The following is a 72089-nucleotide window of genomic DNA, read 5'->3' as shown; positions in this document are numbered from 1 at the left end:
GGTTTTTTTGGTGCCAGAGATGGTGAAGCATTGCACAAAAATCCTACACCGGAGTATCAAGTTATTAAGATGAGTTCTTTCAAACTGAAAAACTGTAATATGCTTACCATTTGTGTCAACCTGTTTGTGTCAGGGGCACAAGGTCAAAGGTTATAGGGACCCATAAAACACTCACCTCAAACTTGTTTGATGTCTTCCATTCTGGTGGTGGTTGAAAATTTTGTTATATCCTACAAATACAAATTTTATGCTGTGTGGCAGAACGTTTAGATTTCTGCTATTGCCAATAAGCTCCAATCAGCTCCCAGAATAAGATGGGAATACAAAAACGTGGCAAGAACTATGAAAGTTTTAAAGGAACTGTGGAAAGATTGCCATTGCAGCACTGCAGTCCACATTGGTTTGCTGTTCTTTCCACCAGTTTTACCAATACACTGAGTAGTAGAAAAGACTTCAAGAAGTCACTAGAGCTAGAAACATTTGGAGAAGAGAAGCATTCAGCAGTACAGTATTTTTCAGGAAATGAATATATCTAGCCTCAGCCCAACAGATGCTCTTGATCAATGGAACTGAAGTATGCTGAAAGATGTGCTAGCACTGGCACAGCCTTTTGGAGATTGTCAACTACTGTGAATAATGCTATGACTAAGCCTAGTATTTAAATGGCTGAGGTCCAAGGAATTTGAGGGTATCAGATACCTATGAGATTGGTCCTCCAGCTCCATTTCACTTGCTTCTCCTAGAATGAATCAATACAGAGAAAGTTTGTGACCTCAAACAGGCACGTAAAAGAAAACGGGGACACAGCTTGCCTAAGGTTGCTGGCAATTTGTTTTGCACAAAGCCTTTCTACAAGGAAGAGCATGGGGATGCTGGTTCTTTTTCTTTTTTTTTTAAGCCAGGGAGAATGCAGGAACATTTTGCAAATAGCTCAATATGATTTGACCTCAGTAGGAAGGAAACTCCTTCAGTGAAAATAGTGTGTTTTTTCTCCTGGCTGCCTTCAAAATCCAGTCCTGGCTCCAGGGATCTTGCAGAATGTCTCCTGGGAACATCTCTATGGCCAACTTGTTGCTGTGTTAAGCATGAGGCAATAAAGTCACAGAGATCCCATTCTGCCCGTTTATTGCCTGTTCTAACAGAGAGCTGGAAAAGCCCTACACACTGCAGTGCAAACTCTTTGGACCACATTCCTGTCATCTCCGATGGCTCTTTCTGTTACTTCTGAAGGCAACAGTAAGTCTGGTCTGCTTTCCTGATAAATGAAGCGATTTGTCCGAGACATAAATTTAGCTTACAGCAGAAGCCTTTGCCTGGCCGAGAGATGTACTGTAAGAACAAATGTACTTATTGGATTGTCGTGGTAGACTGAAGTCATTATCTTCCGTCTGAGGCCAAATTTTCCAGTGCACGTGTGTCCTCTCATCTCTCAAGCAAATCACAAGACTGCTTACACAACTCTGAGAAAACTTTACTGCAGACAGCTTTCTATGGGGCTGACACTTTGCTAATGTTCCACATGTGTGATCTCAGTTTATTGGATGACCGTCAGCTCTAGAGATAGCAATTCCAGGAGGTTTTCTCAAGTAACTCTCAGGCGCTCACTACCTTTCAGTAAATGGGCCATGCAGTGTAATCTTCTCTTCAAAAGGCCTCCAAAACATTATTGCCACATCCTAGAGAGATGTCTGACTAGTCCCAGAGGTGGACTAATTCTGAGGCAAGATGGATTTTTAATCCTTCAACCCGCAATCTTGCTCAGCCATTGTGAAAACGTTATCCCTTGGCACCTCTCAAACTTAGGCGGTAAGAGCCATTTTCAGACAGCTGGAATTCTATTTAAATCTCTGTGTCCAATGTTCTCTATTGACTGAAAGCAGCTAGCGCACACAGCAATGGAAAGAAATGGTAAGTATTGTTTTTAAAAGGAAAACAATAATCTTGAAATAACGCAAGTGCTTGATTAGAATCAAGTAGGGAAAGATAACCTTTAATGCACAATAGTTACAAAATAGTCCAGAAAGTGTGTCAGGGATTAGCAACAAAAAAAGTTGTAAAAATACTGGGTGAACACATGTACTTAATCAGAAAGAGGCAAGAAAGAGTGAAATATCTAAATATTGTCTCAGCTATCCCAGGCATCTTTTCTGTATGCACAGGTATGCACTACAGACTATAGAACATAATTAACCTAATGAAAGGTGGGAGTGAGAAGAAGAGGCAAGGAAAAATACAGTATTGTTGCCAAGTACTATTACTATTCCCTGACATGTCATGTGCACTTGATAGAAGTAGTCAATAATTATTGTTATTTTACATTCCCTATATTCTACAGTTCTTCCATTCCCATAATATTGTGCAGCCAATACCAAATAATATCGAGAGAACAAATTCATAACAGAAAGAAGTGCATTTTCAAAAGTTATATCTGACCTGTAATTTTGAGGGAAGCTCTGAAAGAAAGAGCATGACATGTTTTAGAAAAGACTGGTATTTTAGATGATGAATAATAATACCATCAATTCTATCAGTGCAGGTTGCCAGCCTGCTCTTTTTGTTTTGCAGCATCAGATTAATGGTTGGGCCAAAGTGATTCTATGATTCCATGACTATGATTCCATGATTCCATGAAATCAGTAGCTGCTGAAAGACCAGAGGAAACTTTTTCAAGATAGGTCACATCCTCTTCATCTTTCCTGAAAGTTTACTGCTTTTCTTTGAAATACCTGGTGCTGGTAGGTATCATCAGGCTAGACCTGATGAAATGTTGGTCTAATCAGATCTGATACAGCTTGTCATAAAACGGGTGGCACCTACCTAAGTTCTCCTGAATAACTTTAAAGACTGAAATGACTTCCACTTGTGAAAGCATCAAAAGCAGGAAAAACCCCAAGGTGTGACAAACTTTTAAAATATGAGCCACAGCACACTTCAAGAAGCTGTGAGGGAGTGAAGCTCTTAGTATTGCTGGCTCTGGGTTTTATGCCACCAGACTAGCCTTTCACTCATTTCATTGCTAGGTTTTATCCCTCATTAGAAGTCATTTTCTCAGCGGACCACTAATGTTATGGATTTTGTGCTTTTAAAAGCAGTAACAGGAGCCTTTTGCAGGGAAGACCAGTTCATCTGAAGAAATGGCTGCAAGTAGGCAGATGGAGAGCAGTCATTCCCGCAGATGAATGTCACTGGTGTTCCAAGCATCTGCTTGCATCTATAGAAAACATAGCAGTCTTCTTTTATTTGGTCACCCTTATTATACTGAAGAAGCCAATTGCACATGACTGAATGTGGCTTTGCCATACCAAGCCTTAACGTTAGATAGCATTAAACTGCAGTGAAAGAGGAAGTGTGTGATCAGCCATGGAAGGTAAGATAGACAATGATAAAAACCCTGTGTTCGGGAGTAATCTACACACTGAAAACCACCAAGGAACTCTGGTTAAGTACAAAGGTGGAGAAACTGCAAAGCAGCATATTATTCACGATCACATTGTAGAGTCTGCATGCTCTGTTATTCAGTTTGCTATTTTTAACAAAGCAAATATAAAAACATTTATTTTGTTCCTAACCATTTTAACAAATCCCAACAGTGTGACAAGAGTTCTGACTTCTTCTATTCATTACTTCACCCTGAAATCCATGACGATAATTGTCAATATGCTACTGTGAGTCAAGAAAGAGAGTGTAATGGCAAAAATGCTCTCTTAATTCAGAAATATGCCAAAACAATAATCCATTTTTTTGCACATCTAATCCTTCTAAAGTTATTTAAAAGGAGCTATAGGATGGCCAGGACAGCAGAGGACTTGCCATGGGTGGAAAAGGAAGAGGTTAAAGACTTGTTGGCCAAGCTTAAGGCTCATAAGTCTATGGGTCCTGATGGGGCACATCCTAGAGTGCTGAGAGAGCTGGCTGATGTGATTGCTAAGCCTCTCCCCATCATTTTTGAACAATCATGGAGAACAGGCAAGGTGCCTGAGGGCTGGAGAAAGGCCAATGTCACTGCAGTCTTCAAAAAGGGTAAGAAACCCAGGAAACTACAGGCTGGTCAGCCTCACCTCCATCCCTGGAAAGGTGATGGAACAACTCATCCTGATTGTTATCACGGAATATATACAGGAAAAGATGGTTAGCAGGGGGAGTAAACATGGATTCACCAAGGGGAAATCCTGTTTAACCAACCTAATAGCCTTCTATGAGTGCATAACCAGCTGGCTAGATGAGGGGAGAGCAGCGGATGTCATCTACCTTGACTTCACAAAGGCTTTTGACACTGTCTCCCATAACGTCCTCATCAGAAAGCTCAGGGAGTGTGGCTTGGATGAGTAGACAGTGAGGTGGATCGAGAGCTGGCTGAATGACAGAGCCCAGAGGGTGGTGATCAATGGCACAGAATAGAGTTGGAGGCCTGTGGCCAGTGGAGTTCCACAGGGATCGGTTCTGGGGCCAGTCTTGTTCAACATCTTCATCAGTGACCTGGATGAGGGGACAGAGTGTACCCTCAGCAAGTTGGCTGATGACACCAAGCTGGGAGGACTGGCTGATTCCCCAGAAGGCTGTGCTGCCATTCAGCGGGATCTCGACCGGCTTGAGAGTTGGACAGAGAGGAACCTCATGAGGTTCAACAAGGACAAGTGCAGAGTCCTGCACCTGGGGAGGAACAACCCCAAGCACCAGTACAGGCTGGAGGTCGAACCGCTGAAGAGCAGCTCTGCAGAGATCGACCTGGGAGTGCTGATTGATAATAAGCTAAACTTGATCCAGCAATGTGCCCTCGTGGCCAAGAAGGCCAATGGCATCCTGGGATGAATCAAGAAGAATGTGGCCAGCAGGTCAAAGGAGGTTCTTATTCCCCTCTACTCTGCCCTGGTGAGGCCTCATCTGGAGTCTTGTGTCCAGTTCTGGGCTCCTCGGCTCAGGAGGGACAGAAAACTAATCCCAGCAGTCAGTTTGAGTGTCAGCTGCCTGTAGCTTAGCATGCTTGAAGGTAGAAGCTGCTGGTTCTGATATCTGCAGGTGCAAAAAGGGATATTAAGGTCAGAATGACCACTAGAATGACAAAGAAGACTGAAATTCAGCAAAGACAGCCGAATGAAGGAAGTTAGGTACCACATGTTCTCCAGGCATTTTCTAGCACAAAACCACAGAGTAGAGTCTCATGGTGGTTCAGTAGAAGTGATGACAAGAGATGGCTACCAATTAAAGGTACATATTCTAAATACGTCTATGAAAGTGATAAAATTACTGCACAGAAAGGCAGCAATTCCTCTTGAAACAAAGCACGTTTTCATTGTAGACCTGTGCCATTCTCTGCACATGGAGCAGAATAGAAAAGTTCAGCAAGGATAAAAGAACTCACATGTGGCCTTGGCCAGAGAAGCATATAGGATTTAGCAACAGATAAGAGCAGAGAGATGAGATTTAGTCTGAGACCTGTGATTCATATCCCACCATGCTGTGGCACAGTACATCACCTAGTGCCTCAGTTAGCCATGTGTTAGAACAATATAACTGTGCCTTTCTACTCAGCAGGAGGAAGCCACCTATACCTCTCTCTACAAAAGCTCTCTCCCTAGGCCAGCTCAGCAGTAGAGCACCACATCTCTTGGTGGGAGTCCCATGAAGGGCTTCAACTTGTTGGGAAACAGGAGGATTTGGCTTTGAGTGTGACTTACTATAAAGCAGAAGAAAATAAAGGAAAAATTCTGACTGTTAAATGCCAACCATTAAGATTCTAACTGCTTACTCTTACTACTCTCTTCTGTGGGATTTGTGAGAACAACCGTGTTGGGATCCAGCAGTAAGTAAACATGCTATGAGAAGGCTAAACTTGCACATGCCGTTAATGCCTCTGAGCAGATGTCTGTGAGTACAGTAACAGGTGATTGTGTATTCCAGAATGAGGGAACAAGTGATGTGTTAAGAGGTAAACAACATAGTTCTCTTGCCAAGCTACATCCGGAGTGCAGTGTGTTCAGGCAAGCTGCAGTGAGGTAGGAGCTGGCCTGGGAAACCACATTTAAAACATAGTCTTGCAGGTGTTACTTGCCAAAGAGATTCTGCTGTTATCCACTTTAATGGAAATGACTGAATCATTTTTCACTGAGACATGCACACCTAACCACTGAATTTACAAAATACAGTGGGATGTTAAAAAAACCTTCTTCTCAAGAAGAAACACTCATAAAACTGGAGGTTCCTATCACCTCCATCACTTACCAAGATAGGACAAGTTTGTCCTTAAAGGATCTCAAGCACTGTGGACACTTCTAAAATTGAGGCATTAATACTATTTAGCACTATGGACTTGGGTAACAAAATGGTTAGCAGTGCATGTGGAGCTGAGAAGGACATGGACGAATGCCAGGAAAAATGTAATGCTCCACTTCTACATACTGTCCCCACTTCAGTGGCAGCACTAGAGGCCCTCAAAATGAAGAGGACATCAGCAGCCATGACTCATGAGCCCAGCACAAGTCCAGGCTTTCTGCTTCCAGCTTTTTGCAGAGGGACCAGAAGCAAGAAAGGGACCAGCACCATGAAAGGGACCAGCACCATGAAAGGGACCAGCAGCACTTCTGTGGTGGGACCAGTGGCATGAATAGGATTTGCCTGAGCAGCACAAAGGGCCTGTAGCAGCAGAACCCATCTGCCAGAGTTTCCTTTGCTCCATCCATGCTGCCATGTGCCAGGGGTCCAGGTCTTTCCCTTCGTGTGCCCCATTGCCCGGGTTGCCAGCAGCAAAGGGAGGGGAAGTCACTGCAACACATTATTTATGATGAATTCAGGCTTATTATTGTGTGGCATTCCAGCATGCAGACTCCACAGCATCTTGTAGGGAGATTGCTGTGTGATGAATAGACTGAGAAAGGCCATGCAAACGGTATTATTGTAACACTACATAAATATGGTTTGTTTCATTTAACATAAAAACACCTGATTTCCTTTAACATTGTAAACATGTCACTTTATTAGGTCTGGGAGAGCTGATGAATTTAAAGTCATTTTCAGCAAACAAGTGGCAGCTTTTCTGCTTTTTAAGTGGAGGTGGAGGAAAAAATCTTCATCATGAAAACATGTGGACAAACAAAACGGACAGAACAAAGCTGTAACCTGCTCTGAAATTTTCTATAGAGAGAGGAAGAGCCACCTATATGACATTACTGGAAAACAGCTAGAAAATGGGGGAAACACAGGATATAATCTCCTTGAAACATTTGGCACAGTCTCTATGTTTTGTAGCTAATAAATTTACCTTTCAGGAGGAAATTCAAATAAGCTGCATTTACTAGTTTTTAAGAATGAAAATGAATGCATTAATTATGTACAATGTTACCATCTGCTAAACGAGGCAATTTTGGCCAGAGCAATTTCTTCCCGGACATGAAGTTTAAAACCAAGGCTTTTCAACCATAAAATTACTGCCCCGTAAAAAGACAGATAAATGTCTAAGCAAGTGCCTCATTACTGTCAGAGCAATGATTTGTTGTTTCATTTTACTGTTGTGTTTTCCTGGTTATTAAAGCGAAGGTTGAGCCAACCTTTCCATTATAAATACACTGCTTTTAAGGAACTGCAGTTTAACCAGAGAAGAAATCTCATTGTAAGCATTTAAGTAAGGTGAAAAAATTAAAAGATTAGCAAGTGCTTGGACCCCCTTTGGGCTGAGTAGTTCTTTACTCCTTGAGGGCCAAATTTAGGTACTGCTTCTTTCCCCTCAGTGAATAGGTTCCTCCCAGTTAGGACCCCTGTTCCACTGAGAACCTTCTTAGTCTAAGGAGGGTGTAAAAACAACTGAGAGATAGTAAGTAGAGCACTGGGAGCTGCATTCCTTTACGCCTGGGGGCTAAGCCCAGAGGCGATGCTGCCTAGATGGTAGCAATCCAGGTTGTGGTGGGCAAGGTGAGGGGCCAGGTGGGTAGGGTGGGCATCCACCTTGGTAAGGGTCCTGGGCAGGTTCTGCTCTTTCCCCCTCTCCTGACTATACAGCCTCTGTTTTGGCCATCAGGTAGTTCAATCTTGAATATGAATATATTCATCATCAAGACTATTCAGGGCTTGTGGTAGACTCCTCATTTTAACTCCTGGTGAGCAACAGGAGAAGCTGGGCTTTGCTAATTATCTTACCTCCATCATGGGCTATGTGTCTCTGGCCTGTGGTGACTGTTGAAAATAGGATCACATTTCATAAACTAGTGTACATAAGCTATTTGAGTGGAGTATCCTCCTGCACTTGGCTCTGTTCGCATCCCTCCAACATTTGTTTTTTCCACACTTTGTTTTGCTCTGAGTGATCGTGACACACAGTTGGCATGAGGGTTTCTGGTAAATACCCCTTTTACAAAACATCATTTAATTGTTGGTATCTTGTTTCCTACCAGAAGGAGTGAGTTGTGCATGGAGAGACTAAGCTGGCAGCTCGACCAGTGCTTCCAGTCATATCCAGAAACTCTTTCTGTATAAAGTGTAGCCTGAGGGTGACAGGTCAGGACTATCTGAAGGTGGCACAGAAAAAGCCACGCAGGAATAGGAGTGATCCTGCCACCAGAAGCAACAGCATCCCCTCCTCACATAGATAGACAGAGAGAAAATATGGTGAAAGGCTTGTGCGTCAAGATAGAGATGGGAAGACATCACTCACTGACTACTGTCACAGTCAAAACAGACTTAACCTGGAGAAAAAATGAACTTGTTACCAATCAAATCAGAGTAGGATAATGAGAAATAAAACCAAATCTTAAAAGAACCCTCCTCCCACCCCTTCCTTCTTCCCAGGCACAACTTCATTTGATTTTCTCTACCTCCTCCATTGCTGTGGCACAAGGGGACAGAGAATAGGAGTTACAAGCTAGTTCATCACACTTTGTCTCTGCCATGCTTTCCCTCTCAAAGGAGAATACCTCACACTTCTCCTGTTCCAGCAAGGGGTCCCTCCCATGGGAAACAGTCCTCCACAAACTTCCCCAATACAAATCCTTCTCATGGACTGCAGTTCACCACAAACTACTCCAGAGTAGGTCCTTTCCACAGGGTGCAGTCCTTCAGGAACAAAATTCTCTAGTGTGGGTCCCTCACAGGGTCACAAGTCCTGACAGCAAACCTGCTCCAGCGTGGGCTCCTCTCCATCCATGGGTACACAGGTCCTGCCAGAAGCCGGTTCCAACATGGGCTTCCCACAGGGTCACAGCCTCCTTTGGCTCCAGCTTGAGGTCCTCCATGGCTGCAGGGGTAGAGCTCGCCTCACTTTTGAGCAGCAACATTTGCTGCAGCCAGTAAAATCTCTGGTCTGGTGCCTGAGGCACATCCTTCTCCTTCTTCACTGACCTTGGTGTCTGCAGTGTTACTTCTTTCACATACTCTTGCTCCTTTCTCCCAGCTGCAGTTGCTGACATGCAGCAGCCTTCCCCCCTTAAATATATTCTCACAGAGGCTCTACCACTGTCGCTGACGGGCTCAGCCTTGTCTAGGGGCAGGTCCAACTTGGAGCCGGCTGGTATCAGCTCTATTGGACATAGAAGAAGCTTCTAGCAGCATCTCACAGAAGCCACCCCTTTAGTCCACCCATTAACAAAACCTTGCCACACAAATCCAATACACTGAAGCAAGTATCACAGAGCAATATGGACGCATTTGTCATCACTGGTACAGCACTCTACATGCATGAAAATATTCATATGTTGTTAAAAACCACACAGAAGATTCATTTCCATTCCTGCTCACTACTGCTTATTCCCACCAAATAAACTGTTTATTGCAGGTGAAAAAGAATATACATATACACACTGAGATAAATATTCTTAAATCATTTTTTTAACCCATTAATGTGCTATAATGGCTATGGATTAAATCAACTGAAGCTGATTGTTACTTAAGGTTTCACCATTAACAGCTAACTATTTCCAGGAGAATTAATTTATTTAACTGTCTGCATGTGGCAGACATCATGAGGCTGTGAATTGCCATGCCCTCATGTGTTGCTAAAAGCAAACAGCTGAGTTGTCAAATGTCTGGGATGGCTCTTACGCAGTTGGAAGGTCCTTTCAAATGGTGTGCTGGCTTTACTGAACTTCACTGATGCCCTGGAGGTAGTGCAGGGTGTGAGGATGATCTGGGGTAAGTGGGCTTTTTCACGAGGCCTTGGGCCTTCCTAGTTTGTTGAGGCAGCTGAGGTGCTCTGCTGCAAGCTGGCTACAAAGGGGTTGGGTGTGGCTGGAGCTAGTGTGGGAGGGAGATGGAGATGGGGTAGGTGACATGAATGATGGGTGGCATGCAAAAAGTTATGATCATGCCTGTCTCGGCCAGACATCAGGAGTTAAGACCTGCTGAGAGTTATCAGGTAGCTCTCCAGAGTCAGGTTGCTGGGACTTTTTCATAAACTCTGGATAATTTGGGCAGCAACAGCAAACCCTATGTCTCCCTCTGTTCTGCTTGTGGCAAGATCTGTATGTCTCCTCCCTCCTGCTAAGACTTGTCCTCTTCCAGTGGGCTTCTACTATGATGAAAACCCTGTGGAACTAGTGATTTGACATTGTGCCAGGAGCTTTTTGAGATATACCTCCCTTCACACCCTGTGTTGGGTGCAGGTGCCCAGGTGCTGGCATGGAGGGCTGTGAGGCAGCCCTGTGCTGGACATGGCTGGTTCCAGCTGGCTCCAACCCATCCACTGCAAGGCATGGCTTGGCCCCGCAGCCACCATGGTAGTGTCTCCAGGAAAACAAGAAAGGGTAGAAAACACCACCCAGGCAGAGGAGGAGGAAGCAAAAAGAGTGAGAAACAGCAGAGGGAATATCAAGGCCGGATGAAGAATTGGAGCTCCATGGTGGAGCAGGTATCCGCAGTGCAGCCCAGGAAGAACCCCATGTAAGAGCAGGCTGATGTTCTCTGAAGAAATTGTGGCTGGGGGAGTGGAGCCCACACTGGAGCAGAGAAGGACCATGAGGAGGAAGGAACAGAAGAGAGGAACTGCTGTGTACTGATTGTAGCTGCTCAGGGGAAGTAGAGGAGTTGGCAGTGAAGGAGTGAAGTTGGGCATGGAAATGGGGAGAGAAAAGGTCTTGGTTTAATGTTTGTCTTTTTGTTTCCCACTAGCCAGTGCAATGATTAAATATGTATTTGGTGGAGTCCATTTTCACTGTGACAGCAATTGCTAAGCAGTTGCTCTGTTTCCATCTCCACCCGTAAGCTTGCTCATCACTCTTCTTCCTGTTTCTCCCATCCCACTGAGGCTCCCCTGTGAGCAAGTGGCTGTGTGGGAGTTTGGTTGCCAGTCACAGCAAACCCACCACACCCCCCTAGAGGAACCTGCAAAGAAGCCAGCTCCACAAAGGGACACATCAATGCCACGTGCTTCGTCCACAAACCCCTTACATTTATCTTTGTGCATAAGTCGTTGGTGCCAGGTTTTTGCCCCTGCTCCCACCTGGGAAGGACAATGCTTATTGCCTTGTCTCCTGTAGCTCTGCAAAAGCATATGGCATCTCCTGCCTGAGTGGTCTCACAAGAGAGGCTGTTGTTCCTTATTATGTTGGCTGTAAACATTGGAGTGCTTCATCTGGCTGGACTGCTGTTTATGGCTGGTCCTGCGTGTGCATCTCATTCTTCTACAACCCCATTATCCCCTAAGGGCAGGGAGGCAGGGCTGCAGGGACTCACCTCTGTGGCCTACATAGCATGACATCTTCCTCCTTCCTGCTAAAGCTGTAAGGAGGTACGACACTAGAAAGGCTATTGGGGATCCTAGGAAATTCACAGACAACAAAGGGCTGCAGCTGTGATGAAGTAACATAATTGTTTAAAACCAGAGAGAAATAGGAAGCAAAGAGATCAGCCTGCAAAAACCCATGGCCCAGAGTTGGTGGGACAGTTGGGGAGGGTAATTGTATGCAGTAGGAGTTCAGAGCACAAACAACACAAACGAGGCTGTGCCATAAAACAAGAGACATACATACACTGTCCAGTGAAAATTCCTGTTCTGGTTGCTGACCTTTTCCCATGTCTTGTCTGCCCCCCTCCCTGCTGCAGCCAACTGATCAACAAAACACAGCTTCTTAGTTGTTAAATCCTTTCTGGGAAGGTTTTTTCCAGAACCCTCCACAACGGCAATATGGCTTCAGTGCTATTTAAAGAGGGAGATTTTTAAAATTAATTTCCACTTACCTCCCCTCTCATTTTCTTTTTTTCCGATTTTCTGTTTCAGAAACATTCCCTTTTGCTATTAGATCAAACTAGGACTTTTTAAGTCAGAAAACTAGCAACGAAGACTGTAATCCAGACAAGCTGAAAGCAAAGAACAGGGGCTTGATATGCCAGCTGAGAGTCATAGTCACCAGACTCTTGCAATGGATCAGACTTTTTTTGTTTTCTGGCTGATCTGGTGGGCTCCTAATTCCCTCTTTCTCTAAACAGGACTAGAAATGTTCCATTCATCAACGTTGGTGGGTGCAGTCCCAAAACACTTTTTGTTTTCAATGAGTCAACAGTTTCTAATATTTTCCAAGTAGCTACAGTTGTTTTTTGGGTTTTTTTTGTTTGGTTTTTTTTAATGTAGAAAAAGTACATGCTTCCTGGTGAAGGGTACAGTAGAATGTATAGTAGCCTAGGAAATATGAAACATGTTCCATTTGCTGCTCCTCTGCAGGACTGCACTTTCCCAGACACTGAGAAGGCAGCAGAAAAGTCAAGACTAATTAACCTCCATTATAACCCCACTCCTTGATATAGTTCATTTAAATCCCATCCTTCATGCTTCTGTCATCTCTTCCTTCATGTTTATTGAAGTGCACATGTGAATTTCTAATAACCCATGTTTAGATTAGTTTGCTGACTAATTCATCCAGCAAATTTGAGAAATAGTGCTTTGTGCAACAAAGGATTTTCTTTGCTTGTCCACTTAAAAATCAATTTGTGACATTTTCCGGTGTTTTCTCCCTTTTTCTCTTTTCTTCCTAACCATGGGGAAAAAAAAATCCTTCTTCATTTTTTATTAGTTATTTCAAGTCGGAGATTCAGTTCTTGGAAAAAAAATCAAGCCTTGAAATTAATAGAGAAACTAACACGAAAAACTAAACTATTGAGATCTTTGGACTTTCTCAGCATTCCTCCTACTGCCTGGGCTTTTGGCAAATGAAACAATTCCCCCAAATTTATAAACATTTGCAAAATGTTTATGAATCCCTTATTTGTTTAGTAAAAAGAAAATGGATCAAACAAGTCAACCCTAGAGATAACAGTACACACTGGCAAACAGTGAAAGAGACACATAAATAATAGTATTCTGAATTTCTCTTTAGTTTTCCTTGGGGGTTCTCTATAGGTAATGGAAAGGGGAAAGAGGTATTTTTGCACCCAAATTGGGAAGGGTTATTTCTCCATCCATAAATGCTCCCAGTATAATATTTTTACATTAGTTCAGCACTGTGAGTTGTATGGTATCTAGTGACAGGACAAGGAGAAATGGGATGATGCTGGAACACAAAAAGTTCCATTTAAACATAAGAAAAAACTATTTCACTGTGAGGGTGAGGGAGCCCTGGCACAGGCTGCCCAGCGAGGGTGTGGAGTCTCCTTCCTTGGAGGTCTTCATGACCCGCCTGGACATGTTCTTGTGTGAACTGATCTAGGTGGACCTGTTTCTGCAGGGGGGTTGGACTAGATGATCTCTAAAGGTCCCTTCCAATGCCTACCATTCTATGATTCTGTGATTCTATGTGCTGGACATGTTGACAGCCATTTAGAGCACCGAGTTTCTCAGCAATGAGAAATGGAGCTAATGCTGTGCTGTAACCCAGACAAAAGCTTTTAAATAAAATCCACCAATATCACATTTTTATCCTGATGTGAAAAAAGTTTTGAAATCTCCTACAGTTTTAACAGGGAGAAAAACCACTTTCTGACTAGCTTCTGCTTTACAGTCCTGAAATGGTAGTGAATCATTCTTTTTCTCTAGAGTCACATGTAAAACAGATGGGAGACATGATGTTAAAACTACTGTTTACTATGGGTCCATCTGCTCAGTAAATGGGCCTTCTTTGTATTTTGTCCACCTTATTTCTGATATATTTTCCTTTTTGTTTCTAGAACTGGAATAGAAGGTAGATGTACACACAGAACAGTTATATTTGTAACAGACATGCTTTAATCTTGGGAAAAAAAAAAAAAACCCAACATTTACAAGCTGTCTCTTGTGGTTGAGGCACTGTGGTTACCTACGTGGTTACCTAGGCTCTGCCACTTGCTATGTTGTTCCCAAGATCATAATCTCATGTCTAAGGGTGCTGACAGTTCTGCAGCTCCACTTTTGCCTAAAGCATGTGCAAGCTGGCTGTGGGAGCACTGCCTCCTTCAAACCAAGGTTGGCACCTCACCAAGACACGAAGCAATGCTTCCAAAGATATTTAAAATGTCTGAGGAGGCTGAGCTTCAACTGGAATGGTTGCTTCCTTTCAGTAGCCCAGTCTGTTTCCTGAATGATTCTTCTCCATAAGAAGGATTTGGTATAACATTAGTAAGTGAATTCGTAAGAGAATTTAAATGAATACATTACACCATCAGATTGGTTTGTTCTGTATTCTGCCCCAAGGACACCCAAGCAAGGTGCTAGTTGTTGCTCAAGATGCATCTGGAGCAAGGCACCTAGTCTTCTTGGTGAGGAAACCTCGGAGCAGAGCAGAGGGAGCTTCCCTCAGACGCTGCACCCTGCAAAGAGTATGTTGGGAGCTTGTCTCTACCAGACCACATGGGCACAGGGCTGCTCCTGGCACGAATCATGCAGGCAGCCCAGGCATACTTTAAAAGAGTTAAAGGTCACATTCGATTCCTGTAGGAGACATTGTGCATGGAGGGTTTCAGCCACAAACCATCTTACAACATCATAAGAGGTGCAGAAAATGACATTTCCAAGTGTATTTATTGAGAAATAGTAAAGATGTACATAATTTTACAAGCTTTTAGTTTTAATTTACATTTTCTTAAATTATGTAGGCCCTAATACACTATAATCTGCTAATACATGACAGAGACCCTTGGCTTCAATTATAACTCCAAAACGTTGCTACTGCTGGGATTTTGGCTCACGTCACTTCAGCTCCTCTTCAGAGGTACTAAATACCATATTCATATAGAGCGTATGCCTGGTATAAAGCAGAGATAACTTTTGAACTGAAACCCTCACAGCTAAAATCTGGATCTGGATACAACCTCACAGCTAAAATCTAGTCTTTTTGTGGTGGGCCATGTCCATATTCTCCATAAACCGCAAGTCCAGTTTGCTGCAGGATTTCATCTGCCTCGAGATGAAGTGTGCTCTTACACAGGATATCAATTTGGCCTCATCTCCTTTGTCAGTGCTTGCACTGGAACATACTCCACCTCTGCTTTAGATGCAAACAGTGCTGATCACATTGGATTCTAATGGAAGCAGATCCACGAGCTAGCTGTCACCTATATCTTTGTGCACAATCTCCATAGGCATCTAAAAATAAGCATAATTTTTAGTTTTTCTCGTCCTCTTTTGAACTGCACAGACTTTACTTAAGATATTACCTTGTGACTGCAGTCACACAGTATTTGTGTCCTGCAAGCTAACTACTCAAATGCCTAATGAATGTTCAGGTCGTGTACTGACTTAGAACTGCTAGAGTATCAGCAAAAGGCATTATAGCCTACACTTCATGTACCCGGAATACTTGCAGATGTGACATTGTGCTCAATCTTGGTTGCAAAGGAGAGGCTGAAGGGAAGGCAGTTTCTGACTAATATGCCATTGAATTAAAATCAACTCATTGTCAAAATGACCAGCCTTCAATTTAATCTACTTAGGCCCACCTGGAAGTCTGGAAAGACTATGTCTCTGCCCCGGTTACTTTCTCCTCTGTACTCTCTCCTCTTTGTTCATGCAGGAAAATGGACTGGAATAATTTCTCTCTCTAAGGCAGGTGTGTACTACACACTTTTATTGAAAGATATATAATGATTTTTCCTTAGCAAGAGATTACTTGTGCTCTGAAATTCTAGTTTAGAATTTCAGTATTGTGAAGGCTTTTGAGCTAAATCATTGAATTTTCTTTGGATGTAAATTTTTGTGGATTATTTATTTTTATAATTAACTTCTTCTTTGGTAGTAGCACACAGAATCCAAGTTAAACCTGAACTTTGTTACGCTCTGTAAAACTTCCCTCCTTTGGGCTCCATCTTCTCTCTAGAAGTCCAGTATATTAATTGAGCCATAGTTGCCACAGAGAGCTAAGCACAACTCCAATGAAGGCACTGCAAACTGATGGTTGTTTCTGAGCTATTTTTTGTTCTTACATCTGATTAGGAAAAGAACACTGAAACGCTGAAAAAAATAACTTGAGAAATAATATTGCTTCATGCATTTAAATAACATTATGACATGTCTCAAAAAAAATAAAGCTAGCTCATCATACCAATTTTTTGTCTTATAAAGGCTTTTAACATTGGTATTCTCTGCAATGTTATGACGCTGGAACTTCAGAATGATTTTCTTGGAGCTTTTTTCCCATTTCAGTAGAACTACTTGTTTTTCCCACCTGAGAAACTACAAAAAGCTAGTAGTATAGCATTCCATGAAAAATGTACTGCCAGGCCAGGCCAATTTGACTAGACAGGTGCTGGAAATCTAAAGAAAGTACACATCACTTTTGCTTTTTGGACACACAAATCTATCACCCAAATGGCTAGTGTATATTGACTTAATATACGGCAAGTCTCACGTGGTGGCTTTAAACTGCCCAGTGATAACAAATTATCATTAGTTTGCTGTGCAGTGACTTGTATGTCTGATTCCAACACAGCAGAAGAAATCCTATTATTATGAATTTATAGAGGAGTTTTGCCTTGGACCTTTAGTGGCTCCAGGCATTCACCTACCCACTAACTTTTGTATAACCTACAAAGTTTAAAACAACAAAGTTACTACCCTGTAACTAGATATATGGTGGCTTCACAGCACAGAAGGAAGATGTTCACCTCAGTGCTCACTACTGTGCTTGTGTAGGCATCCTGGAGTTTACATTTAACATCTTCTCTTGCACGTACTTTTTTTCACGCAGTCAGAGCACAGTCAACCTCAGGTATCTCCACACACAGAGTTAAAAATCAAAAACCAGTTTCCATCTTCTTCCATGAGAGACAAATCTCTTGTTTCAGGGTGCTCAAGTTGCACGTGGTGTGATAGGAACACTGTGTGCAGTATGGACCTTGCTCATTTTCCAAAGCTGAAAGGTAGCATGTTCGAAAAAGGTAGTTATCACTGTATGGACCATAAATGTTAAAAATAAAGAGAATATATTTCTCAATATTTCTTTATAAAAAATCCCTCCTTATCCTTTCCTCAGATGCCTGACATGCTGTTGAAATTTCCAATTCAAAAACATTTAGGGTTGTTCCTGTGTAATATCGTTATGCAACCAAAAATGAATGAGGAAAACAATGTTGACCCAAACCAGAAAACACATAAATGTGGGAAAAGCTAGCAAAATGCTGATTTATTTACCAAAGTGGACTGCACTCCTTAAATGGCCAATGTCATCGTGCCAGGAATTTCAGCAGCTTGTGTTGGTCTTGAATATGCTGAATGTAGCGTCATTTGTGCATCTGACTGGTGAGATATTCTTTAGCAATTTTTCATTCCTAAATGAATATGTTTTATTTCCCATCTGGGCTTGACTCCACGTTTTCACTTTCCAGTATTGCCACCTGCACGCTTTGTCTGCTGAGTGGGAATTTGCCCTTTTATACACAGCAGATGTACTCACTGTATGGCTTTCAGTGGACTAAGTAACTCATGAATATGGCTCTTAGCTCTCTTGTCGAGATTCAAGAAATGATGCTGAAGATGTTAAACACTTTTCTTTAGCTTTCAAGGTAGCGGTCCCCAGTATCAACCTCCCAACTTACTCTTAACCTTCCTCAATCAATCAGTGGAATTATTCAGAATCCAAATAAAAACACAAACTTTCCTTTATTATTTTTTCTTACTGCAACAAACACTTAAACGTTCTGGTGCAGCCCTTCTCTTTGATTTGTTTGAATTTAAAATTTGGTCATGTCAAAAATTATCACAAAGGTTTTTTTGTTTATCTACATAGTTTTTAACCAAAGTTACATTATAACACACAAACACAGTCTTCTCTTTAAGGCACAACACATCATTATGCACATTCTGTTTGCCAAACTTATAAAAGAGACAATATTATATAACCCTCTCCCTCCCCTGCCCCTCCAAAAGAAAGAAAAATTGCATCCACTTCCAAAGTCAGCTGCTAATAAAGTCACAGTAAATTATTTTCATCAATAATTTACACAAATTACAGGTCTAGACAGGATTGTCATTATACAGTCTGAGTGCATTCCAATTCAGATTTTCTGGGTTAGGTAGGCTAAAGTCTGGTTCAAACCTCAGTGCTGAGAATATATCCCATTTTGAGGAATGTTGTTGAACACCACCTTGTCGGCTGGAAAACGCGTGTTGGTGCTTTGCCAGTTCGAGTCCTTTGTTCACTCCTGTCAGAGCTCACTTGGTGTGTACCAGCAACCTCCACAGTTTCAATTAATTTAAAAATGTTGCATATATAAGACCATAGAGCTTCCTTACGTAGCACTAACGTTTTAACTCTGTTCAGCAATCTGAATTCTTCAGTTTGGAATTTTTAACTCCAAATACCTCTTCCCTTCTTAAGACAATTCATATGTGTAAAGCCAGAGGCATTGAATCACACATAAAAATTCAGTGTACTTGAAATATATATATATATATATATATATATATAAAAAGGACCAGCAACTTTAGAACACAGTTACAAATACTCTAGTTCCAGTGCTTGATGGAGAGCCAAGAGGTCCGAATGACTGGATATCCTCCAGAAAGGCATGTTGTGCTGTGTTTGTTAGAGGGGGGAAAAGGTCAGGAAAGATGAACACTGTGACATAGGGCGGCATATGACACATGAGGCTAGTCAGATTACCATCATGTATTTTCCACCTCTGTGTTTCTGGATTGATTTTTGCTAGTAAAGAACTGACAAAAATCAGACCAAAATAGATCTGAGCTTAATAGTTGAACAGATGTTCAATTAATGAGACAAGTCGCCTTCCTTAATAGTTTCTTTGGAGAGAACCTGTCACTTGATAAGGGCTATTTGCTTACTCTTAGCATGCAAACTTATATGAAGGAGCATTAACAGGAAATCCCTTTCTGCTCCATTTACTAGATTTTGCAAAATACCAAATGATCACTTAAAAGGCTATAAGCCTTTCATTAAGAGGATTCACAAACGACACTTTGAAGCAGAGTTGAGTTACATTTTTCTCTATTTAGGGAGAAAAATGAAATCTCTTCGGGTAAGAAATATGACAATTTGTGTTGCAGAAAGCAATAGTGTCTGTGAGAGAAGCAGATGTGTGCACTCCTTCAGCAACTCAGCAGAATAGAAAAAAAAAAAACCCAAACAACAAACCCACACTTTCATGTTGTGTTCAGATCTATTTGTAATGTGCTATATTCATCCATCTCTCTGAATTCTGTATCTACCCATGCAACGTAGCCAATGTTAAGAAAAAGGCATGCCAAATTGGAAAGTACACAATCCAACCACCTTTGTTTAGCACAAACTATAAAGGACCCATCACCAGTACTGTACTTACAGTAAAGAACCATTTGGAATGAGCATTTGGTTATTGTCATTTTGTTTCCATTCCAGCTATAACACTAAAATTGCACTTTAATTTGCTACTCCTAGCAAGACAGGTACCTCATTTGTCCTCTGCAGATATTGTGAGGCAAAACCTTTCAATTTCTACATACTTCCAGGGGTTTTATGAGGAAGTATGGTAGAAGTTAGCAACTTGATCTCTTTCTGAGCATTGCAAACTTATCTGGTGAAATTTAGATGTGAATTATTGCCATGAGTATTTCTAAGGAAACAATTTGTTTTTAGAAACACAGATCTGGTGCACAATACCTATGTTATGTTCTTTTTTACTTTTGCAGATATATCTTTCTTGAAGCAATTTATATGCTCATCATATTTGCTCCAGTAAACTACAGGTCTTCATCTACATTAGCAAAAACTCTGCACCGTCATTTAGATATTGTTCCAAATTCTCTGTCAGACTTCTCTTGAAACCTCTCTGATTTCACCATTCAAAGAAAACCGCCACCCAACCATCATGTTGTAGGCCTTTCTGTCTCTTCTGTTTATCTTTAATTTGCTTGAAGCTGGTCAGACTGTTTTGCTGCAATAACGTTTCATTAACTTTAAAAATAATTTTCAGTCTTTCTCAACTGAAGTGAAGCAAATGCTAGAGTCCAAATGGTTCATGTTACTCTACGTTTCGATCTCATCATGCTTGTTTCCTTGCATCTATGGACTCAAATTATTTGCCATTCTGCAATTGTGCAACACTGACAGAAATGCAAACAGAAAAGCTTGCATTAGTAGCTACATATCACGCCAACATTTCAGAAGACAGGTTACCTTTTTTGCTGCCTGTTCTTCTTCTACACCATCCCCAATTACAACATATACTACTTTTCTGCCAAACCTTTGCATTATTCGTTCAAAGCAACTTTCTTTTCCTGGAAGATAAATGAGATAAGAGTTCAGAGTGAAGTTACCTGATTAGCTGCATGTTCCTCATCTCGGCCATCTCCAATCACAACATAAGTTATGTTAGTGCCAAATCTGGACACTATACGCTCAAAACAGCTCTCTTTACCTGGAAAACAATGCACTACTTATTCAAGTTACCAAATGAGTTACGGTGAAGCCCTACAAAGGATTATTGCAATGATAAGACACTGTTACTACAGCTTTTTAAAAGTTCCCAGCCTTGGGATTTAGAGACAAAACTGGTAAGAAGCAATCAATTCCCCCAGTGACACTAAGCTGTTTCAGGTAAAACTAAATCTCTTAATAGTTACAGGAAACCCACTAAGATAAAGGGATTAGCAGCACTGCAAAAATGAGTAAATCAGAGAATAGCTAATTGAATTTAAACATTTCCCTATTATTGTAGCAATAGTTTTTCAAGGAAAGCAGAAATGCTGATTCTACTGAATCTGCAACAATGAGTGATGTAGCGATGGAAAAACTGTTCAAAGAATAATGGACAAACAAAGTGAAATTAGACACCAGGTTCTTAGGAGAAATTCGTGAAGCATTTGGCTCTTTTGGAGAAATGCAGAAGCAAGCAGGGTAAGCCAGTAACAACAATAAACAGGATTCAAAGGGACCAAAGCCATCTTCTCACTGTACTGCAAGTGCAGATTAAACAAACGTTTGTGCTATTAATCCTAAAACTGTCCTAATACAGGCAATCTCCATATTTAATTAACTCTTAATTAATCCCTAATCTTCATATTTAATTAACCCTTTCCAGCTTCTCTCTGACATGCAACCTACACACGCCTTATTGAAATCACCACCTAATGTCATACCTCCCATCAACATACAGAAAGATTACTTCTTTCTGCAATAGCATTTAATCTTCTTTGTTATTATGTCTATCCACACCCCAGGTCTTTAGTCTCTTGCCACTAGCTCACGATTTCTGATTATCACTGCTCCTCTCTCACTTTTTTTTTCAGCTGGCCCACAAAAAAGGACATATGATTAGGAAAAGCATCGTGTGTATTAACTGTTGAGTGAGGAGCAGATTTCAGTTGTGCGCAGGCAACAGCTGGAATTATAGTCCTGTGCTCACTGAGATGAAAAATAGAGAGAAATCTTGTACCCCAGAGTATGCTGTGCTCCTGACAGGGGTGTAACAGTGGCCACGCTGTTCCCAGAAGGAATTCCTGGTGCAGAATTACTTTGACAGAGCTTCCAGAGACTGTGATTCACTTCACCACCCCTTTCTGTGCTGTTGGCACTATTTCTTAATGATCCTTCCTTTGGTCCAAGTGCAATCTCAGTGACTGAGTCCAACATGTACAGGCTGTATGACAGATGACATTCATTCCAGAGGCTCCTCAGTACCATGTGGTATTTGGATACTTCATGCCTTGAGTTAAGTTTTTAAAGTATTTGAGGCACTTCTATCTAGAGGACAGCTACAGCTAATTAAAGGATGAATGAGATAGTAGTTTTTCCTAACACTGTTAGAACATGCATTGTTTTTCCACTTGTGAAAATCATTTAAGAAATTTTCATTATGCTTTTCTCAACGAAGTGTCACAGTCCCATTTTACATAAGCTGTTTTGGCTACAGAAATTAAGCATTCCTAAATTAATAACTGGTGAATCTGCTAAAATTATCGGTCATTGTATGCTGTGTCACATGTCACAGGACTGATAGCTTCTCTTAGTTTACAAGAAAATTTTAGATGCTATTTCTAAAACTCATAAATTTCCAAACTGTAATACACAAGAGGTACACAGTTATCAACAGAACAGGAAAGTGCCCTTGTGGCATTCATCAACTCAGCTTCCGTTGGTAACTATTGTCATTGCCACCACTAACGTTTTATGCTCCCAGAAAAACCATGTGAGTGGTGTCCTAGCTTATACAGAGCTGAAGGTCAGAACAGGCACTATTCTAATGGAAGTTCTGCTTAGATTTGAATTCAGAAAAAACCTTTTTCTTCATTCTTTTCTGCACATTTTATGTTTTCTGCACCATACCGAGGAGTTTCTGAGGCTTTTAATGAGCATGGGGACCTTTATTCCTTCAGGCATCATTGAAAATAAGCTGAATTTGGAATTTATTGACAAACACATCTAAACACATACAGTGCCTACATCTTATAAGTAACACTCTTAAATGTCAGGGAAGTGACTTGGAAACCATCCATTACTGGCAAAAAATTATTGGTAATGCAGTGTAGTCAGAACAGATGAAGCATAATTTACTTACCTATTTTGGTTGCACTGTAAATATTTTCGATAGGAAAAGCTCCTCCTAAGCTGTATAGTAGAACTTTTGCAAGTGCTGGGATAAGCTGGGTTGTTGTTACCAACACGTTTACACAGTTACTCCTAAAATGAGAAAAATAGTTTAAGCTTAAATAGTTTAAAACCATTACCCAAATGGTGATGAGGTGAACCAGCTGTGGAGACCATATTCCGGATTCCTCAGCATTTACTTTCTCTAACACAGCAGTGGTGCTCACCACCATCACTTCCAGAAAAATGTACATAAAAACTCTCGAAAAATCCTGTAAAAAAATATGCAGCCATAATTTGTAGGAAATATTCCAAACTATTTATAAAAAATGGATCCTTGACGATGAGTTCACTAAAATAAAGATTTTTAAGATCACCAGCTACCTCCAGATATAGGCATTCTAATGCTCTGAAATCACCATTTTCATGCTGGCAATTATTTGGCAGCAGGCAAATAAGTGTTAGGAGAAAGCAAAAACATCATCTATTACTCCCGTCTTAAGGGAAAATAAATAGTTATGTTAAAGAGCTAGTATCGAGTAGTGAGGATGAAAACTTGAACAGAGAAGTTGTTACACAGTAGAAAACCCAAAGCCAGCTACTTTAGGCCGGAATAGGAGTATGACAATATGAACATAGAGCCAAGAGCAAATAGCTGTGATTTTTTTCCTCCTGATTCTTCCACAAACACCAAGCAAGACCTTAGGCTACTACATCTGCCTTAATGAATCTCAGTTTCATGTAACATATAAGTGGTGTTTAGCTGCCTCATGGATAGTATCTGAAGCTTTATAGCTGGACAGCTCTTTGAAGACAAAACAAAATACTGTTATTTAACAGTCCTGAGTAACTGATAGCAGTTTTCCAGACTCATCCATCAATTTTTAACTGGCCTTCATTACTTAACATCTTTTTCAAAGACTAGCAATTAAGACACTGTTAAATAAACAACAATTAAAAGGTAAACACACTGCATAAGTTTTTATGCCTAGAGTAAGTTTTTCACATCTTTCCAAGTTTGTTCTTTCCACTTGACACTGTTTTGCCAGACATGTTCAGAAGGCAAGATGGATTAACAATGATGTTCTTTGCTCACACCACCCCACCTCAGTGGGATCGGGGAGAGAATTGGAGAAAAAAATGTAAAATTCATGGGTTGAGTTCAAAGACAGAAAAGGAAGGGAAAATAGTAGTAACATTAAAGATTAAAGAATTAGAGTACACAAAACAAGTGATGCACAATGCAACTGCTCACCAGACACTGACCAATACCCAGTCAGCTCCTGAGCAGTGTCCCCCAGGCAGCTTCTCCCCTAGTTTATATACTGAGCATGATGTTTTATCATATGGAATATCCCTTGGGTCAGCTGGGGTCAGCTGTTCTGGCTGTCTCTTCTCAACTTCTTGTGAACTCCTGCCCACTTGCTTGGGGTCAAGCGGGGAAGCTGAAGAGTCCCTGACCACTGCTTAGCCGCAGATAAAAACATTGGTGTTTTATCAACATTTTTCTCACATTAAATCCAAAACACAGCCTTATATCAGCTCCTAGGGACTCTATCCCCACTCCAGCAGGGTAATAGTTTAAAATTAGAACTTTTGAGGATTTGTGATAAGCTACATACTGACTAAGCAGCAGCAGTGTTTGCAGTTTAGTTATTTCAAAGCAACACTACATTTCTTGTTTCATTACTAGGAACCCAGAATTTTAACTCAGTTAAAACAGATTTTTGCTCTTCTGAAAACTTAGATATAAGCTTTAGACACACTGATTTGTCTGGAAGGACGGGAAGAAAATGTTTTTGTGTTGTGGGATCTATACAGTATTTAAGTAGCGCTGTCAATTGGCACAAATATTGAAGGACAGAATAGTGAGATGTGGAGTTTAAATGATGCTACCAGAAGATAATAAACTAAAGGCTGGCTCAGAACCCTACAATACCCTTTCATTGTACACAGTGCCATTTATTACATTTTAGAAGACATGTCATATTATCTTTAGTGAGTGTTGGAAGCATTGAAAATGAAATAATTTTGTACGGATTTTTTCCTATGTGCTATTCAAAAGTCGCATCAGAACTGTTCTGTTCTTTAAGGGCAAGCGAAAAATGTCAAAAAATTGCCATTACAAGCCCAACCCCTGAAAGTTTTTTTACAGTAGCCTCAAATACATACCTTGTGCTGATAATTGATAATGATTTAAGTGCATTTGTTAGCCAGGAGTCTGTTAGAGCTTCAATCTCTGCTCTTAATTGCAACCATGCATCTCTTTTAGCGGGACCCAGAAGCCCTTGCATGTAAAAAGGCAAGAAAAGAACATAAAAAGAAATTAAATTTTGTATTAGCTGGAACATATAGATTTTATAGTCATTGTTTTTAAATTACACTAGAACTTGAAAAAAGATCAACCAGAAAATCTATTGTCTTCAAGGCTCAGTAAATTGCACTCTCTTTTTATTTCCGTTCCTTTATATCAAGCAATGTGTGATCTATGGCATCTGGATCATAGGCTGAGACTTTTACAAAAGAAGAGCCTTTAAAATAGACTTGCCTTTGGGTTACCTCTATATGTTTAAAACTGTCCTGCTTATGACTCTGTATATAGGTGAACCTCAGGTTACATATTATGGAAATCCATTTGTTTCCTGATGGCTTGCTCTTCCTGCCCTGCTGTAATTAGTAATGACAGCTCCTTTTATAGTATTTACAGCCCTGAAATGGCTGTACATCACATGTTCCCATATCTCAGTTCTTAAAAGCACCTTAAAATCTCCTTTTGGGTATAAATGGTCAGATTTTAAAAAATACCCAACCTATTGAATGTTGACACATGAGTTCTTTGGAACCAAGGTCCTTTAAATTTAGATTTGGCCTTGGAAAAGCAGGGAAGCAGGCTTCATGACCTTTAATATCCCTCTTCTCTTCACAACCTATGTTCCCAAGAAGTGATGATGAGTGCCTTCAAAAATCTGAAATGAAGCAATTTAAAAATACCTAGTTTGATCTAGCCTTCTGTTGCCCGCTAACTGCGGTTTTGCAATAAAAAACCACTGGCTTAAACAGATTACTTAAAAGGCTGCAAAGTAGAGGATGAATGAAGGAACTTGCCTGCTAAGGATGGAATATATTTCAGAAGCAGGACTTTTGGGAGAGAATAAAAATCTTAATAAAGTGCACCAGACACTTTGCAATGACAGTTCCTCTTAGTGTGCTTCCCTATGCTGTGCTCTTGGACTTAAGCTCTTACTAGAGTTAAAAGTTTTGCAAAATGCAACAGCTTTAAAATCTTAGATGCATTAGGAAATATAGGAAAATTATGTAAACTTTTGGATAATACTTTTTCAAGCACTATTGACTTATAAAAAGTCTATTTGTGACATTGATGAATGGCAAGGCAGAGCAAGTGAAAGCAAACCATCTACCATCTCACTTTGGTCCTATTGCTTCTTCATATGCCAAGTCCTGCACAACAGCACACCGTTGGTTTTCCTACTACAGTCAGGAGCTTTCAATAGCCCGAGGCCCAGTCACATCACTTTCCATTCACTCTATGGCTTCCAAGCCATATTCCCTTGGCAGGAGTTCATTGTCATGCAGTTTAATCTGATCAGCATTCTAAATTGGTTTTGACAATTCAACTCACCTCCTATGTTGTTCTTGTAAGTATTATACAACTCTTTTACTCTTCTGTAACGGAAAGCCAGCTTCCTCATCCAGTCAACCCCTCCTCTTACACCTGTTGGCAGACAAAGGTTTGCACTACTTGCAGCTGCATGGAAGCCATCAGTTGCAAAACTGTAGGTACTGCAAACACCCAAAATACAGTAAAAATAAATACAATGTATTCCTGTAAATGCTCAATTTATTTAATCTTTGAAGAAAAAAAAAAGTAAAATGCTATATCTTACCTTAGGTCTTGTCCATTATCATCAGAAGAAACATCATCTATATGAACTTGATCACATTCCTGTTGGAAAAAACCGAAATGATAAATTACCTTGTAAGGTAATTGCTCACCCTGTGCTTAGTACAGATGTTAAGCGATGGGTGCAGGACGCTAACTTCACCAGAAGATGGCAGCATATGTACAGCTACAGCTTCCTAACACCACCACTTCCTTTAAAGTAAGACAACCTCCATCTCCTACGCTGTGCAAATTATAAATCTAGATAGGCCATTAGAAAAGCGACATGTAATATTAGTGGGATTGTAGATTTAAATTATTTTATTTGAACAAAACGCTGAACAATGGCCAAACCTTATTTATAGTCTCTCTAACATATCAATACCCCCAAATCACCTAAACTCTATCTCTCCATTTCCTAGTAGTGATGAACTTTAACAGGAACATAACTTTTGTTTAATCCCTAGGAGTCTGGATAGTTATCAGGTTCTTTTATTGATATATCCAGATGCCTTTGGTTGGAAAGTCACAGATAACTAAACAGTCCTGGAGAACTTCATTACATCCTGGTTTTGAAAGGGATGCAAGTAACTCCAGGGGACTGAGGTACATGGGAAAATTGAACTCTCCTCCAAGCTAGTTTTATAATTGGATAGCTATCAAATATACTTTTCTGCACAGTAGTTACAGCAGAAAGATAGGAAAATGTGGGGAAGGACAAACACATAAATGTCAAGTCATCATGCAACAGTAAATATGAAGAGGCATCATATTACTGTTTCCTGTAGTTGCTTGAATTAACACATTAACCCAAAGATGCACCTCAAATTCAGTGTCCAGAGATTTAACTTTCCTGTGTCTAAGTAATTTTTTAGTATTTAAAATATCTGTTGTTAACATAATCCTAACATAATTTATTAAAAAGTTCAAGGACTTATTTAAAAATTACTCGCTAAATAATGTTTTCTGGTAGTCCAATTAGCTCACCAAGACCATCTGAGGCTGAGCTTTCAAAAGGCCCAGGTCTGTACCTCAAAAATAAAGACTCATCTGAGTCATCGATATCAAATGAAGTTGCTGACAAGCAGCAATTAATTCACACTCTCTGTGACATGCAGGAGCATGCATTTCTCAGTTTCCAATCTCAGTCTCACATCAGTGCTAAGTTGCCCAGATAAAGGATAAATTTGAACAGAGGAGTTATTTCCGAATGTGTATGCCACAGCTTTCTAGAGAGTGAATCAGGGGAATTGCTGTTTCTTCTTTCTATTTGCTTTATACTGAATGAAATATGTCTAATTCCATTTTCAAATACATAATTTCATTGTATCAAATAAGCAACTATAGTTTAAAATTTTGTGCCAAGACTAAAAGAATGAGTGGCCAAATTCTGCTTATCTGGCTTAATCCATTAAGACAGGCACAAAAGAGCTGAGTTCAAGGAACACAACTGAAACATTCTTCTCACTGGAGAAACAATTTTTTTGGTTCTGTCTGAGGAGATTATCTTGAGCTGTAAAATATTTTAAAGAAGCTACTTTGAGATGTAAATAGCAGATGAAAAAAAGGAAAAAAAAGGGGAAGTGGCTGCTGAAATAAAAGATTCATTTATTTTTCCTTATTTATTATTTACATATCAGGAAAAAAAAAAAAGAGCAACTATACTCCACACAGTGTGGGACCAGAACTCAAAGATCAGACAAAAACCTCCACTGGTTTCCAATTCTTCTTCTATATTTTGCAATATCTGAGCATTATCTGTCTTCCTAACCACTTTCACAGATTTCCCTGGAACTGGTCAAAGCATAAGGTAATTTTAAAAGTTTAAAAATCTGTCCTGTAGATTTGAAGGTATACTAATTAAATGGAGTGCACACAGAAGCCCCAATGCGTAAAGAGTGTCTGCTGCTGTTTGGGTTTTGCTAAGCCTTTCAGCTACATTGTTCCAGCCTTGAAAATGCCAGATAAGTGTTCTGCTGATAACTTCATTATTAAGTTAAATATGAGTGGGTGGCAAAGGCTCAGGTGTTTACTTTTATTTTTTTATCTCTCATTTTTTTCACTGATTCCAGGAACAGAAGATGAGGGGTATATGCAGTTTTCTGACTACTTGCCCCTTGTCCCTGCAAGAAGATTGTTAAGTTTCTGAGAGAATTAAACACAACAGCACTCTCCAACTTTCTCCTTTTCTTCCTTCCTCTTCTCCTCTCGGACTTCCTCAACATATGCATTTGGGCAAGACACACCTGCTGACCAGGTGTTTTGTTTTATTTTGTTTTATTATTTACTTATTGACTTCAGCTAAAATGTTTACATTTTACAAATTCACTTATATGGTGTGAAAACACTTTCCAGGAAAAAAAATAATAAAGCAGATGGTTTGAGCAGACTAGAGAAAATTCTTTACTCTTCTCCAAAGAAACAGGAAAGTGGTGGCACAACACTACAACTGAGTTTGCTTACAAAAGATACCAAGCAGTAGTGGGGAGGAAGGAAACAAAGTAAGCTCTCTGTTACTTTAATTGTTAAAGTAAAATACTTTTTGAATCAGTTGCAGTACTGGCTACACTCAAGTCACAGTGGCTCACTGTCAGCACAAGGTCAAAACTAAGATAGATAAAACATATTGCCTGTTACTGAGAGTACAGGAATGGAGTCTAGGTATAATAACTGGCTTTTCCTTGAAGTAATTCTAATTTAAATTAGATTTGAGTACAGTCAATTCTTTGCGGCAGTTTTTAGAGCCTCACAATTTGATAGTACAGAATCAACAAATCATCCATAAAAACTATCCACTTGGAATGGTCAATAATTTCATTATCTGGTAGAAACACTGACTCACCATACTGAACACAAAAATGTTATTACTGAGGAGGATTTTCAACACTATGCTTTCTCTGCCTATACAGAACGTTCATTTTTATGTAAATACTTCAATCTCTGTTAAAACTAGTTTGACATGCCTCCCAAATTCTGAGACCTCTCTAAATCTTATTTGTTTTGTTTCTCATTTCTATTGCTAAAGAGGAAAAAGCCAAAGCCAATATCTTACATAAAATATAGTAGGATTATCATAAAAATGGAAGAGAATAATAGAGTTTGAAGATTCATATCTGAATTCCTGCATGCAATTTGCAGAAATTGGGACTTTTGCGTGCATACTATGCGCTACCAACATTTCTAAAACTTGTCCTAAAATAAACACTGAGGTAAGGAGATAAGCTTCATTTTATTGCTTACCTGGTTAGAACAGATTTCATTAGCTGTGATATTATTATAGAACTGAGTTCCATCTCTAAGCATTGTTTAGGCACGTGAACTTTCTAGAGCACCAGACTCCTATTGTCATGGCAAAACACCAACTGCCCTCCCAAGTGATACTTCTCGAGCTAACTAAAATTTATACACTGAGAATGAGCTAGCTGGAGAACAGTCTACCCTGAAATAAAAGTGCAGCTTGGCTGATTAGAATGTAGGTTACTGGGTCTCAGCAGATTGGAATTTCTGCGTAGTGAGACAAATTTGCATAGAGGAAGGAAAACTTTATTTTTGTATGTGATAACTTTCAGTAAGTTGGTTATTATTACTAGAACCTGGTATGTGGTGTTTGCAATCAAGAAAGGCAGGGAAAAAAGGGTGCTTAGAGCACATAGTGACTGGAATTGGTATTACAAGAATATAGGCTTGTTAGCACATTATAGTTGTCACTTCCCAAGCCATGAGGTTTAGTGTGAGATGAAGATGAAAGCAAGAGAGAAGGTATGGGACCTGATGGCTCATCTTTAAAATGGGAGCTGATGAAAGAATAAGTATTCTATCTCACTTTCTCCAGTAGGAATTGAAGGCCTTGTGTCTTGATGTCCACGACTATCAACAGCTCAACACTCACCTCCTCTCTACCGGGAGAGGATAGAAAAAGGAAGCCAGAAAAAGAAAGATGGAGAGAGGAGGAGAGAGGGAGAGAGATCCTCAAGTCAGAACTGGGGAATGCACAGGATTTATTATACATTCATCAAGCAGATGCACTGTAATACTCAGCAATGGCCATGTGCTCTGCAAACATATTTAAACAGATAGATTTACTCATCTGCATCTTCAAGGATACCTCTGTGTACTTTGGCAAAGGATGCCATGTGAATATTTGCCAGGAAGACGGAAAATTGTTCATCTTCTTGCACATGCCACAATGTCTGTATACGACTCATATTAGAGGAATAGTTTTGAAACAAAGATGAATTCTGGCTTAGAAAATACTTAATTTCACATAGAAATTGATTTTAATACAATAAAATTAATTCAGTTATTAAATTCTCCAAGATAGTCCCCAAGTAGTACTTTTTGTTTTATCTAAAACTGGAAACTGGATACTGCTTAGGCCCTGGAAGGAGTTGGAGTAAAAATTTTTGGATAGGACATTAAAATGACCCTATGAAGACTACATAAAAAAAGTGACAATCCACCTGTGACAATTGAACCTGAAATCTACAGAGAAAATAAATAATGAGAGAAAGGAGTGAAACTTCAATGGCCATAAGCAAGAATAAAGAGGTTTGGAAAGAGGGCAAAACTCCATTTTGCTGAAGTCTCCCACTTGAACTCAGCACAAGACTGAAGAACTCTGGGCATGTGCTACTAAATGCCTTAGGTATTTAGTATACCATATACTTAGGTATATGCCTAATTGTTCATTAGGTGCCACATGGAATCTGGGCATGCAAATGCAAAAGTTCTGAAAAAAAGAAATGTATGCAGAGCTTTGAAAAATTGACTTGGAACCTATCACTAGGACTGCGATAAAACACCGAGCAGTGATGGCATGCCCAGGACTTCACTTTCTTAATAAAAAAATACTTGCTCCTTTTTAAGAGAAGGAGTAAGTGCAGCTCAGTTATAAGGTGAAGTAGATCTCATTTTCTTGACTTAAAAAGAGCTAAGAATGAATGAGGTCTGAAAAGGATGACAAAGACAACTGCAGCCTGGTACTTTCTGCTTTTCTTATTGCCTGGAGCTAATAAAGGAACAGAAGCGTACACTAGAAAAATCAGAGTCAGAGTGAATGGAAAAATCTCACTTATCCTCCTTTTTCCTATTTACTCACCAGAAACCTTTGTCTGGAATTTTAAACAAAGCCTCAAAATCTTCCAACTGCCATTAGTGGCAAAATATCAGTCCAAGGAGGAAACTCTGGGATCTACTTTGAGTAAGAAACTAATTTAGACTAGGGGAAGGTCTGTAAAGCCCCTAGTTTTTAACTTGAGAACTGTTTTTCACTCCGTCTCTTGACACACATGGTTGTAAGACTGTCACTTTCCATGTTAACAGATCCAGACTCCTGGAATGAAATAAAAAGTTTCTGAGACTCAGTGGATGAACCTGCTTCCCTGACTGCTGTGCCTGCAGCAGTCCATCTGTGTGCTTCTGACATGTCAGTGGTCCACAGTGGTCACTCCTGAGGAAAGGGTCTCCCTCTTTTCTTACAAGATGCCCAATTGCAAACCTTGGGTAGTTCATGATAAAACATGGTCACTTGGTTACCTCAGGAACAGATGAGTATATGTATTATAGTCTCAGCTATCTGATGCTGAAGTCTTTGAGGTAAATGAAGAATGTTGGACCCTTGTAAGCAAGAAAGGGAGGTTTGTGGTGAAAAGGCTACTCAGGTATGTGAAGAGCACAGTCTCTTGTAGTCAGATGATGGCATTCACTGAAAGTGAACATAGAGAATTTCCAGAGAAAGAATAGGAGGCACATATGTCTTCCTCCTGGAAATGACTGCAGACAGCTCTAAATCCATGGAAACTGAAAAGATTGCCATAGGACAAAGAAGGTAATTTGTAAATTCCCTCTCTCACCTAGGTTTGTGAAAGAACTCTGGTGCCACAGGAAGCCACTGCCACCTGGTCAACCTCTCTCCAGTTAGAGGGTGACAAACCCAAAGTCTAGATAGGTAGAAAGTGTCACTCACAACAGACACTAATGCACGGCAAAAACACTATGTTAAAAACCCAGGCGTAATTGTGTTTATGTTCCTTTGATTCTTACCTCTAAATCATTAAAAAATAAATGCGTGTCAGCAAGATTAAAGATCATTTCTTCCATTCTCAGTCCAAGGGTCACTGCCATTGGTGGATCCTTAAAAAACAGAAAGCAAGGTTAACTACTCAAATACATTTAAGTTATATCAGAATTACTTCAAAAACTTCTGTATACGAAGTGTTTTGAAAAATTAACACCACAAGAAACTTCTCTAAAATCCTTTCAGTATTCAGCTGTTTCAATTGAATGCAACAAGAAGGTGCTGTTGAACCTGGATGAGAACACACAGGGAGCTGAGGATGGTGAAACATCAATTTTTTTGAAAGTCAAGGCACTTGTAACCTGACCTGGCTAAACTGACACAAGAAAATCTGGTAGCTATATGCAAATCTGCATAAAGCAGGCTGTAAACAGGGAAGAATCTTCTCATAAAACATATATGTGAGAAACCCGATATTTATTTTTATAATACATTAATTTTTTAATTCCTGAGGCTTTTATAAAAATACGTAAGGATTTTGCCTGTCAATGAGAAAAAAGCTGCACTGAGTCAGCAGCAGAGGTAAGAACAAAGTCACTCCATGTGACACCCAGTCCATGGCACAATTCCCCTGATCAACTGGCTTTTCTTCCCAATTTTTGGGCACACAGAAGTCCTCATTAAGGTCATGCTAAACTGGACTAGGAAAGGTAGTCCTCTCTACCAAAGGATTACTTTGTAAGCAATTATCCTACACTGTGATAGGAAGATGTGATTTAAGAGGCCTTTTCAATTTCTAATGTCTCTGCTTTATAAAATGCAGAAGCTATTCTGAACCTATGCTCACTTTGTCAAATTCAGTTTCCCTTTGGATAAATGATCACTCTCTTTCCTATCCTTACGCCTATATCACTTATTTCCCACTGCTTATTTCTGCTGCTTTAGCATGTATGCTTAAACCCTGCACATGGGCTTGATGGATTTCCAGGCTCTCCTTTATGATTTTATTGCAGATATTCATTCTACAAAGTAGTTATAAATGTTCTTCTAAGTGTTCTTCAGCGTGCCTACAATCTAGGGCACAATTCTTTAGGTGTTCAACAGGAAAGGGAAAGCACATGTAAGTTAGTTTATTGTCTCCAGATCATCCCTTCATTTCTGATGAAATACGTGATTCCTGTCCCTGGATGAGATGAATTCAAAATGTTGCATGTGTCCAAGGGTCAGCTTTCATAGTATCAAATCACTCTGCCTCAGGAAGATACCACAAATCTATTGATCTGCAGTAGCTATTTGTCAGGATGCATCTAGTGTACAGTAAATGTCAGAAACTTAATTTAACTTTGCTGGGCTTGCTAGGAAAGTAGTTAAGCCAATTTGCATTACCCTGCATTTATTTTAGAGTAAGAATGCACATGGATGGTTCCTGATGTTTATGTGACAGCTGTTAACTAGTTTTACCATTAACTTAATCATCTGTCCGATCTCTTGGGGTTTAGTTAATTTTTTATGCTTAAGGTACTGCGATGGACTTTAAAAGTAGATGCTCTCATTAAAATAAGAAAAAAAAACTGTATTTAATAAATAATTTAAACTGTGATTGACACTAGCAAGTTTTCAGAAATCCTTTAATACCTTGAGATTGAAAGTCTAAAAGTTTACCAACATCTGGCAACAAAATCACACCAAACCTCAAATGATCGTTTGTTAGTATTAGGATCAAGGGCTCTCCAATTAGGATCAGAGGGCTTCTATTCTGGGGCTTTACAACAACAGAATAAAAGATGGCTTCTGCCCTCAAGCACTTAAAAACTAATGTTAAAATCCAAAACATGGACATATTTTGACTCTTGCTCATGAAAAAGTCAGACTTGAAGGGGAGAATGGTATACGAAAAACTGTAATGATCCAAAGTTAGACCCAATCCTTTGGCAGTAAAAGGAAATATTTTTTATGCTGACCCTTAAACTAGTCTAGACTACCTTTCAGAAGTAAAAACCAAATGTGCTGCCTAGTAATCTAACTTCATCCCCCATGTCTTCTGCAGTCATATTTGCTGGATCTGAAAGTCAGGTGGATGAAGGAAGCAGCAAGTGCAAAGGTCAGTTTTTCAAGGGGATGATTAAGGGACACACATTAACACATTTGCCAAAGCTCAAGTAAGATTCTTAGAACACAAATCATCAAAATACTCTGGAGGCAGGAGATTCCTCATCAAGCCATAATGCTTTTGTCAAAATGGCATTAACTATAAACACGTGTTTCTCACGTTTTTTCTGTCCACAGTAAATTATAAATTTTTCTTCCCAGATACAATATAATAAAGAGTACTTGCAATACGCTTTTTTACTTCAATCCTGTGAAGACTTTATGCATAACTTTATGCACAGGTGGTAACACATTATTATTTATGTAAGTTATTCAATGGACTGATTCCAAGACTGGAATCTCAGACTTTTGATTCTCAGCCTCTTTTTTCCCCTTTTCCTGGGTAGAAGCAGACTTATATGTGGAAATTTGCTATAACATATTTCATTATAATCCAATTTATTTTTACAGAAACTACCAACTATGAATCACAATTTCCTGCCTTTCCTAGTATGGTTGAAAGACACTTATGTGACAAAGCTTTTATGATTTTCTTATTAATAGTATTTTTGTAATCGAATATGCCTGACTTTATTACCATTAAAATGAGATTTCCTATGTTCCTATTTTGACAAAGTCATGTGTCAGATGTCGCTAGGTACTATATGTAAAATAAAATAGGGTAAAGCTTAGCATGAAGTCAGCTAAGAAGAGTCACTGGAATTGAATTCTCAAGACATGAACAATTCTTCCTTTAATAAGACAGATATCATTGGTGTGCAAGAGTGTCAAGATCAGCTACAGCACTTCTGTATACCAAAATACAAATTATTTTAGTTATGTTAGCATGGAGGCACTAAACTGGAGCCAGACTGTCTGTGGACTTCTGTACCAGACTGGTCCATCCACTGGAATGCATCTGGGAGACTAGGTAAAAATATCCCGGGAGGACCAATATTTAAATGTTTTGACCAAGAGGAAAGCAACTGGAATAAAGCCCTTAAAGCTCAGTGTCCATTAGTGGAAGAAACCAAGTTAACATTGTCTTGGAAGGTCTTATTTCAGCACAACATGTTAAAAATCATTTACTTTCATGAAAAAATAATACAAACAAAGCAAACTATATTTTATAAAATCTCAGAAAACAAACAGATAAATAGACTGTCAGATTCATTATGACAGAAATTTGTGTTCATGAAGCCTTAAAAACAAGCAAGAAAATAAGCAAAATATATGGTGACAAAGTTTTTCTGTTTAACAACTGGACAATGAGAGAGTGAGCAATATAAAGCTTCTGAACCCATTCCAACAGTAATGTGGCTTCTAGATAACTTTCTGTCATTGACAATACTATCAAAAATATCCAAATATGATCATTAATTGTGGATTTGTTTTGATTTCACTTAGAAATCACATTCTCCCCCTTCTAAGGTCATAAGGGACTTTCTTTTTTAACCAATGGCACCTTGAGTCACGGCATTTATCTGGGCATCCTTGCCCGCTGGATTGACCTGGAAGAAATTCTTAGAGGCAGACAAAACTCCAGCTTAATTAGCCTTAAATCAGCAAGAATAACTGGAATGCAATGGAACGGAGAATACACACTGTTCACAGGGAATAAGAATGTATCTTATAAACTTTTAATGGATGATGACATCTCCCAACATATGTCCTGTCACATCAACAAAGCCTCACTTAAGAGCTTAGCATTGTAGAAAACTGTATCTGCCAACTGGGGCTCAGCTGCAAAAACTATCATCAGCCACACAAGTCATAATATATAACAGCTCAAATGCCAATGTTCATAATTTGCTGCTGCGGTAGATAATTAAAAATAGAAATGTACTAGGTTTATGCTGGATGAAGCAAATGAGGAACAACAAGAAGCACTCTTACTGCTGGGAAGCAGCACAGTTTCCCTCAAACCTAACAGAGGTGTAACGCAGTATAGTTTTTATTCTCTTTTTATGTTAGGTCTGACTAGCCCAATAAAATAACCACTACATCAAAAGTCAGTCAGAAACACCTATAGGTAGAAAACAGCCAGCCACAGAATAGTCTTCCGAGTGAAGTTTAATATTTTAAATATCAAAGTGATTAATTGAACAACATCTGGTCAATTCTCTCCTGCTCCAGTGGAGTTTAAAGCTATATTCTACTGGTGCCCGGATAAGAAGCAGCAATTTACCGTGTTTTAAATGAGATTCTACAGCTGCATTCAACAAGTTAAATCTTTCACCAAATTCCTAATTATTGAAATGGTTATTATAACAACCCAATATTTTTCTGAAATAAAATAATTACCACACCATGCAAAGTGCTGGGCAAGTGTATACCAAGGAGAATGTCCATTCTCAACTTCAGAAATCCTCAGGTATACATCCAAAATCTGTTGATTCCCTCAGTGTCTAACACTTCCAAGTCCATCTTCCTACATCCTTCTAGAGAGCATGGAACAAAAACTCTTTATGGAGTCTGTCAATTCTTCTCCATCAGCTACCAAACATGGTTATTAAGATGAGTTGTATTCTCTTCCTCCGCTGAGGAATCAGTGTGTATTCTCTGTTCCATTGCATTCCAGTTGTTCTTGCTGATTTAAGGCTGATTAAGCTGGAGTTTTGTCTACCTCTGAGCACTCTCTTGACAAATACATGATCCAGGCCTTCTCACATAACCTCTGCCAACAAATGCCCCCGTTGCTTATGGGGTGTTGGTTTGCCTATCCTTTTTCTCTTCTACTCCAACTACTTGTTAAACTGTAGATATCTTTTGAAAGAGAAACTCTTTGTCTCCTGGTATTGCTGCAGCTCTGAAGTGCTCTTGTATTCCTATACTAGTCCTTCCACCCAGCCATAACAGTGTGGCTCATCCACTTCCACATGCTCTACCTTTCCTCACTGCATTCTCTGCACAGCATGAATTGCAGCAGAGCACAGAGATTAAAAGATTAATTTCTAAATGTTTTGCTTTTGCCTGGTTACTGTGGGAAATGGGGTAAAGAGTCATCAGAAAAAGCAAATTAAAGTTTCCATGTCAAGGAGTAGATGGGAAAGAACTGGAGGTGAATATCCTTGCCTGTCTGTACATTTACACCAGCTCTAAAAACAGCACTTCACTCCTTGAAAGTACAAATGAGCACACAGTATAAGATGCCTCCTTTTAAAGCATGTTCAACTTAAAGACTCACTAATCTCATTTAGAATATTTAAATATAGGGGAAGGAGAAAATGCTGCTTTTCCTGTGAGGTAGGGTTGTTTTTTTTTTTTTTTTTGGTTTCTTATTTGGGATTAATCTGATTATATTAAACAAAATGGACTCACAAAATACATATGGGAGAACAGAGTGTGCACAGATGAGCATCTGTGTGACATTATATGCCTTTACTTTTTAAAATCAGACAGCAAATAACTGCAATTAAATAATTCAATATCACCATTATTTTACATTACCCTGAATTTCTTTTTATTGTGAAGCAACAAATTTACTACACTTTTCCAGGATAAACAGCTTTCTCAACACTTTTGAAAGACCTATATGCTGATGAGACTTCTGCTGAGAACCTCACAATTCATGGAGTGTTTACTCTCACAGCAACCCAATTCTCATAACAATCCAGAGTTCAGTCTGGATTAAGACCTTGTTTAGATATGGAAATCATACACAGAAAAGAGAAGGGCAATATCTGCTGAAAAGGTCATGCACCAGTGACTGACTGAGGCCCAGCTGTGCTATCTTTCCCTTCTCCCAAGTCTAACCTCTTAGGCACTTAGGCTCAGACACATCCCATCTGAAGTTTAGGCAACACTTCAGTGACATGCAAAAGTTGACATCTACTCATGATAAATTCTCCCTGCATTCCCTTTCCTACTGCTCTAGCTTCCTTGCAGTCAACAATATATATTTGAGTTTCATTGGTAATCACTCACTACCTTCTCAACAACTTCTCTATAAATATGGCAAAGGTAGTCACTGCAGGAAGGAAAAAGTCTACTACTTTTATTTTACAGTGTCTGGAAATGAACAGAGTTTCCTGAACTTCTGTGGATGCCACCTAATGGTACCAAAGCCAAAAGATTTTACTTAAGAATTCCTCTCCTTTTGTTTCGTTGTTGTTTATGACATTTGTTTACTGTTTCTGATCTTAGCAGTACACCTACATTAGTTTGTCTTTGAAGTACCCCTGGCTTATACAAGCCAACTTTACTTGCTCTCAGTACTACTGGCTGTTAATATGCCATTACTGTTTCTAAGGACTCTGTAGGGACAGTCAATTTTAGCAGCAGATGTGTTCTTAAAGAACAGTGGTAGTGGGGTTTTTTTCAAATAGCCCTACTCATAACAAAGTGGGAAAACATGAGGAACTACATTTCTGTTGCTGTCTTCAGGACAGTTTTCAGTTATCCACAGATGTATGTGACCTATGAAATGTGCCCTGATTTTTAAAACTTTGTATTGAAATTGATTTAGACTTTACTGATATATTATGTGAGATAGCACATGAGATGTAAAACATCCTAAGGGCACAATTGAAAAAGGATGAAAGGAATGACTGCATTACGGGGACAATTCAGCCAGTTCTGTGGCAGTCCATGGGCTACACTCAAAGGGATATAATTGCTCATAAATGTTCATGTTCAGATAGGTTTCTGTCTTGTTTTAATAACTACAAGTTAGAAATAGTTCGGACAAAGTCACTGTTGTTAGAGTGTTTGAAAAGCAGCAGGAATTTTTGAAAGAGTACTGGAATGTGCACTGATTTGGCACTGTGAAGCTGCAAAACAAGCAAGGCTGTTTTTTACAAGACATGAATAACTACTCTTATCTTAGCATTCCAGAAATTCAGATTTTTGTCTTGGCGTATCAGTTTTCCTGTTAGCTTTCTCTTTTAATAATCACGAAAAGCTGTCTCAAAACACAGAGGACTGGCTCATCCATGGTTATAATCCACAGGTTCTGGTTGTGGACATTTCTAACCCACTAGCTGGAGAGGTGGGTGTGGAAAGCATTTCTCTGATATACTGTTTCCCACATCCTTTTCAGAACCATCTGATTCTGTCTGGGACAAAGAGGCAGGAACATTATCCTAAACAAGCCTTTCATCTGAGATAGTGTGGACATTGTTACCTTGTTAAAAAATAAATACCTTTGTATTAATTACACTTAAATGACACAACACCTAGAAAACCTACACCCATGTGTGGACATATCAACATTCTCCTTGTCCATTTTCTTCTCTTCCACACATTTGTGCTGATTTTTTGTTTTAGCCAGGGTTTTATCTCTGCTCCTTCCACCATTCTGTTCCTGCTGCTGTGCACTGGTCTTCCCAATAGTCCCTTCTTCCCTTGCCCAAGCATCCTTTCCTGGGCTCCCTTCACCAGCTCTGCTCACTCAGCAAGTGAGCTCATGCTCCTGCAGGCTGCAACTGCCTCTCTCTGCCTCTCTTGCTCTTCTTCCTGCCCTCCTGCTTGCTGCTCTGTGACCTGAACTCCTTTTGGATTTCATCAGAGCGGAGAGGATGCACACAACTGTCTGCTTGAGCATTAGTCACCCCAAAGCCAGCCAAAAGAACAAAAGATTCAATGGAAAATCCAGGGAGTCAAAGACTAACATCTGCAGCTGATGTTGAAACAAGTCAGTCATTCATTGTGATACATTAATTTCTCCATAAATTCACCCATTGCTCCAGTTTATTTCTTCCTCTATGCATCCAGACGCTGTCAGTTATTTCCACTTGCTCACTACATATATTATCTCCCTACAACACCTCTTCCAATGTAGCTCAGGAAACTCATCCTTGCTCCTCTATGAACTCTTATTTGCAGCATCTGCTTCAGCTCTGCCTCACATATTGTGCTTATGGCCTGTGTCTCATTTCTCTCCCTGACTTCTTTGCATGAACTCTCTGAAATGGGGTTTAGTGTACACTTTCCTTCTAACTTCACCCAAGCCACGATGAACATGGAACTTGAAAAACACATACGGCCAGATAGCTCTGTTACAGCGAGCGGGTGCAGAATTCATAGCTCACATACCTTGCCATACTTCTGTGCATAGGATCCTGTAAGCAGTGAGTGAAAAACTATGATTGTTTCATCCAAATCCCAAACAAATACACGCTGAAAAAAGAAGTGGAGATAATATTATTAAACAACATCAAAGTCCCACCACCATCCCACCCAGGGGGACTAAAAGTCATCTGAGTCCTAAACTTTAACCAAACTTTAAACTTTAACCAACTGAGCAGATTTGCTCTGAAATTCATCAGGAACAGTGTATTGTGCATGGTAAAACATCAGAAAAGGAGTAACTTTTGAACTCTTGTTTGCCTCTGAAAAGATTTTCTAAAAAGGCTTATAACACAGATTTTGGAAACAGGATCATAATAATTAACATAATCATTAACTTAAGGATAAATAGTACTCTCAGACATTTCTCTGGAAGTCTTACTGATTCAAGGTTCTTCTGTGCAGCTAAAATTAAATCTTGGGTAAAAGTGCTATATGCTCCATGCAATTTCACCTAGAACCTAAATAATATTGTAGGATAAAATGGATTATTCCAACTCAAAAGGAAAAAAAAAGGAGCTAAACTTTTTATATTAATAAAGGGTTCATTTTTCCTGGTAAACTATAAAAGAGATGGGAAACCTGAAATGTAAGAAGTGAAATCTTTTCACTGGAAAAGTTAAATGCATATACACACACACATACAGAGAGCACTTCCCTTCCTCTGACTCCTCCTGTCACTGCAAGGCAGTGCATTGCTAACACAGGAGTAATAAGACTCCTTATTAATAATTACTCTGTTGCTAAGAGGTCTCTTGTGTTTTAAATCATCGCCCCATATATTAGGCAGATATATTTCTTCACTAAAGCACTGATCTTGTACATACTTAAGTACAGCCATAACTTCAGTGATGTAAGCTGCCTCATTGAAATCCGCCGACATTACTTGTAAGCGCAAGGCCAAATCTCCGCCTAAGTATTTGAAAGCCTGTGGCCTGATGACCCTGTGCATTTACTCTGCATTCACAGATAAATGTAATTAAGCTGAGCAATATTTTTAAGATTTCTAATTTGAAAGCTAAATTTGACAATTTTGAATACAGAAGTATCAGAATTTTGTCATTCTATCACAAGAGAGACAATCTAAGAGCTAAAAACTGCAAGGCTGAATTGCATTTACTTTTCTGCCTTTGTCATAAACAAACATAATGTCTCACTGTACATTTATGTTAAAACTGCAACTGTTAGTGAGACTGAGCCCATGATGTTTTCTAAAATGCCTTAAGTTACTTTCAAGACTGTATTTTCAGAATTTACTTTTCATTGTAAGAAACTTCCACATTGTTATTCATCAATTACTGCAGGCATACCTCCAAGTCACTGTCCGGAGGCGGTGATGGATTATTCTTCCGCCCTCTACCCCGGGACTTTGACCCAGAACTCCTACATGTTCTCTCATCAAGATCTTTGATTGGCGTGGAGGGGCTCTGCACTGTGTCAAACTCCCCTGTAGAGTCAACCATTCATGGCAAAATTAGTGAGGAATTTTAAAATAAGAAACTTTTTTTCCTTTTTTTCTTCTCATAGCTAGATACGTTTGTATGCAAAGTAAAGCACAAGATGCCTCTAAAAAAGCTGAAAAAAAAAGAATGAAAACAGGGTTTGTCTTATGTAGACAGAATCTGCAGATATCACATACACTTCTAACTTTACCAAGGAAACGTTATAAGCTTTCACAGAGTAAGAGAAAGATTAAAATGACACATATGCATGTGCTGGCAAATACACAAATATACATGAGTACATGCAAAATATTGACACATCCAAGGAGGACGTATTTTACAAGTCACACTAATGACTTCTCAAAACACGAAGTGCCTTTTATTTCAAGTAGTTAATTTTTCGTGTTTGGGGTTCACCAAGACTTATTTCCAAATCCTGTGCTACTTTTACCAGAACACCCTTTGGCATGCATCCATGCACCAGAAAAGCCAGTCAGCTTCCTGCTTCATCTTCTCCTCTCATGTCACCCACTCTAGTTGAGTTCACATGTTGCTTTTTTTCACCTTAACTCTGTCCATAAATTCACACATGAAAGTCATAATATTAAATGAAACATTCCAGTTACTACAAGAAAGAGGGTGAAGTCATACTTGTTATATTCTGATCATCTTACTCTAAATGTCAGCTATTATCTGCTGTCAGAGAGATGTGCTAGAAGGACCTGTGACCTAGCATGGCATAATTGCTCTTAACACCCAGGCCTATCCCTGATTTACCTGTTTAATCTACTTTGTCATTGCTGGTAACAAAGAGCTTTAGAAGTGATCAGAAACCAGTAGTAACATAAGACAGACAGACTGTATGGAACTTCCATTTACAAAGTACTTTCATGCCACAGTCCTTTAAATGGAAAACATCTTTTTCTTCATAACACACTACCTTCAGTGCCCTTTCAAAAGCTCTAGCAATAAATGCCATTTGGCTAGGTTCCCAAGTGTGAAATGGCATAAATTCTCCTCCATCATCTATCTGATTAGAAATTTGATTTTCCTCCACTAAGGAAGAAAAGGTTACAGATCAGATCCGACAGCTGCTATGGAGTCTGACTCAAGGGAGTCTTTGTGCTGCTTGTAATTGTGTGTTTCTGAGTCACTTTGGAAATATTTGTTAAAAGTCCTCCTGATGGCACATTTGCGGAATAAATTAACACTTGGTACAACATTTACCAATGATGCATCTGATTTTGAAATGGATTCTGAACAATACTGATTTTTACAAAGGAGCATCACTGAGGTCACCAAAATTCTCCAAGACACAGAGAAAGTGCCCAGCAGATTAAGGCGAGTGACTTTTTATGCTCTGATCAGAACATGCAAGACAATATCTAGAAAAAATATCTAATTTTGAGTCCCCAAATACAAGAGAAATATTAACAAACTGAAGCTAGTCCAGATGAAGACCACTAAGACAGTTCAGTGACTAAGCACATAGAAGGAATGGCTTCATGATTCTTCACAGAGGTACACAGAGAAAGGACAAGAAGCAGCAGACAGAAATCAGAACACTTCACTGTGAGAGTGGTCAGGCTCTGAGACAGGTGCCCAGATACTGTGTATTGTCTATCCATGTGGATACTCAAAACTCAGTTAGACACAGCCCTGGGCAATATGATCTAAGTTGGCTCATCCATAAGCGGGTTGGAGCAAAAGACCCACATTGATCCCTTTCAGTGTGATTGATTTAATGTTCCTGTGATCTTCCCAGAGCCATTCACCTCATTCTCCCTCCACAACAAAGAAGAAAGCAAAGTCTAGCAGGCCCTGAGAAGTAAAAACAGACTAAAGCCTAAATTAAGAGTCCATGTGTAAAGGAACACAATAGTTAAATTCTTAATGTCTTCCATCATTTATTTACACTTTAAAGTGAACCCCATACAGAAGATTATTAAAATAAATATACTGGGAAGATATATTTATATATCTTGACTAGAAAAATACTGTTGTGTTTCTTGGAAGAATAAGATTTAAGCCCATAATGTCACATTCCTGAATGGGAGCTCTAGACATTGTGAGGAAAGAATTCAAGATTCAAGGGAGTTAGTTCCCAAGTTAGAACATTTACCTGGAGAGAGGCATATCTAGCTTCCACTGCTTTCTTCAGGGCATGTTGGTTTATTTGACTGAATGAATAATATATAGCAAGTATAAAAACATATTTTAATGACCAAGAATCCACATCCTTGTACCACCTAGTAGAAGGTGATGAATCCTGAAATAAATCCATCTCTCTCACTTCCTGGGAAAGTACTCTAATTATTCTGCTATCATCTGGAAGACACAATTACTTTTCTCACTAACTAGGTGATAACTAGTTCAATGTCACAAAATCAATGTGCTTCTCTGCTTATGCTGAACAAAGTCAAAATTTCAGGCAGTAGCTAAGAAGAGATTTTCAAAATTGAGAATTTATTCCAGATATCATTTTAGGTAAGTCTGTCCTGATTTGGATAAGGATTGTATGCATTCTACAGTAGTTTCTTTTCAGCTAAAACTCTTATTTGCCAAGACACATCTATGAATAAAGTTCCTATGCTGTTTTCAGTTGTCCCTACAGAAGAGAGAGAGATCTTGTCAATTAATCAATTCTATTCCCAGTACAATGTCAATGTCATTAAGGACATTGTAGGCAGTGAAGCGATCAATGAGGTCACATTATCTTAGTTCTTTCTCCATAATAATGGCAAAACATACTTTGGTAAATGTACAAATGTACAAAAGGATGTTTCATAAACAGAATCCTCATGCAAAAAAAACTACATAGACTTCAAAAGAAGTTCTGAATATGCAAGAGTTTTGTATGAAAATATAATTCCCTGGATTTTTCTGATGGGGTGGCAAAATGTCCCAAAACAAAACTTCAGAAATGAAAAGACAAAAATTAAATCAGTGAAGAAGGTTTACATTCTTAGCACAGAAGGCTTCATATTTATAACATTTCAACATTTTATAACAAAATCAAGACTCATTTCTACAGTAATGTATTAAAACATCTGTTCTCAATGACTGTGTTTAATCTACCAAAAAAAAAAGCACTGTTCTAAATCTTCTCTGAAAGTATCTAACAACTGAAGTAAATAACTTACATTTTCATTTAACATTAGCCATTACTAGTTGCCCTGGACCTCTGCTTAGGTCAATGCTGTACATGATTGTGTAATTATCCATTAATCAGTACTGTGACTAATCACTGTACCTTGTAAGTTCTAGATATTTAAAGCCAACTTTATTTCATTACGCTAATCTCTAAATCAGAATGAGCAGCTGTCTCTTACTTGAACGCAAGGTATGCATCTATTTTAGAACTGCAGAAGTCAGTAGTGCATGTTTTTTTGAACAACTGTACGCTTAATTGCTCGATTTGCTTTTTACCAACAGTAGGCTAAAGGAGCAAATGTTTTTAAATGTTTCTAAAACAAGATCAATGCTGACAAAAGGAAAACTTATTAAAAATTCAGCCAGGTACTATAAAAGATTATGAGACATTCTAGTACCAAAGAGTACCGAAAACCTTATCCTCATGAAGAGTTTCTTCTGCAGCTTATATTAGTAATTTTTATTGCAATGTTTGAAATTTTTTAGCCTTTTCAATATCCAACACAAGCCTAATAAATATATCTCATAGCCTCTCCCACTGGAACTACGAGCAGCGTCAGAGATCCAATAAAACAAGAGGAAAATGTTAAAACCAGAACGCAGAGCAACCACTTTATCACAGATGTTCATACACATACTCATACACTGATTCATGTCCAGCATGAAGCCTTCCATACTGTAGAGACCTTGTAGCTCTAGTCAGAGGACAGGAAGCTACAGCACCATGGTTACAAAAGGAGGTAGTCTTTCATTTCCAGAACATAATTTCCCGCCTGTAGTTTTATGTGAACATCCATTTCTCCCTGTTAAAATACAGTTGTACCATTTAACCAAAAGAAATAGACCTTTGTGCTGATTCTCATAATGCCATCTGCCAGAGAAGCTGCGAAGGGTGATTCCCTGGGGGTACCAAATTAAGAGAGACTAAGCTCTTCTGCATCTCAGTGATCAGACTAGAGTTAATATCATACAATATCACCTTGCCTAACTCTCAACATATAACAGTGAGGTGCCTAAACATGAAGCTTTTACCCAGTCTTCTTACAGATCTGTGTCTTCTGCTAGAATTTTATCCACTTCAGATTAAATGAACTCATGTACTCATCAAATAGACTCAAATGTACTCACGTTCCAAGGCAGAATCCCTTAAGGATTTTCCTGATATCGCAACATAAGATGAAGTGACCCTGGAGATACCTTTTTGTCTCACAGATACTCTCTGCATTTTGAAAAATCTTAAGGTAGGGCAGGCACAATGCAAACACAGAAGTCCACGGGAAGGGTAAGGAGCTGAGCTTTACACAGAAGGTGGGGTGGATGAATTTTTTGAGTTCCTTCATACTCTCCTTATGGATTGACTTTTGATAAATACTCTTAGCAGAAGGAGCAGCCAGAAGAAGGCTTCAACATTACAAACCCTTTTTTTTTTTTTCCCCCCAGCTTGTAATGTATTATTGCTTGTTACGAGTAATTGAAATAGTAAAGTTTATTTCAATCTTCATCTTGTTCTCTTTACTTGGTCAATAAATAAAGCTGTAACTTATATTAACTCTTCATCTGATAGGGCTTTTTTAATGAAAACAAGAAATACTGTTATGTTGGAGAGTGCTAGAGGCTTTGATTAGTTACTTGAATTAATAGCTAGCAGAGATTGCAGAAGAGTGAAGTGCCTCACTGTGATTAATCTTAGGCTTTAGTTGGAGTAAGCCTTAAGGACCAAGCAATAAAGGACTGTTAGATGGCAAGTGAACATAGTGAGTGCTGAAGCTCTGTAGATCTACCGTATCTGAAGTGATCTCCAAGACATTGTACCTCACTGATGGGAATTTATTTTTACAGTGACACAGAAGTGCACAGGCATGTTATTTATCTGCAAAGTGGGTGTCACACTCTCAGCACAGGGTCGCATGATCAGTGCAACACTTCACAGAAATAAGGAGTGTGTGGGCAGATTTGGAAGTTCAGATGTACAACCTGCTTAACAGGAAAACAAGTTCATATCCTTAAACACACAACACACACACAAAAAATCCTTTCTGTTTCATAAATGTGAAGCCTTCAATATTTTTTCAACCTGTTCAATGTGAGATGTTTTTCTTTTGTCAGTGCTACTCAATGCTAAGGGAGTTTGTACTACACAGTAGATTTATACAGCATTTCTAGGAAACACGAGACATAATTTGGAAAACACTTGTCTGATTTTCTCAAATGGAAATATGGAGGAATGACAAAGGAATAAGGAGAAGCACACAGAACACAAAATTATCAAAACATCAGCTGTGAGTACTCTTCACACTCTCTTATGCAATTAAAATTCCAACATTTTTAGTAAATTTAGGAAGCTTATGTGAAGTATGAGGCCTTGCTTATACTTTTCTACAACAGTATTACCCTTCCTTGGTAAAAAGTCATTATTCTAATATACTAGTTTTCCTACTATACTTTTCAGTGGGATGTTGCATTTGTTAGGGTGAGAATCAGGAAGATTTCTGCAATGAGTTCCTTTTGTGACTAAAGACCATTTCCCCCCTATTCAGACTGTAATCCAACCCCCAGTTTACTAGTCTTTTTATAAATGTTCACAGTCTGTGGGTAAGGAAGACAATACCCATGCTGCATGAGTGAAGCCAGTGTCTCTGGAAGAGACTGGTACAGCAACAATGAACCAGACAGCTGGCAATTGATAACCTGTCCCATAGATGCTATGCACAGCCTTAGCAGGCTACTTAGGTTGTGAATATATGAGATAATACTGAGCTAGACCTTTAAGAACTTCCTATATGATAGAAACAATACAGGAAAGTGAGCTTGAAAAAGCAGGCTTTGTTCACTCTGTAAGGATATTACACTCATCTGACAGTGGTCGCAGATTCCAAAAGTAGACTTCCAAGATCTTCATAGCTCTGCATTATAGTATGAATCACTTCAAACACACAGTTTTAACTTTACTGTGGTCCCATTTATATTAAATGACACAAAATACATTGGTGAGATGTTCAGGAACTTAGTGTAGTAGCATTAAAAAAATATAGAAGCATAAAAGGGAGAAATCCACACTAATACTTGTGTTTACAGAACCACAGAATGCAGCAGGTAAGTGACTGTGTACTGGTTTATAACAATAATTAGAAAATCTGAAGAGCTGCCATTACCCAGAAGCAGTGCTCTAAGAATAGATCTGTACAACAAAAATCCTGTGTTGATGTCGATGTGCACAAGGGGGCAGAGTTGAGTAGGCAAACCGAGTCTCCTGAGAACTTTTTGCAACTTCAACTACTTCTAGGCTATTTTTTTTAGAGAGACTTGTGCTAATAACTGTTTGATCTATTCTTAGTTACCTAAATTAGTGAGATAGCAAGCACAGCATGAATGCATTTTAACAAAGCCCACATACTCTCACTAGTGTGACTGCAGCATAAATAAATGAAAAATATCTTGGTTTAAATTGTTTACAGCAATACTTCTGAACATATAGCTGGATACAGGAATTAATACTGACAGTAACAGGAGAGCTCATTGAATTTTGGTACTACAAGGTCCCTACCAGACTGTTGTTAAGGCTTAGTCTGCAAAGACCTTTATTTAACTAACAAACAAATTAGACAGATTCCCTAACTAAACAAACAAACAAACAAAAAGCTTAATTTGGTTGGTTTGCATGATAAAGTTTTCTGAAAGGCTTGAGCTTAAAATGTCAATATTCAAACGAGGTGGATACGGAAATCTTGTCTTTTTACAAGGACAGTATAAAATACAAAAATTGTTTTCACCTGAATGTAGATCTGTACCTGGTTGACTAGTCAGGCCAGGGAGAGAGTCTTGTAACTGGTACGTTGATGACGATGAAGAAGTGCCATCAGCTGTGTTGTTTGAGGTCATATATGCACCATATGTCGATGCTGAGTAATACTGTGCATATTGATTTTGGCCAAAAGCTGTGTATGATGGATAATCCTAAAACAGCAAAGGCAGCAGAGTACTTAATTAGGTAGGGTAACAAGTGATTTTTCCATGAAGCTCGTCTAAGTCTGCAACTGTGTGATTTTGCAAAAGTTCTAGGAGTCTACTTTTTTGTTCGGTTCTTTTTAAGGATTTTTTTTTTTTTTTTTTTGCTTTAGGGATATTTACTAAAAGGCTACAGGGATATCACTGAAGTATTTAAGTGCCAAATGATGTGACTAGGCTTCCACTGGGATTTTGATTGCTTTCCATGGAAATAGCATTGAACCACAGTAGTTCTAATTCAACGTTAAAGGCCTAAATTAAAATAACCTGCTATAATTGAAGTTACACAAATCCTTTTGAAATTCACAGACCAAACATTTTAATATTCATACCTGTTGTGAACTACTGAAGTTTGTAGAATTTGAAACAGAATTATTTGCATAAATAGTGGATGATGGTGTAAAACTAGAACCTAAAATTAAAAAATACAATTAACAGTGAGAACTTGCTTACAGATGAATATGAAATTATAAATACAGTATTTCACATTAAGATATAGATGAATTGGAAGAACAAACAACTTTTATTTTCTATTTAAAGAATAAATTGTTAAAATAAAACTTTAAAAGACATGAATTTCTACTTCCACACATACAGGCATACGTTCCTCTTCACAATGCGCAAGGAAAGTATTAGTAGGAATTCATTACACCACTTAAGAATGTATTTTTCAATTTATTGTAGTGTCTCACCTCTCCACAAATAGTGCTGTTCTCTTTTGCCTTAAGTTCTAATACTTTAGTGTATGTTCACTTTTGAAACAAAAAAAAAATTCCAAGAATACTTTAAGATCCAGGTGTTCCTAATCAATCTGTAATGAGACATGTCCTTGTTTTCAACATGTCACATGTAGTTTGTTAATAGTTAAAAGATTAACCATTATATAAAAAGCTTAAAAAGTATTACAAGAAAACAGATTATCAATGATCAAATGGTAATAAGTGAATTAATAATTGAATAGTAAATGGATGAATAAACATGAATTATAAGAAATTATAAGAAGTTATGTTCATACAAAAAGAAACAAGTTTGAAATGATACTATACTCAGAAACACAAAAACAATGGAAAGTGACTTGTGTAATTTAATAAAGACAACAAATCCTTCCTGTTCTGACATGTGATTTCATCCTGTGAAAAAATGAAGGTGCAAACCAAGACTGCATTGCATGAACATATCAAAAATTACAGATGACCCAAATGAATACATGTATGTACATCACTACTGGAAGAAAACCACTTTGCTTTAAACTGTAGAGATATATAGCTGACAATGATAACTGGATTTGCTAGAGTTTACAAAAATGATTGGAAGGTACATTAAACTATGAGGGAAGCAGGGGCCATTGGCACTGGTGGGACAGGATGAGCCCTGACAGTGGTGGCTACTCACCTGGCATCTGGTAAGAGTAGGGTGTTTGGCCTGGCTGTGGGGTGGAAAATCCTGGGCTGTAACTGAGGCACCCGCTCTGCAGTGGTGATTGGGTCTGTGAGAGCCCACTTTCCGTCTTGATGCCTGGCAACATTACACCCAAATCTGTATAAGAAATTAATTTTTGACTGATTCTTTAAAATATTTTCTTACAGTTGGGAAAAGAAAACAAAGTAGAAAAGAATGCAAAAATCATTCATGTCAGCATTGCTCAAACTTCTAGGTAAGGTGAAGTAATAAGAGGTCAAATACCGTAAGTGGGTAAGCTGTATGGCTGTCCGGTCTGTGAGTAGGCTGTATAGACTGCTGGTTGCTGCATTCCTGAATACTGGGTTTGTCCGGCATAGGCAGACATTGTTTGAGCTGCTGGTGTAGAAAGAATGTGTGGATAGGGCCTAAATATCAGGAAAAATAGCATTACTGTGGCAACAAATACTTTGTATGTTGATTCAAGCAATAAAGTAAAGAAAAAGGTCTAAAGATGTCCAAAGGCAGTTCATTATTCTGCCAACTGTTCCTCCTCTGGGATTTATTCCACCCCCCATTGAAACAGGCTGAAAACCACTCCATCTCACATTCCCTAGGGCATGGTGAATATTTTATGCTGTCCCATCACTAAAATTTATTTCTCAAGCTACTGTGTCCAGCTCTAGGTGGACTGTGCTGCAGCTACATGGATTTATATGGATTTGACCTCTTTCAGGCAAGATAAGCACACTTAAATCAGAAAAGCCCCCATGGTTTTTTTTGTTTTTTTTTTTTAAATCCAGGGGAGGGAAACTCGAACCAGAAGAATAAAGAAAATACAGAGGTAAACATTAAAGCTATTACATTATGCCCACTGCGTATGGTTCTGCTTCAACAGACATCTAGTCTTTGGCTTCAATGGGAGGTGGACTGTGTCCACTGAGAGCAGCATGAAAAATATTGATGGCAATACTTTGGTAACCAGATGGGCTTTAAATGTTTGGAAAACATTGGCTAGGGAAATAGAATGGAAATAAAAATGGTCTTTCATTTATGAATACTGACTGGGATTTTATAGAGAGATTGAATAAAATCAAGTTTAAAATTTTGCCCTCTAGAGTTGCAAAAACACACAGGGAAACATTTGTCTTGGATTGTTTTGTAAGTCAAATAAGACTTTATGGACCAAGAGTTGAATAAACAGTCTCTGCAGAATTACGCTAACTGAAACCTGGCCATTAAAAGCCATGACTAAATTTCAGATTCTAACTTTTTTTTTCTTTCTAATTAATTCATTACAGTTGGCAGCAGTTACTATCAGAAAAGGATTACTCATTAATTTAGATGCCAATGAATTATAACAGTAGATTAAAAATTCTATTAAACCTTGTAATGTATTTGGCCAGAAGTATATGATAGAGTTTGCCAAAACCTGTTTTAAGTGGAATGAGGGCTCTTAGTTCAGGCACCTAATTTCTGTATCAATAAATATTGGCTACCATGCTATGAATGCAAATCTGTTAAAGAAATGTGAAAAAGCCTAATCAGCTATGGTTTCTCTGTATCTAAATCACATAGGTAGTTGTATCAAATACATAGACACAAAGAGAAGGCATACTGTAATCAAGCATCTTCGTGCACAGCACTGATCATCCGACAAGTAAACTAATAGACTGCCAAAAGCAGCAGCCTCATTAATATTTTCAGTGCTTATTCCTAAAGCTCCTGGATTCATGTGATTGCCCAAGAGACTTGCTCTCCTCAAAAGAAAAAAAAAACAGAAAAAAAGTGAAAGACATTTTCTACTCCTAACAATATCCATTGACTTAAAAAAATAAATTCAAAATGAGATTAAAACCTAATCTCATTTATTTGATTTTTAAATCTTATGATACAGGAGGAGAGGGTGGCTCATGACAGTGGAATGCATGGAAGCGCTTGGCAATGCTGGCACTGGGAGGTTCTGTGACAGGGTTACCCCTCAGGACACATCTTGTACATGCAACTGTGATTTCTAAAAATAAACTGCCTTCTTTAAAGTATGTCTGCACATATTGCCAGCACTGTTAAGATGCTGATGTCTGAGAACGCAATAGTCCAATGTTTTCCTTCTGTTGTTTGTGAATATTCAGGAGTGTTTCTTGTGCAGAGCAGGATCTTACTCTTTGCAGCCATGTGAGGAAAAAAAGTTGGAGTCAGTACTGAGAGCTGGAGTCAGCTCTAATGGAGTCAGTACTGAGGCTTAAGTATTTTCTTTTCTCTCTGTTTCTTCTGCTGATGAAAACTTGTTTGCAACAAACCACAGAAATGCTTGCAGCCAAGGTCAATTCCCTATAAAGGACTAGAAGAGGTGCAGACACTAACTTGGAGGGATATATCTGTGGAGAGTACTGGTGCGCTGATCTTGGGCTGTAGCCACTACTTGTTATTACTGCAAAACAGAAAACAAGAGTACAGCAGTTAGATACATCATTACACTAATACAGCCAAACAGTTTGAATACTAATGCTGCAACATTAGCAGAGAAGCTTACGAAAAAGAACAGCTTTTCAACAAATTAGATGTCACCTGGACTGCAATAACATAATTTAAAAAAAAAAACCAAAACCCTAGTCATTCCTCATTGTACAAAACTCTTTAGTTGGAATGGTCGTGTCATGCTTTTTCAGTTTGACTGACATGTTTCTGAGTATATTACAGAGGCATATATTTCATATCTGTGATCACACCATAGATCTTTCAAATTTGGAAGTTGTATTAAAATTGGTAGCTAAAAAGAATCTTGTGATTTAACATATGGTATTGTCGGGGACTGAAATAACATGTACATACTTCTAAAGACTCACATTAAGAAGTTTAACTTTAATATGGAGCAAGAAAATACATTTTACATGGGTGTGGTTAATTTTTTTGTCAGTGATGGAAGATATCAGGTTGACCACCAGAAAATGAACAGCGTTCCTTACCAAGGGGGGGCTGATTACAATGTAGCCACTAACAACAATATTTTCATTTCAAAAGTAAGCATAAATGATTCTTTCCAGTAGTCATCAAAATTGTGTATCTCTATACTACTCATAGCTGCATTCTTCCAAGAAAGCTAACAGAACAGTAGTCATATCCCATTAAAATTTAATTCAGAAGCAGTGCTCACACTGGATTAATTCCAAGTGTTTGGAAGTTTCTCTTTCCTTTAGCCATCTGTCTTGACTAAGACAGATGTATTCCAAATATATGTACTCTAAAGTGTTGAACCAATCCCTTCAGAGCAAATCCATACTGGGCAAACATACAGAGTGTCTTTATTAGGCCATCTGCTGTTCATTCACTTTTCAAAAGATTAAAGTAGTACACAAAGAAGCACTGGAACTTCTTTAGTCTAATCAATCATAGTTGTACTTCAAAGTGTACCCTCTTCCTGAGTTGTCCGTAATGGTAGTAGAAATGAACTTTCAGAATTATACAAGTGACAAATAGGTTTAGGTTCCTAATTTCCTATATTTCTACATTGAGGTCTAATTAATGTCTTTGAGATCTATTGCTTTGACCATATACAGAACTTCATAGTTTTAAAGCTAGTTTAAATGCGTTTGGAAGGTGTAGGACTTAAAAGGAAAATACAGTAGAAGAAAAACAACTAGCTTTGTTTTAAAATGTGTAGTTGAGTACGGCTTGAAAATAAAGAAGAATTGGATAAAAATTTCTGGAACACGTGCCCCTAGATTTCATCAAAGAGTTGCTGATTGAAAAGATATTGAGAGTTTACCTGTGACAGAAATCTCCTTAATTTAATTTTGTGTGGATACCCACTAGGTGTGTACATAGTTCTTCCCAGAGTTAAACAAACCTATAGCTGTATATATCAACATATGCAGACCCCAGGACTCTAAAGGATGCTTTCTGTTATCTAAGGCTTGAAGAATAATTAGTCTTCCCTGTTGTATCCCTATGACCTTTCTAAAGACAAGCTATAGCCAACAGTGTGACCTTGGTGATTCTCAGGGCAAGGAACTTTCATGATACATTATTGGCTTATTGGATCTTTTTTGTCTGTCCTGCTCCATTTTTTGTCTGATAATTTGCTGAATGATAGCTCACTTGATTAATTAGCTTGGTTACAGCACATTTATCATTCCACCATATCTGATGTAAACTACAAAAAATTATTAACTGCTCATTTAAGTAACTTCAGTTATCAAAACCTAATGTTTTCCAGCAAAAATGGTCCTGTCTGCTTTTTTATTCTTTCTGCATATACCTGGTCTTATAAATTCAGGAAAGAAAAAAAAAATTCTTTTGGAATGTATCTGATTTTTAAAATTTCCTTTTTTGTTTGTTTTTTAAAAACTTCCCTAATGACACTACCAGTTGTAGGGAAGTGAGAGAAAAAGAAGGAAGTGCCCCATATCTTTCAAAATAAAAAGTCTGTTCCTTTCACTTTTTCTCTGGTAGCTTGTCCCATCAATTTCTGCAATACATTTTAAACTGAGATGTCTGAGAAATACAGGATGCAAGACCTACTTTAAGAGTACATTACGACAGTAGGGCCTTTGGACTATGCCTGTATCTCATAGATCAGACTGGTAATTATAAGGCTTATCAAACTTAACTTTTACTGCTCGATAGCTTCCTAACCCCACTTCTGAGGACTGTTGGCAACAGAGGAGATGACAGGGGTAGGTTGTTATGGTTTCTATGACTGCATCACTTTATATAGCCATTTATATGAATGGGGCTAAACACTCTTATGTTTCTCAAATTGAAAATAAAATCGAAACTACTTCTTATCTGAAAAAACTCAATATTACCATGACTTCACTACTTGAATTTACCAGAAGAATGCTCTTCAGGACAGGTATAAGTCTCACTATAGCACTGAGAGGATATTGCAGTCCCCACTAATGTTGATTCAGAGGGGAGAAGAAGCTCACAGACAGCTCTTATCAGTTACCCTGTAAGCTCCACTGGCCAAGGCGACTGTGGAGAGTTTAAACGACCATAAAGGGCTCTGATAGCATGTGTTGGGTTCAGTATAACACAGGCTAGTATTTTGTATTTTTTCATTACACATCTGGAAAATTCTTTGCAAAGAGGTCAGGTTAAAAGGATCTCATTCAAATAACAATTCACAATATCTACACAGAAAGGGCCTAAATTCAGTGGTATTGCCTAGCTTCAGAAATTGCTTTCTATATCCTTTACGTGTGTAATAAATACTAAGTAAGAAGGATGACGAGAACTTCAAATGTCTCTCTGTTAAAACTATAAACAGTTCTGAAACTAATTCAGTATGTAAGCAATATAAACACAAGAATGTATGCACTCGCAGTACTGCAACTGCAGCATATTTACAGAGTACGAAAATGTTTAGTTCAAGACTGCTCAGCTCTCCATGTCCTGTGAATGCTCACCCCAATGGGATGCTGCTGCATGACCACAAAGCTTCAAATTGAGTATGCTGACACTAATTACCAACTGTCATTCTTCAAAAGGCTACCAAGATGATTAGGTGACTGACCATCTCTCTTATGAAGAAAGGCTGCAAGACCTGGGGCTGTTTAGGCTGGAGAAGACTGAGAGGGGACCTTAACAATGCTTATAAATATCTAAAGGATAGGTATTTAGAGGCCAGGTGTCTAGAGGATAGGGCAAATCTTTTTCTCTGTAGCACCAAGTGACAGGACAAGGAGTAGTTCTGTTTAAACACAAGGAAAAACTTCTTCCCTGTGAAAACTTCTTTCCTCCCTTGGCAGCCCTGGCACAGGCTGCCAAGGGAGAGTGTGGAGTCTCTCTCTGGAGGCTTTCAAAACCCACCTGGACATTGTTCTGTGCAACCCAATTGAGGTGAACCTGCCTTAGCAGGGGATTGGATTAGATGATCTCTAGAGGTCCTTTCCAACCCCTACCATTCTGTAATTTTGTGATTGGAAAGAAAAAGAGAAGGAAGAAGGGTGTGCAATGTGGCTCTCCACCCTGCTAAGAGGCACAGTTTCTCCCATGGCCAGCTCTGCAGGAAAGAGCAACTGGAGCCTGAGTATGAGCTGCAACATATGAGCAGAAGCTTGCCCAAAGGCCCAGGCAAGGCCACTGTGGCAATTGTCACTCTAAATTCAAGAGATCTATATGCTTTATTTTTCAACTTTTCAATCACAGAATCACAGATTCTCAAGGGTTGGAAAGCACGTCGAAAAATCATCCAGTCCAACCCCCTGGCCAGAGCAGGACCACCTAGAGTAGGTCACACAGGAATTTGTCCAGGTGGATTTTGAATGCTTCCAGAGAAGGAGACTCAACAACCTATCTGGGCAGCCTGTTCCAGTGCTCTGTCATCCTCACAGTGAAGAAATTCTTCCTTGTATTTCTTTGGAACCTCTTATATTCCAGCACCATTACCCCTCATCCTATCATTGGACATCATTGAGAACAGCCTGGCTCCATCCTCCTGACACTTGCCCTTTATGTATTTATGTATGTCTCTCCTTCTCCAAGCTAAAGAGCCCCAGCTCCCTCAGCTTTTCATCGTAAGGGAGATGCTTCACTCCCTTCAACATCTTGGTGGCCCTGTGCTGAACTCTCTCCAGCAGCTCCCTGTCCTTCTTGAACCAAGGGGCCCAGAATTGGACACAATATTCCAGATGTGGTCTCATGAGGGCAGAATAGAGGGGGAGGAGAACCTCTCTTGACCTACTAACCACAGCCCTTCTAATACACCCCAGGATGCCATTGGCCTTTTTGGCCACAAGGGCACATTGCTGGCTTATGCTCATCCTCCTGTCCACCAGGACCCCCAGGTCCCTTTCCCCTACACTACTCTCTAACAGTTCATTGCCCACCTTGTACTGGTACAGGGGGCTGTTCCTTCCCAGATGCAAGACTCTACACTTGCTCTTGCTGAATTTCATTAGATTTCTCCCTGCCCAACCCTCCAGCCTATTCAGATCTCATTGAATGGCAGCACAGCCTTCTGGTGTGTCAGCCACTCCCCCCAGTTTAGTATCATTAGCAAACCTGCTGACAGTGCCCTCTGTTCCCTCATCAAGGTCACTAATGAATATATTAAACAGTACTGGTCCCAGCATCGACCCCTGAGGGACTCCATGCCACAGACCTCCAACTAGACCCTGTCCCATTGATCACCACTCTCTATCTTCTTCCCTTCAACTAGTTAACAATCCACCTCACTACCTGATCATCCAGCTCACACTTTCTCAGTTTTGCCGTGAGGATATTGTGGGAGACAGTGTCAAATGCTTTACTGAAATCCAGATAAACCACATCCACTGCACTAACACCATCTATCCACCTGGTTATATCTTCATAAAAGGCTATCAGGTTGGTGAAATATGACTTTCCTTTGGTAAAACCATGTTGACTGCAGCTAATGACCCTCTTGTTCTTTAAATGCCTGGAGATAGCACCCAGGATAAGTCGTTCCATCACCTTTCCAGGGATGGAGGTAAGACTGATCAGTCTGTAGTTACCAGGTTCCTCCTTCTTATCCTTTTCGAAGACTGGAGTGACATTTACTTTCCTCCAGTCCTCAGGCATCTCTCCTGTTCTCCAGGACTTACTAAAGATGATGGAGAGGGTTCTAGCAATGACTTCTGCCAGCCCTCTCAGCACCTGTGGGTGCATCCCATCAGAGCCCATGGATTTATGCACTTCCAGACTGCTCAAATGATCCTTAACTCAGTCCTCATCAACCAAATAAACTCCTCCTTTAACTTGACTTCTTCTGGAGTCTGGGGCTCCTAAGGACAGTCTCTAGCAGTATAGACAGAGGCAAAGAAGGCATTCAGTAACTGCCTTCTCTGTATCCTCTGTCACCAGGACACCTGCCTCATTCAGCAGTGGACCTACATTGCCTTTAGTGTCAGTTTTATCTGCAATGTATTTGAAGAAGCCCTTCTTCTTGTCCTTGACCTCCCTTGCAAAGCACAACTCCAATGAGGCTTTAGCTTTCCTGGTTGCCTTCCTACATCTTCTAACAACTGTCTTATATTTGTCCTATTTGATCTATAGATTCTCTTCTTCCACTTGTGTGTGACAAGTTTCCCGGGGCAAACCCTAAACAGTTTCCCTGTTTAACCATGTGGGTCTCCCGGCTCTCTTTCTTGATTTCCTAACCAAAAATTGGTGTTCATCACAGTTACTTGTGAAGCCTAATCATTCTCTCCTGCCCTACACAGTCTGTTGCACCATCACTTTCTGTGTTACAACTGGTCATTACAGACAAGGCTGGCTACTTTACACTCCACACGGCTTGTTTAGGCTTTTGCTCAGCTCCAGGATGTCAGGGGTTTTTGACTGCCCTTGGAGCACAGAAATCAATTTTAGTAGGCAGAAGATTTGAAAGGATGATTTCTGCATGGCAAACTCTTAAACACATGTCAGCACCAGGAATTCTCTTTTCACTCATGTTTAATTTTGGAAAATACTTAACAACAAACATAAATCTTCCCCTACTCAACAAAGGATGCTTCAGCCCTTCTGACCTACGACTGTAGAGTAGGGTACACCCCGATGGTGGCCTGTAAGTCTAGGCACCCTCATGAAAAGAGCTCACAGGTTTTCTGGAAGTTGTAGGAAAGTACTAGCATTATCACTTTGCCATAGTTGGGAATAACACACGTATATTACTGATTATTAGCAAAAACCAAACTATTTAGTGTTGGGCTTTGTTATGCATTGTTTTCAGTTGCAGCTGGTTTGTCTGAAATAGCATCTTTCTATTAGTCAGTAATTCTTGTTTTTGTAAACCTATTAAACTTCCAGAATAACCAGTTAGGTTAAAATGTCAGAGTAATACCTTTTTTTTTTTTAATGAGTTTTTATTGTTCTTTAGCACTTTTCCCACTAAACTGAACCAACCAAATTGTCTAATTTGCAAGTACCAGTAAAAGGCAAGTGTGAAGATAATGGATTTACTCTTTATGAAAGGCTCAGTGTATCATCAAGGCAGTTATGCATCTTGCTCTGATGATGAAGACTGCATATCACCTAGAAAGGCAGATTACTCATTTCCCAGTGTAAATGACTATACATTTAATACTTGAGTTTGTGGCCATAACTGAGAATCAGATTCATATTTCTGTTGAGTATGCAGGTGGCTAACAGACAAAAATGATTTTTTTAGAGGCAACAAATGTTTCCAAATCTCCAGAGTGTAGAAATCTCAACGCTTCTTTTGAAGTCAGTAGAACCTAACAGCTGAGTGGCACCAGGGGAAATCAAACTGTTACTTAGCTATCTAAACCTCAACTGGAAGTTGCAATTTTTGGTACCCCTTCAATGAAATGTTGCCTTAGCCGTGTTTTACATATGGAATCCAACTCCAACTCTGCCTTAAATACATGCAGAAGCTGATAAAATTTCTACAACGACAAAGTCAAATATATGGTTGGACACATTATAATCTGCAACCATTGCTAGTAAAATTTTAGAATAGAGTAACATCAATGAAAAGGTAAAGCTAATTTTCAATCAAAACTATTAATTTTTAAATGAACTTTTTAGACTTTAAGATGATAGAGTTCATTTCAATATAATCATGAGGACAATGTTTTCACTTTTTCTAATCAGAAATAGCATATGCTTGCTTTATATCTAACAAAATACTTTCTTCAGGCACTGAATTTGTTATGAATACTTCTCTGAATAATCAGCTTCAAAGTATATTTGCATTTATTGATGTCTAAAAAAGTTCCAGAAATACACACTCCATTTTTAAAGCATTTTCATTAAATGGAAACATGGTGATTTCCAAATACTATTTTCAGATGTATAATATTTTCCCCCTCTGTCCTTGTTAATATTAACAGGATTAGAAAGCAGATTTTCTGTACTTTTCCACAGTTCATTGCCTTTTAACAATTTTAGGAGTCTACTTAAAAATTGCCATTTGTCTGAATTTTTTAAGAAGTAACTGAAACTTTAAAGTAAACTACAGGATTCATTTTCACAGAAAGAAAGCAGCTTATGTCAATCTTGTCAGTGTTTAAATTAACACAATGCTCATAAGAATAAAAAGATTAGCATTGAAATACAACCCTTAAGGCTTTAAATTTTACAATTTAGAATGGCTGTTAAAATTACAATCCATTTTTTCTTCCTGAGATCATACAAGACTGATACTGAGAAAAAATTCAGTGCAATGATAACATTCTTCCATTAAGATTTTTACATACATTAATTGTCTCAGGCATCGTTAAAGTTTCTTTAAGATCACAGCTCATGGAAACTGCAGATTTTCATACAGTAAAGCTTTAAATTTGTATTCTTCTTATTATTTAATATTATACTCTATAGTACATTTTAAAAGACTGCTTCCAGGCAGTGAAACATTAGTGAAGGTCATTAAATGCTATATTAATGTGCATTTAACAATATGTGATCGTATTATGGCTTTACCTGACCCAGTAAAAGTGTCAAGCGATCCATCTCCAGTTGTTGTTGTTGTTTCACTGCTGTTCATGGGTTCTGTTTTCACTGCAAGAAGAGACACTACATAGAAGAATAAGTAGACATGAGATTTGACTTCTAAATTTACACTGGAATCCTCACGTCAATCTCACTAGCAGTAGTCCACCTAGAACAAGCATGCAATGCAAAAGCCTCGACTTTCACTCTACTACTGTATTGAGACAATCTACACTTGCTCTGTCTGGAACAGTCATGCATCTACATAGCTTTTTATCTGTGCATTCGTCTATCTATTGGTTTTAGCAATTGGAGCATATTCTGGAGAAATTTCAGCCTAAATCTAATTGATTCTAACAATTCCCTAAGAGTAGCAGAGAGGAAGGAAACATTAGCTGTCAAGGGATGTAGCACATAACAAAAATAGTTTTGCTTGACAAGTGAAACAATAATAATATGGTTTCATGCTCATATAGAAGCAAATTACTTTCACAGTGCCAGCATTCTGCTTTTCCCCTTCCCCTTTTACAGAGTCTGTGGGAGGCTTTTTGAGCTATATCACCAGCAAGCAATTCTCCATAAATGAAGAGGGCTTTTTCCCCCCACCCAAAAAAACCCAAAAGCAGAAGAATTAGAACAGGATACAAACAGCAGCCACAACAAATCAGCTTCTACCTCAAAGGTTATTGAACATTTGAGTCCACTCTGAACTCAAATTACTTCTTACAGATTATCATGCACTCTTACCATCCAAGCTACATCTGAAAGCATCACATATCTGGATTTTATTGTTTAACATGTTACCTGAAGAAACCGTCTGGCATGGACTTTTTTAATGGAGTTTGGGAACCACCCTTCGAATTAATGTGGTAAGAAACAGCAGTACAGAATACACTGCAGCTTTTATTCTATATTTGACTGGCAAACGTAGAAACCCACAACTTAATATCACAATTGCTTTTGGAAAGGTCAGTTAGGAGTGTGTGTGAGCATTTGTCACATATGTATTAGCAACTTGCTTATAGATACTGTGTGACTGGTCATTGCCAGGTGGCATAGAGCAAAGTGGTAATGAGGACTTGCATGGGCCACTACTTTGGTCATACATCAGCTATCAAAATTTCAAGGATACAGCCTAGGAATTGTCAGGCTGTCCGAGTTCCCCACATAAGGTCTAATATATGTCAACAAAAGGTATTTTCTACCAGCTAGTTTCCTGATGCCTCTGAGGGATGTCAACTAAGCCGACAAAAACTCTCATCTGTCAACATCAGTGCATCCACGTTAGATTTGAGTTCATCATCCGTCTTACATTCTGCAGAGGAAAAGGTAATGGCTGAGCCTAAATAAAGGATTTGGTTTTCTCATGGGAAAAATGTGCTGAACAACACCAACAGAATCATGCTGCTATTCCTCCCTGTGTCTTTGAGTATGAAAAGGAGCTCACTGGGAATTGCATAGCTACCAGTACAGCTGCCAGTGATTGTCCCTGTGTGAGCTATCCCTCCTACAATATCACACCCAGTTTCTAGTCACACTGCTTAGTGGATCATACTTCAACAAGTCATATGGAATGCTGCAGATGTCCACAACTGCACAGGTGACGGATGCTGAATTCAAAGGGATGTCTGTTTAGATCAAACAGGAAACACTTGAGAAATTGGGATGTATTTGTCTCTGTCACAGGGAGAGTGCCCTGTAGTGTCAACAATGCCCCAGTGCTAATCAAATCAAATACCACCTTCTTATATTATAATGTTGTTGTAACAATAGTTATACAGTTCTCCCTATTTATCATGTGAGATTAAAAAAATGTTTGAATGTGTGCTTTTTAAATGCAAATTTTTCATTACTGTTTCTCTTTAATACAACTGCCACACCCATATATCCATCCTACAAGTAGCAGGATATTAATTTAATATGAAATCATCAGGGAAGAATTTTAGCCACAATTTTTCAAGCTGTTATGTACTCTCTGTCATTTTGCTGGCAATTACCTTTGCATTTAAAAAAAAAAAAAAAGTTGTGACAAAAATTACACAAAATGAACAAAGAAATGCATAAGAGTAAAAGCTTAATTTTTTCTTTTATCATAAAATAATTGTTTCCACTGAACCTCAGGCACCGGTCATGTGAAACGTACTGTTGCCTGAAGCATGAGAAGTAACTAAATTATTTTGTTTTCTGATTGCTGTACACAGATGTCTGCATGTACTTCAACAGGACAATGAAAATCATACCAAGTTGGAAAGATCTATATTTTCCCCTCTGAAGATCTTTGGTCATATTTTACTTTATAAGATGCATGGCTTTTCTCTGCATTGCATATACATTTACCTACATGAAAAAACCTACTTTTTAGTACTTTACTCTCTTTCTGTTCGAGAAGTCTGCTATTGACCATACCAAGCTGCAAATCTATGTTCAGTAGAACATGTTCAGTGTTCAGTGTTTTTCATCTGGAAAAACACTCCAGTATGTGCCTAACAGTTTTATTTAAGGAAAACTTCAGAAGAAAAACTGAAATGTTTACTTTAGAATTGTGTCTAGTTCTGGTTAATGCCAGCTGTAGTGCACTTCCATTAGTACCAACAGTCACCATCTTTTCCTCTCCCTTGTCAAGTAGAAAAGGATCTAAACCAAAAGAAACTCTCATGTACTTAACTTGAGGAAAAACATCATATTGGCACAGTGTTTTGTTGAAAAACACATGTGGAATGCATTTTTATATATGCTTGATTTTAAACAGTTCTACTTTGTTCCATTCAGATTTTATCACAGTAAGGAATTCACCAAGGTATTTGCTCAGTGTAGCTAGACATCTAGACTATTACCTTTCTTTCTTTATGTTGCATGTGATTAAACCAATAGAAGAAAAAGCACAAAGCTAATTAAAAAAAAAACTCAAAACCAAAACAAAATTCTAATATCAGATAAAAAACCTAAGAACATTTAAAGCTGAAATCAAAATAAAAGCTGTCACCAATTAAAACCACAGATTCATCACTATTTTCCACATGTGAGATAAAGCGTGGTTCTGATACTACATTGGCAACAGCTCTAGACATAATGCAAAGACTAAAAGTTTGAAAAAATATCTTGGATGATTAAAGACTGTACATTTAATATTCTATTTTTGAAGTGAAGATTAGTTGGTGAGTCTTTTTAACATATTGAAAGAGTAAAAATAAAATGAAAAGCAATCTCTAGCTGTAAATGTATTTGAGTGTTGCTAACAGTGAAGACTGCACATGCTAACAGATCAGAGGTACCACAATCGACGGTGGCTGCAGCACATGATGTACAAGGACACACAGCAAGAACAGACAAACTGGGTTTGCTCTCTTCTAGGAAGAGAAGGCTGAGGGGAGAGCTAATTGCTGCCTGCAGCTAATAGGAAGATGCAAAGATGACAGAAAAGAAAAAGCTCTTCTCAAAAGATCCCCTTTGAAACGATAATAAACACAAGTTTCAGCAAGGGAAAAAGTCAACTGCAAGATGAAAATTCTTTGCCATGAGAGTAGTCTGGCCCTGATACAGGTGCCCAGAGATGCTATGATACCTTCAGCATGGAGATATTCAACATTCAACTAGACACTGCCTTGAGCAGCACAATCTAACATCAAAGTTGTCCCATTCCAAACAAGTATTCTAAGATTAACTCAGAACATAGCTCCCAATAGGCAACAGCTTCTACAGTATAAGTTCTTTACTTGATGAAAAGACACTGCAGAACAACATGACTACTACACTGCCAACCTCTTTTCTTCCTAAAGAATCTCTCTACATAAAGGACTGAAAATGAAGAGTTTTATGGGCAAGACATACTACTATGATGCATGAAGCAGGACAAGAAGTACAATAGCTATTAGAGTGAACAGGTCTGACTAAAAGTTCTCGAGTGAGAATAAATCACATAACTTGTCATAGAATGATTCTCCTTTCTTTTAGAAAGCCTTAAGAGTTTTCAAAGGAATATACTCAACTAGAAACATAGATGTAAATGTTCTACTGCCTAAGGAAAGTCAGATTTAAAGCACTTTCACATTACATTTCCTTGCTACTGATAATTAGTACTTAAATTGTTAACTCCCATGTTTATCTGAATATGCTGAACATGTTAACTAAGGTGACAAGAGTAAGCTAGCTCAGCCTGTCTTTAAACTTAATTTGTGTAAATGAGCAAGAGCATTCACATGGAATCAGTTATTCTAGTGCAAACGATCTTTTGTGCTCAAGTCTGGACTCCTTTTTTTGGTAAATTCTCTCTGGATATATGTCTTACAAATGGCAACTAATTCTGAGGTTTTCTTAAAAGGAAACTTTTTGTCATCTTCCTCACTTTAGTCCAAACCTGTGCATCTTAAGCACCTGTGTAATAGCTTGTAGAGTGTCACGATGATGCATGTTTTCACCTATGATTTATTCCATAAGTACTGCTACAGTGTCACATACATAATTATTATTAGTCATTATAACTCATAACAAGTCATAATACAGGAGAAAAAATTAATAAATGAAAAGAACAGCTTGAAAAATGTGGCCAAATGTTTGTAAAGTGGCAAATTACTTGTATTAGAACACTAGACATAAGCTTTAATTAATAATATAAGTAGTAAGAGAAGGAGCAACAATGATGTCAATCTTGATTTATGCTCAAATAATCATGCGATTTTGTACCTAAAAATAAAAGGAAAACAAATAGGCATTCTGTGGAAAACCCATTGGTGTGACTTCCAGGATGCTGACTACTAGCAATTACCATCAATGGTGATCACCACAGGGATCTAACAGTTTCTCAGAGCATGTAGAATGTTAAGCTAATTTTAATTGTGTTTAATTCTCCTTGCTCAACATTCAAAATATGGTAAGATAACTACTTCTTGCAACTTCCCACCAGTTTTCTGGCTGCGGGAAAGGCCTCTGAGAAGAGGTGCAAAAAAAAAGGGAGGTGTGTAGGGAAATCCCATGAAAATGCTCAAACCTCTTTAACAAAAGAATAGAGCAAAACAGGAAAAGTCACACAGCAGTCACAGAGACACACCACCACACACATGCACTGTACCAGGGTCTCTCATACTTGTTGCAGAAGAGGGAGTACTGCAACTCAGCAACCAGTCTGCAGTATTTAAAACAGTCATGTTGTCTCCTGAGAACAGGAATGGTAGAACAGTTCATTCTCCCAGTGTCTGTTCAGTGTACTTGAATAGTCTTCAAGGCAAGGAAGTGATCTTGCCCTTTGAACCAAGTATTTTAATGGCATTGTATTGTTTTTATGAGTGTTATTTCAAATCGTTTATTTATGCAAGGATAATACAGAGGCATCTAGTTATTAGTATTCTATAATGGCATGTTTGAAGTTTCCCCTTCTCTTTATGTTAGAATAGATTCTATTTAAAAATACAGGTTGAACCTTAATGGCTCAGACTTTCTCTGCTGTTTGCTGCTCTCTTACCCTCACAGTGATTTTTTCTTGACAGGTTTTTTTTAAAAAGAGGAATAAGTGAATAAAACCCCTTACATTGTGGCCAGAAAGAACAAACTAAAATAAAAAAGAAGTTCTTGGTGCCAACTGTTAAAATAGACAGCACTGGATAAACACCAAAAAAGAAGGCCAAAACTCTAGCTTGACCTTCATCCACAATGTCACTCTCATGGACACTAATGGGCACAGGACTCTGTCCCAGAATGTGGTACCCTGCCTCTCACTGATCCAGTTCAGCTATGGCAGAACCTGTTATCTGAAAGCATCAGAACACTTACGTTGTAGCTGCATGGCAGTACTGTCCCTACAGTAATAAATGCTGCAGTAATAAGCCATTATTTTTTAAGAACTTCTAAAAATCTTTTCATTAAAAACTTTCATTACCTGCCAAGAAATGAAATTAGTATGTTCATAAAGAAAAAAAAAATTACCTCAGCTTAATTTTGATGCACTTCTTCAGACAGTCATTTTAAATTGATCTAAATGTGTGTAGCTCAGGGCATAAGAGCAAATTAGTACTCAACAATGAAGTATGATGCAGAAAATGCATCTATTTCTAGGTACCAACAAGTATAACCCAACTTATCACACTTTGTTCCAATTAACAATTCCAAGATTTTTGTTGTTTCACCTTTGCACAGTTCTGCCTCCTTCTTCAAGTGGTAGGAAAAAAAGTGCTGCTGGAATTAGTAGATTTACACTGACAGACATTTTTTTCTAATTCTGGCTGTGTTTATAAATGAGTTTATGCTCATCCTTGTAGTTATGTTAAAAAATTCATATGATTAAAATCTAGCCAAAATTTTCCATGTGCCAGCAGTGTCTTAAACTTACCTCCCGTTCCATTTGTTGTTACTGATGTACTACTGAGATTAGGTTTATCCAGTTTGGAACTACCTGCTGCATCACTACTTCCAACAAGATTATGAGGACTGGCTAGATCTTGCATTTCCATAGACCTATCAAAGAAGAAGGTGACAGTGTTTAAAAGCATTGTGATATTATGTACAACCATCTGCTTTTTCACAGAATCACAAAATTCTACAATAATATTTTTGACACGGAGAACTGTAATGCAGCCATATTAACAAATCAATAGAGGTTTCTTTAAAGTCTTCTTTGCTTTTAACCAAACTTAGGTGAGTAGCTAATGATTTCATGTGAACAGTAACAATGACAATATTTTTCACTTTTCCTTTGGGTATTATGAAGTAAATTTCACAGGTTTACGAAACTGCTCAAAGAGCCTGTAAAAGACATGCATGAGGGAGTGCATAAATATGGATGGACAGATGGAGGGATAACTGGATAAATCACACATATAGATATTTCTTAGAAAACACAGAAATTAAGTGAAAAGTCAGTCATTACCAAAAAAAGTCAGAAGAGTAACTTCTGCCTCACATTATCTGTACTCCAACCAGCAGCAGTCACTGCATCCCCACTAAATCATAGGAACAAGTCATATTGGTGAATGAACAGAACTTTCACATTCATCTGGAAGATTCTTCACTCTTACAAATGCATGTATTCTTACTAGTTCATGATGCTTTTTTGTTTCTTCTGAATCCTTTCTGGCAAACATGTAAAGTTTCAAGTCAATTTGGAATGCAATGGATTTCAGTTTCAGTTATACTAGTGGACTGTGGATGGCTTTCTTTCACTGACAACAGATCTGCTTTTCTCAGACAAAGCAGACAAAGAGCATTTCTTGTTAGACTGGTAATTGCAATCCAATTTGCAGTGTGTGCTCGCCTATTCCTTGTTTAATTTATAAATTAATTACATGGTTTTTTTCCCTGGAGAAACATTTTGTTATGTATAAGCAAAGTTGCCAGCCCATCTGCAACAGGAGAAATATTTATGATATGTATACTAAAAAAGCCAACAGAAAGATTGTCTTACAGAGCTGTAAAAACCCAGTTACAGTGTAAAAGACTAGAATGGCTAGGAAACAGATGAATAGTCGGGATAGTTCAGTAAGGATAACTGCTCCTGTATGTTCATATTCTGACCAGGAAAATCAAAGGGAAATTGTTAAGGAAATACACAGCATCTTAAGTATTTATTCCAAGTTTCACTTTGAAATTGCCAATCTTCTGTGCTCTTTACATCCTCCTGAGTGAAAAAAAGCTCCAAAACTCAAAATCCTACCATCTTTCCAAATAGATGTCTGCTGTTTGAATGTGTTTTTCCCTTCAAGATACGGAAAAGAGAAAAAAAAACCCCACAGAATAAAAAAGCCTCCCATTTTGTGCTCCTAATTTCATTGATGTCCTGGATACTTTAGCTTGCCTCTCACTGCATTCATTTAACCTGAGACACAGCTTCAGAGCTTTCACATCTTGAATATGTTACAGGAAATGCAGGAAATACTACATCTCAACTGGGAAAATGCATCAAGGCCTTACCCAAAGGAACATGATGCAAAATCTCATTTACTCCAGTAAATGATGAAATCAAACCTGAGATGTATTGATACTCCACTGGCAGGGCAGCCTCCTCAGCAGTAGTCTGGATGAGCAGCAGCAAAGTAATATTGCAGGAGGCCATGCTTCAGCAGGTAAGAATTTTATAGCCATATTCAAGGAAATGCAAAGGCATAAACCAAGATTTGGACTGCCTCGACCTGGATTTTTTCATCTAATTGTATATACATTTCTACACATCTGTCAGCAGTGCATTATATTTATTGTCTACTGGAAATGTGATCAGTGTTGGATGAAATAAAATGAATTAAAGCAGTTTACTGGTCCATCAGGTTTTGTTTAGTAGTTTTTGTACAAGGAGAGCAGCTAAAGGTTAAAAAAAGTCTGTGACTTTCCAACTTGTATTTATTTAAGTGAGCAGGAGAATGCTTCACAAAATAAACAATGTGTGTTTCATTGCATATACAGTGTAATACTCTCCACGTGTTCACTTAGCAGTTTAAGTGTCACGATTTCCTGTTCAAGTATGATCAACCCACAGATACCTAACAGGCTATTTTAGCTTACAAAGCTCACATGTGCTTTTCCCTTGTTTAACATGAAATTTACAATAATTTCTTTACAGCCAGGGATATAACATGGCCATGGATGCAAACGCTTCAGCAATTTTTCAAAATAAACAAAATCATTGATGTACCTAGCTAGTGCACTTAAGAAGTATCCATCTTAAGAATTTCTCATTCAAATGAACAAAATTTGCTTAACCAAATCTGATTTTCTTAATCAGAAAACCAAGTCCACTGATTTTCATTTGCTCAGCAAAGAACATAAACAATCAAACTTTGTAAAAGGCGTATATTTAGTTCTATACCAGGGTGAAACCTTTCATGCAGAAAAACATTTTATTTGCCTTACATTTGTTTTCTACAGCAAATGGTATCCTGATCCACAAGTATATTAATTTAATTAACTAATACTACTTCAAAAGTAGTGCATTTAAAAATAGACTTTTTCTCTGCATGAGTAAAAGACATTTTGCATTTATTTGTAGTCTATTAAGGATAAAAGGATATCCAAACAATAAAAAGTTCCAAAAAACCATGTGTATACATTATTCTTATCCTAGGTGCACTATCCTGTGTGAACAAGTAAGAGGATTATTTTAATACATCCCTATGTGATTTATTTATTAAAGTGCATGTATTACTTTCTGTGTAACATGCCATTCAGTTCACCTTTCTGGACACATTTAGTTTACTTTTAGTCTAAAAAAAAATCTCAGGAAGATGTAACAGACTTCTTAAAATCTTACAGCTTCAGTGAATGGAGGATTCAGGCAAAATACTTAATAAAATGGATGAAATAATTCCAACATCTTGAACTCATTTTGTGAAACTAAATGTTTATCAGAATCCCGCTTTCACTGACTTAATCAGAAGCAGCTTTGGGTTCAGTATGTGTTCTCCTACACTAAAAAATAAAAAAGAGTGATCTCAGAAGGACCAATTAATAGTCCTAAGTTTATGTAGTTATTTATTAAAAATCACCTTCTAGTAAATGTAGTGTGTTTCAATTCAAACAGAATTTTGCCTATTGTTAAAGCTGCTTAAAAAAACATCATGCAACTTTATTTTTCCATTTTTTATTTTTGTGTCAGGCATGCAAGTGAGCTTTAATTTTCCACCTCTTGCATTCTCTTAAACTACATTTTAGAGTAGTTAAGGAAAATGCTAAATTGTGTATAAAAAAAAAAATTAGAGGAAATTAATTACATGGTAAGAAAATGCTTTAAATTTCTCGTCTGTTTGTTTAAAGAATGTTAGTGTGATTCCAAGCTCCCCAGAAAAAACTTGAAATCTGTCAAGATGAATTTGTCTTTTATTCTGCTTTTGCTAAGCTTTAAGTCTTTGAAAATCAGTATTTGCACATGCTTAGTGGATCATTTCAGCAGCTTACTGGAAAAGTCTCTAAAGCATCCCATTTCACAGAACAGTCTTCAAGATCCCCATGGGCTTGAACATGGAAGTGGACAATCCTACCAAATTTAAGTGAATGTATATCAAAAACACAGCTGTGCATGAATCCTGGGCCTTCCACACTAGAGAATATTTTGACGTGAAGTGACATCTTTGCAAGGATGAGCCTATGTTCAGGAGTACATTAAGGAACAACATCCAAATTGTCCCTACCCCATCTTTAATAAGAAAGTTGAACAGAAGTTGTGATGTGTCCCAGACCACCAAAGTGCACAGCCCAACCTAGCATAGGAAGATTTAAACACAGCTAATTATGATTGCTCAATTTGACAGCTACATCACTGTATTTCTGCATAGCTTTTGCTTGTATAATTTTCAAGAAAAGAGACTCAAGCCTTGATTCTAGGGTTGTGTTTTTAAAATTCCTGTATCTTTTTTCTTTCATTACAATCATGTATTAGTTTGTGTATTACTTTTCTTCAGCAGAATTAAAATCTATTTCCAAAAAAACATGGCTGTTATAATTCTGTAATCCATTAGCACTTCCAATTAAACTACTAAAAACATGGACAAAGAGCTGATTCTTTCCACAAATCCAAACTCTGTTGATTATTCATTAATTCTACAAGTAGATCATATAGAGACGTTTTCTTTGTTAGAGGTCATGTTTAAAAATGTGAACTTTCCTCTACCTAATCTAGTTTTATCACATTTCAAACTTTTTTTGCTAACAAGATTGCAAGTGTTAAATCATTTATAAAGAAACATAAAATAAGAAATATTCTAATGAGAAAACAAAGTATT

The 72089-nt window shown here is 38.4% G+C and overlaps 1 protein-coding gene across 3 annotated transcripts; it reads right to left on the bottom strand.

The window, feature by feature from the left end:
- Window positions 1-18815: 18815 nt before the first annotated feature.
- EYA4 (EYA transcriptional coactivator and phosphatase 4) lies at window positions 18816-67839 on the bottom strand. Of its 3 annotated transcripts, none has more exons than XM_061990720.1 (17): window positions 67715-67839; window positions 66476-66544; window positions 61387-61479; window positions 53341-53407; window positions 51262-51404; window positions 50971-51114; window positions 49911-49990; window positions 49344-49527; window positions 42289-42425; window positions 40946-41029; window positions 32848-32937; window positions 26810-26868; window positions 26545-26705; window positions 25077-25191; window positions 22876-22997; window positions 20636-20736; window positions 18816-18896 (listed from the first exon to the last, which is right to left on the bottom strand). In XM_061990720.1, exons 1-17 carry the CDS (start codon window positions 67833-67835, stop codon window positions 18816-18818), a joined length of 1851 nt encoding a protein of 616 aa, XP_061846704.1. In that variant the 5' UTR covers window positions 67836-67839. The 3 variants fall into 3 exon arrangements, with proteins under 3 accessions (XP_061846704.1, XP_010195323.2, XP_010195324.2); XM_010197021.2 differs by lacking the exons at window positions 20636-20736; window positions 66476-66544 and adding exons at window positions 20496-20596; window positions 52729-52731 and having other exon boundaries at window positions 42289-42431; window positions 49353-49527; window positions 61387-61464; window positions 67715-67835; XM_010197022.2 differs by lacking the exons at window positions 20636-20736; window positions 66476-66544 and adding an exon at window positions 20496-20596 and having other exon boundaries at window positions 42289-42431; window positions 49353-49527; window positions 50971-51093; window positions 61387-61464; window positions 67715-67835.
- Window positions 67840-72089: the final 4250 nt, after the last annotated feature.

This window comes from Colius striatus, chromosome 2 (genome assembly GCF_028858725.1).
Source record: "Colius striatus isolate bColStr4 chromosome 2, bColStr4.1.hap1, whole genome shotgun sequence".
Lineage (NCBI taxonomy): Eukaryota > Metazoa > Chordata > Aves > Coliiformes > Coliidae > Colius > Colius striatus.
This window is presented reverse-complemented; position numbering and strand designations above follow the sequence as displayed.

Bases quoted from the DNA above. Each gene is read 5' to 3' on its own strand.
- EYA4 (XM_061990720.1), bottom strand. From the start codon at position 67,835: ATGGAAATGCAAGATCTAGCCAGTCCTCATAATCTTGTTGGAAGTAGT. The intron at 61,480-66,475 runs GTATGAGAGACC...TCTTCTATGTAG, and splicing joins TACTCCCTCTTCTGCAACAA to TGTCTCTTCTTGCAGTGAAA. The intron at 26,869-32,847 runs GTAAGAATCAAA...TTTTTCCAACAG, and splicing joins TATTTTTTAATGATTTAGAG to GAATGTGATCAAGTTCATAT.